At 38.4% G+C, this 70896-nt stretch overlaps 2 protein-coding genes and 1 long non-coding RNA gene across 4 annotated transcripts; 1 reads left to right on the top strand and 2 right to left on the bottom strand.

The window, feature by feature from the left end:
- Positions 1-10428: 10428 nt before the first annotated feature.
- Positions 10429-14740, bottom strand: LOC140831387 (protein PUTATIVE RECOMBINATION INITIATION DEFECT 1). Its single transcript, XM_073195139.1, has 3 exons — positions 14227-14740; positions 10738-10847; positions 10429-10654 (listed from the first exon to the last, which is right to left on the bottom strand). Exons 1-3 carry the CDS (start codon positions 14671-14673, stop codon positions 10429-10431), a joined length of 783 nt encoding a protein of 260 aa, XP_073051240.1. The 5' UTR covers positions 14674-14740.
- A 5148-nt stretch (positions 14741-19888) lies between these two features.
- LOC140831773 (uncharacterized) lies at positions 19889-21369 on the bottom strand. Of its 2 annotated transcripts, XR_012117931.1 has the most exons (4): positions 21164-21369; positions 20955-21050; positions 20792-20815; positions 19889-20634 (listed from the first exon to the last, which is right to left on the bottom strand). It is a non-coding gene; the product is annotated as an uncharacterized lncRNA (long non-coding RNA). The 2 variants fall into 2 exon arrangements; XR_012117930.1 differs by lacking the exon at positions 21164-21369 and having other exon boundaries at positions 20955-21156.
- Positions 21370-28504: 7135 nt separating this feature from the next.
- On the top strand, positions 28505-29151 carry LOC140831772 (large ribosomal subunit protein eL27x-like). Its single transcript, XM_073195520.1, has one exon. The coding sequence runs from the start codon at positions 28582-28584 to the stop codon at positions 28987-28989; it is 408 nt and encodes a 135-aa protein (XP_073051621.1). The 5' UTR covers positions 28505-28581; the 3' UTR covers positions 28990-29151.
- Positions 29152-70896: the final 41745 nt, after the last annotated feature.

Genomic DNA, 70896 nt, shown 5'->3' with positions numbered 1-70896 from the left:
CCTCATATGGGTCCTGAGCATCTTGTAGATCGTCTTGATCGGTCATCTGTGTATCGTCTTCCATTTTTTCCTTTCTTTTGAGGAGATTGATTCTTGAGTAGATAAATTTGATTTTTCACCAAAAACTTCTGTAAACATAGAAGTAATGGTATCTTTGTCCAAATGTTGAAAAAGTTCTTCTAACAATGTGGTTTGTGTTGGGGTGTCATGATTCAAATTCTTCATAGTTTCTCTGGCAACTCCCAGAGCTATTACTCCCTGTCGATCATAAACTTTGCCTTCTGCAAAGAAATCTTCTTTTCCCCAACATTTTATAAGAATTTTCCTAATTAATATAGTAGGGGCAAACTTGATTTCAAACTTTTCTTTAGTCAGGTCTTGCAGTCCATATTCCCATCGAATAATCCAGGGAACATTATAATTAATGGCAAATTGAATCATTGCGGTCATTCCGTCAAACTGTGGATTGGCTTGTTGGAACTTAGTCCATATGTTTTGAACATTTTTTGGAAGGATTGAGGGCATTACCCCCCACGAGAAGAAAAAAGTTTTGAACTATGTGGGTATGAATTGATGAATATCATCTAATTGGAATTTTATCCACCAAGAGTGTTTTCTTTGAGAATTCTCATATAATACAATGGTATCCCAAGCCATGATATAATCATGATAATTAAACATATTAGGCATTGCCTGAAAAGTGTTTAATTGTCTGGCTTGGCTAAGGGGTAAACCCCAATTAGCAGCTGAGATAATCTTTTTTATTATCATTTTAGAAAATCCATAATCGCGATTGCGATCCATGTGTTGAATTTCAACTGATCCAGTTTCTACTAAAATTGTTTCAAAATAGTCTCTGGTTTTTCTGTCCAATATGGGTTGTAAATCTTTAATTAAATAGCTTTGAGCTATATGGATAGGTGATAGACCTTTAAGGTCTTTATCAACAGGACAGCAATTAAGACATCCTGATATTAAGACTGCTTTCTGCCCAATACTTTTTAGTTGTTTTCCTAATTTTCCAATCTTTCTTTCTGATCCAAATATCATGAAAGCCCTCACATTAAATATAAAGACTGAAGGCTTCGATATGATAGATGGTACAGAAAATGTTGTTCTATTATATAGAATTTGTTATAAAGTTATGAATTCTACAATTTCTAATTTTAGAATTAATACTAATCAAATTAGTTCAAAAAGAGGTGAAACTACACTTTTTATAACTGATATTAATAAAAGTAATATTATGATTCCCAAAACAATAAATTGGAATCAAGTTACTTTACCAGAAATCTGGAAAATGAAGAATATTGCTCCTACTATTAAAGAAGAGTCTAGAAAACTAGAAAGTATAATTCAATATGTAGATGGTGATGTTGAAATTAAATTCTCATCCCAAAGACATTTAAGAATTAAACTTCCAGAAGAAAGTAGAAATTCTACTTCTTCCATATCTGATTTTGAAAAAATTAGTATATCTGATCTTCAAAAGACTAATGATAATATATCTCAACCAGAATATAAGGTTGATCTTCCTGAATCTAGTGCTTCTAGATTCCAGAGAAGTTATTCTGTTAATAATAGAAAATCTAATTCTCCTACTTTTTCTGATATGGGTTATAATGTTATGGTTATTAATAATAACAATTCTATTCAACAAAGTTTAGAAAAGATTAAAAATCTAAATAAGAAAAAATGGTTTTTAAGTTGTTTAAACTCAAAACAACAAAATCTATATTCTTCAAGATATACCGAATGGGTTGAAGAAACTAAATTAAATTTGGATTTCTTCAAATGGATGGAAAAATTATATTTTCCAGCTAGAAATAAAATATTTCCAAATTTTACCGATGAATCTTTTATAAATACACTTGAATCAACATATAAATTATATGTTCATGAAACTGGAGAAGAATCTTGATTCATCCCCCTTTTACTACTTTACAAATTAAAAAGGGTAATAAAGAAATTTATGCTACTCCCATAAAATCAGAAATAGGGCATGGTAATTTTGACCATATAATTCAACAAAATAATTTTACTAATCTCACTTTACATTCTTTAAGAAATCAAATTACTAGAATAGAAGAAATTCTTTCTAAACCAAAACAAGAAATTTCTAGAGGAGAAAGTTATAAAGCTTTAATGATAAAACCTCCCCCTAATCTTAAGCAAGAAAAATTTCTTTTAAGTTCCAAAAAAGATGAAGATTTTATGGAAGGTCTAATAGACCGATTACAAAAAATTAATATAAAAGAAAAAGGTTCTATTTCGGTAATTACCAAAGATGAACAACCTGAAAATTCTTCAAGTTCTTCTGAAGATGAAATGCAGATTAATAAAATGCATAAAGTGTCAATTGTAAAACTTTTTTATAAAAAGACAACCCCTATAGATCTTCAAATTGAAGAAAAGAAAGATTCTGTTCAGTTTAATGGTGAAGCCATTACTGAATGGAATATAGATGGGAAGTCTGAATATCAGATTAAAACTGTTATTAAACAAATGTTAATATACTCTTCTACCGCAAAGATAAAAGGTAATAATGATAGGCAAATTGCCCAAGCTATTATTACTGGTTTTACTGGCCAACTTCAAGGATGGTGGGATTTTTATCTTTCAAAAGAGGCAAAGAATAAAATTCTTAACTCTTCTATAATTGATCTAAATGGAAGAGAAGAATTTGATGCAGTTAATACACTTATTTATACTATTCTATCTAATTTTATTGGAGCTAATGAACTTCAATTAGATAGATCTCAAGAACAATTAATGAATTTAAGATGTCCAACACTATCTGAATTCAGATGGTATAAAGATGTGTTTATGACAAAAGTTTTAACCAGAAATTATTGCAATGCAAATTTTTGGAAAGAAAAATTTATTTCTGGACTTCCAGTTCTTTTTGCTGAAAGAGTGAAAAATAGATTAAAATCTAAATCTCCAACTAACTCTATAGATTGGAGTATTCTTACTTATGGAGATTTATCTGCAGAAATAACTGCAGAAGGTATAACTCTTTGTAATGACATCAAGTTAAAAAGACAACTTTTTTTTTGATAGAAAACTATTTGAATATATAGAAAATTTTAGATAAGTTACAATAAACAGACAGAGGATAAGTAATCCGCTGTGAACTCAAATCCTTCTTAACGTAGCCTACTACGTCAAGAAAATTCTAAAGACTATTGTTGATGCATTACAAACTTCAAATCTCTAAAAAGACAACTTGATATGCAAAACGAAGAAAACCGAAATATTATCGGAGACTTTTGCGAGCAAATAGGTTTTCAACCAATACAATATCCTAAAAGGGATAAAAAGAGAAAGAGATTTCCTTTTAAAAAGAAAAAACATTATCTAAAAGATAAAAAAAATCTAAAAAATATTCTAAGAAAAGATTTAAAAAACCCATAAAAAATGATTCTACTAAAGTTCCAGTATGCTGGAAATGTGGAAAGATTGGACATAAGGCTAATAAGTGTTGTGTCAAGAAAAAGATAAATAATCTCAATATAAACAATGATTTAAAAGAATCATTGATAAATATTCTTCTTAATAAAGAAGAAAGTCTAAAAGAAAAAGATTTTTATATCAATATTATTGATAATGAATTCTCTGAATATTCTAATAGTAGTTCCGAAAATGATTCTGAAATATCAGAAAATAAAATCTGTGATCCAGATTGTGATTGTGATACATGTCTCATAAATTTTATGGGATTAGAAATAAATATTATATCAAATGAAGAAACTTTCATTTTAGATCTTATAGATCAAATAAAAGACCCTATAGAAAAAAGAAAAGCTATAGAACATTATTTAAATATGGCAAATCACAAGCCTACTAAACTTGTACAAAATACTGTACAAGAACATGAATTATATTCTTATAATAAAATATTAGAAAAGGCAAAACAAAAAGAAAGAGAGCCTACTATCTCTGAATTAAAAGGAGAAATAGATCTGATAAAATCTGAGATAAAATATTTAAAAGAAAGAGTAAATACTCTTAGTATTAATAATGATCATATTTGGGAAAAATATTCTACATCTGATGAAGAAGAAGAAAATATTTTACCCAAAGATGATAATGAAATAAATCAAATGGTATGGGTTAATAAAATTGATCAAATCATTTCTCAAAAATGGTACTCAAAAGTAACATTAATTATTAATAAAAAATTTAAAATTACTATTAAAGCACTTCTGGATACAGGAGCTGATGTAAATTGCATCAGTGAAGGAATTGCTCCTTCTAAATATTATAAAAAGACTACTCAATATGTAACAGCTGCTAATAAACAACCTCTTATAGTCAATTACAAATTGTCTGATGTAGCAATATGTAATTCTGGAGTTTGTTTAAATACTACTTTTATTCTCATTAAAAATATCTCTACTCATGTGATTCTAGGAACCCCATTTTTCCAAATGTTGTTTCCTATTAATAAAATTAATGAAAAGGGTTTATATACCAATATTAAAGGAAATGATTTATTTTTCCCATTTACCACTATACCTGTTTCAAAATCTATTAATATTTTACAAAAAATAGTAAATAATAAAGAAAATTTTGTTACTTCATTAAAAGATGAAGTTCTTTTTAAAAATATTAAAAAATAAATAAATTCTGCAAAAATTCAATAAAAAATAAAAATTATTTCAGAAAATATATTTAAAGAAATTTGTGCTGATGTTCCTAATGCCTTTTGGAATAGGAAGAAACATCAAGTTAGTCTACCTTATACGGATGATTTTATTAAGGATAAAATTCCTACTAAAACTAGGCCTATAGCTATGGGACCTAGACTTTTAAATTATTGCAAAGAAGAAATTGATAGTCTTCTTAAAAAAGAATTGATAAGACTAAGTAATAGTCCTTGGAGTTGTCCAGCATTTTATGTAGAAAATGCAGCAGAAATAGAGAGAGGAGCTCCAAGACTTGTTATCAATTATAAACCGCTTAATAAAGCATCCATTACCAAATAAAAGAGATTTAGTAAATAGATTATTTAAAGGAAAAATATTCTCTTCTTTTGATTTAAAATCAGGATTCTACCAGATTCTTCTAAAAGAGGAAGATAAATATAAAACAGCTTTTACTGTACCATTTGGCCATTACGAATGAAATGTAATGCCATTTGGATTAAAAAATGCTCCAATGGAATTCCAAAATATAATGAATGAAATTTATAATTCATATATAGATTATATTATCGTCTATATAGTAATGATGTAATGCCCGAGATTTTATATCGTGTTAAATTACGATTATAGATTTTTAATCGAGACGATTATGAAGGGGCTAACCAAAACACGAAATGAGATCACGTGTGAAAATTGAAGTGCGAGGACAGTAGCATTGGCGCACATGCGCGAGTATATGCGCGCACTTGCACGAGAGGTCCAGAGGGGTTGGCGCACATGCGCGACTGAATGCGCGCACATGCGCCAAACAGGCAGAAGACCTCGCGCATATGCGCGGAAGATGTCGCGCATATGCGCGAGCCTATGCAAATGATGTCCAGAAGACATCGCGCATATGCTGCGCGAGTTGCCAAGATCGAGACCAGTAGGTCTCGCGCATATGCGCCAGAATTGTCGCGCATATGCGCGAGACATGCAGAAGGAAAAATCGACATTTGGCTTTTGCATGTACGTTGGTATATATATATATATATATATATATACATGCAAACCGTACTCAGAAGAAGGGAAATCGAAATTTAGAAGAAACTTTTGATCTTTGAATTTAGAATTCGATTTGTGAGAAATCCGTCCGTTAGATTTTAAATCCGACTTCGGTACCGTGCTCCTAGCAAAGCAGGCTACTACGGTACGTAAGTTTTATTACGTTTTGACATGTTTTGAAATTATGATGTTGCCAGAATTGAATACACGTCATATATGTTGTTCTTGACATGTTAGACAGCGTAGAATCGAAGTCAGATTAAGAAACGGACTGAATATGGAATTATTATGAATTTCAGAAGGAAATTGACTAGAATTGATATCAGATTTGTAGGGTGGTTGATTGTAAATGTTTGGAATTGATATAGACTGATACAGTATTATCAGTATCGCAAGATTGTACTGTTGTACTATCAGAATTTGATAAAACAGAGATGTTGTGATTTGATTAGAATATTGATACAGAATATTGATATTGTCATTGCCAGATTGAACACTGACAGGCTCTGAATCAAGACTTTGATTGTATCAGATCGGCAGCAAGAAAGGTATAAATAAATGTTGATTCGGGATTGCACAACTCGAGTTAGGTTTGACTTGAGTTTCCCTAAATCACATACTTTATTTTATTGCATTGATATTTGCAAATTATCAGATTGATATGTTAATGTATTGACTTAGAACAGAGTCAGAGTCCGAGTCTAGGGCAGACAGCCTAGCTAGGGCAGAACCGCCGAGTCTTTCTCAGAACCGATAAGACTCTAGACTTACGGTGTATCGAAGAGCCTTAGATGTAGATCGACGTCTATCTCAGACACTCGATACAGAATACCAAAGTCTAAATTAGATTGGGATCCCTAGATTTGAGATAAGATAAGATTAGATCACGAGTCATTGATTCATGTAGTCAGATTAGATACATGTTTTGATGTTTGTTTATGATTTTATATATGATTTATATGATTGCATTTAATACATTGTTTATACTGGGATATTTATATCTCACCGGAGTTATCCGGCTGTTGTCTTGTTTGTATGTGTGCATGACAACAGGTGGGACAGGTACAGGGTCACAAAGATGAAGACAGACTGAGATTAGAGTGGTGATATCGGACTTGGACTAGAGCTAGGGTTTGAACACTTGATAGTAATTGTTGAACCTGAGTTTGTATGATTGTATATTTTATCAGATTTATACTTTTATACTGATATGTATAGGAGTTTGATTCCATTACCTTCCGCATTTTAAAAAAAAAAATTTAGACCATGTTTATTACAATTGATTAATTAGTCCCAATCACGATTAAGAACATGATTAGCGTCCGGGTCCCCACAAATGATGTCCTTATATATTCTGATAATATTGATCAGCATTTTAAACATCTGAATATATTTATTCAAGTTACTAAAAAAGCTGGATTGGCAGTAAATCAGAAAAAAGTAAAACTTTTTCAAACTAAGATCAAGGTTGTAAATGGCGGGAGGCGGTGGCGGGGCGGTCGGTGACCGCCTACCGCCTTGGCCGCCTAAGCGGTGCCCAGGCGGTGCTTAGGCGGTTGAATTTTTTTAAATAATTTTTTATCGATAATCATATATAATCATTCAATATAATCACAAATAGTCATCATTTTTTATGTAAGATGTAGAATTAAATAATTTTTAAGCACAAAGAAGTTTCATACAATATAATATCATCTACATAATGTGCAAATAAATATATACATGCAAATCCATCATTAGAACATGTACTAGAATAAACATAAATAATCTTCCAAATCATCTACATATGCACCATCTACTACATCTACATATGCAGGTGGCGGGTGACAGACAGTGTGTGGTGGGCTTAGTGGTTGAGACATGAGAATGAAAACCAAAAGTAAAAAAAAAAAGTTGGGTGTGCTAGGGTTTTAAAATTTAAAATTCGTTGGCTTTGACTAGGTTTTTGAAATTGTTGACTACAACTTAAAAATCTTGACCGCCTGTCTTGGCCGACTCGCCCGCCTGCTCACCGCTTCGACCCGCCTCCCCAACGCCATATAGCTTTGGCCGCCTAAAACACCCGCCTCAAGCGTAGGCGGTGCGGTCGAAGGCCGCCTACCGCCTAGGCGGTGCCTAGGCGGCCGCCTCAACCGCCATTTAGAACACTGACTAAGATAAAATTCTTAGGACATTATATTGAAAATGGAATAATAATTCCTATTGAAAGAGCAATGGTTTTTGCTGATAAATTTCCTGATAAAATCACTGATATAAATCAATTACAAAGATTTCTTGGAAGTCTTAATTATATAGGAGATTTTTATAAAGATCTCGCTCAAGATTGTAAACTATTATTTCAAAGGTTGAAAAAAATCCTCAACCATGGACCGATAGTCATACTTTAGCTATACAGAAAATAAAAGAAAGAGTTAAAGAACTCCCTTGTTTATCTATTGCTAATCCTGAAGCATTCAAAATAGTTGAAACAGACGCCTCTGATATTGGATATGGAGGAATACTAAACAAAAATTAGATAATACATCTAAAGAAATTCTTGTGAGATATAATTCTGGAACTTGGAATAATACTCAAAAGAATTATTCTACAATAAAGAAAGAAATTCTTTCAATTGTTAAATGTATTACAAAATTTGAAAGTGATCTTTTAAATAAGAAATTTTTATTAAGGGTTGATTGCAAATCTGCTACTAAAGAGACCAGCAACCGGAAAAAATCCGATGAATAAACCACCCTTTAAAAGAGGGGCCACTGTTCCTCAGCCTAATATGGCTTCTACAGAAGAAGAAAAATTCGATCCAATTAAAGAATTTGCAGATGATGATACTGCTTATGAAATTCATTACTATCATAATGCAATATTTGCATTAAAGGGTTCAAAAGAAGATTTAAAATATCTCTATTTAATATCAGGATGTTTTAATTGATGTCCTGTTGATAAAGACCTTAAAGGTCTATCACCTATCCATATAGCTCAAAGCTATTTAATTAAAGATTTACAACCCATATTGGACAGAAAAACCAGAGACTATTTTGAAACAATTTTAGTAGAAACTGGATCAGTTGAAATTCAACACATGGATCGCAATCGCGATTATGGATTTTCTAAAATGATAATAAAAAAGATTATCTCAGCTGCTAATTGGGGTTTACCCCTTAGCCAAGCCAGACAATTAAACACTTTTCAGGCAATGCCTAATATGTTTAATTATCATGATTATATCATGGCTTGGGATACCATTGTATTATATGAGAATTCTCAAAGAAAACATTCTTGGTGGATAAAATTCCAATTAGATGATATTCATCAATTCATACCCACATAGTTCAAAACTTTTTTCTTCTCGCGGGGGGTAATGCCCTCAATCCTTCCAAAAAATGTCCAAAACATATGGACTAAGTTCCAACAAGCCAATCCACAGTTTGACGGAATGACCGCAATGATTCAATTTGCCATTAATTATAAGGTTCCCTGGATTATTCGATGGGAATATGGACTGCAAGACCTGACTAAAGAAAAATTTGAAATCAAGTTTGCCCCTACTATATTAATTAGGAAAATTCTTATAAAATGGTGGGGAAAAGAAGATTTCTTTGCAGAAGGCAAAGTTTATGATCGACAGAGAGTAATAGCTCTGGGAGTTGCCAGAGAAACTATGAAGAATTTGAATCATGACACCCCAACACAAACCACATTGTTAGAAGAACTTTTTCAACATTTGGACAAAGATACCATTACTTCTATGTTTACAGAAGTTTTTGGTGAAAAATCAAATTTATCTACTCAAGAATCAACCTCTTCAAAAGGAAAGGAAAAAATGGAAGACGATACACAGATGACCGATCAAGACGATCTACAAGATGCTCAGGACCCATATAAGGGTGATGACATATTTGCATTATTGAATGCATGAGACAGTGGATGTGTGAGCTGGAAGTCACGAGCTTTGTGAACTGTGTCTCGACTAAAAGTCATGCATTATTGTTGAAAATTATTAAAGTCTGTAATCTTATCTTTTATTGTGTACGTGTCCTTATTGTATTGGTTTAAGTAATATAGATAGTCGAAGTACTGTTTTCTTTTTGAATCTATAAGAGGAGTGGTTACCCTCTGTGAACCACACACCAAAAAATTATCTACTACTTTCTCTCTGATAATAAGAGTTCCGAAGTTTTCTCCAGTTCTTCAGTTTCGAGTTTCATCATTTCATCAAGATTTATGTAAGTTTATGTCATACGATTATATTTATGATCTTCCATTTGATTATATCATGCCGTCTGCAAATTATTTGAAAATCTTAAAAAAGAAAATTAAATTAATCAAAAATCAAATTGAAGATCTTGAAAATCGATTAAAAGATCCAGAGATAAATCCTGTTTATAAACAGTGGTTTGTTTATCCACATTTGGAGAGATCCAAGATTACCTTAAAGGCATTCGAGAAGCAGAGCTCACAGCTTGCTGCTTAAAGCTGAAGATTTGAAGATTAAAGATTAAATCTTTACTTGTTGATTAAATCTTTACTCAATAGTTTCAACTATTGGTGATCATCAACAATTAATATGTCCAGTTATTAAGAATTTTGGCCAGGGCACCCTCACTAAAATATTCTGTGATATGAAAGGGACAACGGTCTGGACTTATGTATATTTAACTATTGGCAGTCCAAAACAAGTTAAGTAATCTGCAACTATTTGTTCATTGGAAATGTGTAGAGAAGAAAATAAAAGAACCTTCTAAAATGCAAAGATAAATTGGAAAAAAAATTCAATACATGGAAGCACACCTACACAGTTTAACCAAACATCTTCACTTTCACTTTTCATGAGGACTTCCAGTGGTAAGCGCACAAGCTTGGGGCAGCAGGCAGCAAATACATCAGTACAGTTATCATCCATATCTATGAAATGGAGGAGGAATAAGCGATACAGAACAAACATGATCTCCCCTTGGATCACTTCACTGTATTCAAAAGGGAAGAAATGCATTTGAGAAAGAAATGGTAAGTGACAGGATACAGTCTACCAGTGCATTACTTAACCCACCTTGACAACTGAAGACCTGTGATTAGGTTGCAAATGAGGGAATCCTTATCCTTAATGCTGGCGTACAGTTTACTTTCCTGACTATCTAAGAGAACACCAAAGCAGTGCAGCTGCATTGCAAATAGATGAAGGTTGTGAAGGGAGACTTTATCAAGACTTAGGTCAACTATACAGAATCACATAAACAGAAATCATTCTTTTAACAGTACATTGAAGGAACCTGATCCTTGACTCGTGCAAATAATCTACAAATGATTCACATCCTTGAAGCATATGTTGAGAACGGACAGGAACTTAGAAGCTTCTCACTTTAAAAGTGTAAACAAGCTTTAGCATCATCTAAGCCAGAAGTCAGGGGGAAAAAAGCAGCTAGGCCAAATAATATAGTATTTTCAAATATTACACAATCTGTAATACCTTGTCCTACATTGAAATGTTGGTGCAGTGTGAGTGGTTTATAAGGGTTTATGTAAGAAGTCCTGCCAATTTGGGTTATCATTTTCGTAGAGCAAGTGCAAACAAAGTGAAGATCAGGTGAAAAAAACAATTCTTTTATTTATTGTTCAGTTATAACGGCAAAGAATACGCACAGAAAAGAGAGCAAGATGGACAAATAAAAGACAAATAAACGTAATGGATTTACGTTGCTTTATTTTAAGATTGGAAATTGAACCTAACTCAACTCAAAAAACTATCTCAAGAGAGGAAGATTGTTGAAGTCCATATATACAACTTCCAACGAATTAATCCAGCCGATGTGAGATATCTATCACATGCATATATATGTCATTTTTTTTAAACCAAGAATGCAATACATCTTTTAACATTAAGGTTTCACCATAAAATTTCATAAACATTTAAAATAGATATTTTAACATTCACTACAGCATTCAGGGCACTGTCAGGACGTCTAATATTTTTCAGGTGTAAAATGATTGTTTTGCCTCTGAAATCCTAATTTTCCCAATTTATCTTTAAACCTTAAAACGACGACCCAAATCCATCCAAACTTAACATAACACCTTAAAATACACCCATAAATATTTCTTAGGCTTAAACTTAAGCTCCTCAGCTAATTTCCCAACTCGTTTTAAAACTTAAACTTATGTCTTGGTTTTAACCCGAATCGACTCGAAACTTGACCAAACTTGACCCATAGCTTATTAACACCTAATCATACCCTACACAACCCAAATCAAGCCAATTATAACCCTTGCACAAGCCTAGAACCTTACTGGATTTTTAGCACCTTTTATCTCGAAACCATAGCTTAACTTTCCATGCACCCCTTCCGCCCTAGCACTCAACCAACAAGACCAGCCCCGGCCCTATGAACCCTTTCTAGGACCATGACTGAACCCTAGAGACCCTGATGGACCGGGATTAAATGACCTAGAACCCACAGCCTCCAAACCCGATCCACATGGCATGCGCGACCCCAGCCTTCACGCCTACAGCCCTTCTCCTTGCACCAGCACCCCTTTAACCCATCTAGGACCATCGTACGACCCTCTTGAGACCCCTGGACGTGACTCATATGCAGCACACAGCCTTGCCCTTCTAGAACCCAAAATTCGAAAACCCTAGTTTATCAAAGTATTTGTTACGATCCAATCATGAATATTTCAGTTCTTATCATATGGAATTTAATCATAAATATTGGTGTGAAATTAGCTTATTCCCCCACTAATATTTCAAAATAAGAAAAATAGAAAGAGAAAATGGGGAGATTAAACTTAATAAACCACAGCCAAGATGTTATTAATGTCCAAAAGTTAATACACCCTTACTAAAGCTATTATATGCCAAAGTTAACATCCAAATATAATGATGTTACTATTTGTATCTTACTGATAATACAATCATGCTCGATTACATATAAAATGTAAAATTTTCAAATGTCAAAAAAGTGTAATTCACAGAGTTGGAAACTTAATTTCGGAAGTTTGACAAACTGAGCATTTAATAGATTGAACTAACTGATCAAGAAGACTGACAGTAACTTATCTAATATACGCAAACTATCGGTTGCCTACAACTGAAGATTAATGCGAAGACAATCGGAGGCAACTAAACCAGCTGACTGAACTACGCAGACAACTGATTGATCAGTTGCTACAAACAGTTGTGAGCATATCAGCTGATCTTTTCTGCTGTACACGTCGTCAGTGAAAAGGACGTAACTCAACCACCGACAGATTGTACAAAGAACAACAGGAATGCTGCATTTCAGGAATGCTGCAGTGTACGACTGTCAGATGAACGGTGACGTGGCAAACAACGGATAGAAAGATTCAAATCACATTCCTTGTTACCGTTGGAAGCGAAGCCAATAAAAAGAAGAGAAGAGCAGATGAGAACAGACCGAATATTATTCTATTAAGTGATTTGTTACTCTGCTAAATCTTTGAAAGTTTTCTATTCATATTCTAAGGATTTCATAGCCCACGCGCATTGTTACATTCATATTTCATAGCTTTCAAGCACAAACTGTAGTATTTGATCTTGAAGAGATCAGTTATGCTAAATTATTTCAGTTCTATTGAGTATTGTAAACAAGTTTGTAACTAAGAGTTTCAGTTTTGCATTGTCAAGTCCAAGAATGAAGTGGGTCTATACAGCTGATTGTATTGATCAAAGTCTTTTAGTGAATATCCTATCTTCAAGATAGAAGGGGTGACGTAGGAGTAATTGAAATCTCCGAACATCCGTAAATTCTTGTGCATTCTTATTTCAGTTTTTATTATATCTATCAGTCGGTTTATTTCCGCACATTCTTTGTTAACTGATTGATATTGATTTAAAAGATTCTCGAGTATCAGTTTATCACTAAACTGACTCATCAGTCGAAAAGGTTGTGAAAATTGTAAGTGTTTATTCAACCCTCTTCTAAACACTCTTTCATCTCCTAACCGATCTTATCACACAGTAACATAAATTATGCATCAGCATAGTTTCAAGCAATCAATACACCAAATACTTTCATAAATCATCAATTTAAAAAACTGAACATAAAATATGCATAAGCATAGTATCAAGCAGTTAATATACCAGATACTTCCCATAAATAATCAATTGAAAAAACTGCACCTCTAGTATTGCAATGAACAGAAGCTCTGTGATATAGTTGTGAAAATAGCTTCTGGAGTTGTACCCTTACAAAAAATTCAAATAATTCTTGAATAACAACAATATCAACATCGCCAACCTCTGTGTGATATCATTTATTTAATAGTCTGAAGCCAATAATGTAACTGAAAAGGACTCACAGATACAGGTACCATTCCTAAACAGTTTGATGAACAAAATGAAAAAGTTTCCGGTGATCGATGTTTTCAACACGCCAAAGCAAGTTTACAACGCAAGGATAATGCAGAATTATAATTTCCACAGTTTCAGTTTTACGACAAAGCAAAAGTATCCAGCCGCCGAAAATCCATAATCATAACCCACAAACTAATGAAAAACAGCATTTGATTGGATTATTACCATGTACAACTGGCGGCGGCTCCAAGCCAAGGATCCACTCGAAAGCCAATTGGAAACCCTAGCAGCAAACTCCATCTGCACATCCTCATTGGAATTACTTTTGGCAGCATCACAAATTCTCAGGATCAAATCGATGGTTTGATTTGCAATTGGCTCGTCATCAAAGTTTGACAAGACGAAAACAAGAGGAGAAATGAGGAAGTGCGAGTGGAAGGTGAGAAGAGAATGGATGAATTGAGACTGAGATATGGCTTGAGAGAGCTGGGAGAGGGCGTAGGATACGTGAACGGTCGGAGATTTAGGGTTGGCAAGAAGGACCGAGAGGCAGAGCAGGCAGATGGAGCCCCCCTCAGCCGTGGTAAGGATGAGGTTTGAGCTGTGGCCCTGGGAGCAGGTTACCGGCGGCTTCAGCGGCGGTTGCAGTGATAGGGCGGCGGTGGAGTGCATTCTTTTTCCGGAAGAGGGTGGATTTGATTTGAAATGAGGCGGGAGAGAGCAATCTAAACTACTTCACATTGTAATGTGCAAGTATTTATCATAAATTAAATTTTCATATTATTGACAGTTATTATTTTATAAAACTACACATTTTATATTAAATTACACATTTTATAAAATTTTGTCTATTCAATTGTGCGTTTTCTTCACAAATTGATATATTTGTTAATAGAATCTCTTTGAAAATAATCCAAAAATAAATACATCATCACACACTAATTTTCAATATTTGCTAATCTTATTTTCAACTTTCAAAAATTTCAACTCTTATTTTCAACACTCCCCCTTGTGATGATGATCAAAAATTTCAACTCTTATATTCACCTTTTTTATAAACTATATTAAAATCAAAATGGGGCTAAATCAGCCCGCCAATGAGTAAACATTTGTTAAGAAACATCATATTTAAAATCTTTTTGGAAGATAAACTTTGCAGATTTGCAAACAGTTTTTATAAAAAATAATTCTGATTATCATCTTGAAATTTTAATATACATTTAACAATAACAAGAATTTCTTTATTACAGTTGAATAATTTTTCTGGGCATTATTTCATTTTCCAGAATATAATCTTCATAGATACTTTTGTTTTATTAAAGGATCAATTTGTTTTAAAATTCCATTGGGAATTTACTAAAATAAAACACAGAAGATTTTTAATATTTTCCTTAATTTTTTAAACAGCATCGTATGCTTATTTGTCCAAAGCAAATGATTTTTCTTAAGTCTATCATATAAGATGACAAAATCTTAAATTCTATTTTTTACATAAGGAGATATATAGTTTAAACTACCTAAAAATTTCTGTAATTGAGTTTTATCAATTATAATATCAGAAAATTTAGAATCAAATTTAATACTTCTTTAAATAGGAACAATTTCTCTCATAATAAAATTAGCTTTCACTTCCCCTAAACGTTTTGGGACGAGCTGAGAAAATGACCTCTTGAACAAGATGTCCTCAATCATTACAAATTTGAGAGTCCTTCTTTTGATTTCTCATGCTTTCTCTACTATTCCGACAACATTATTTTCTTCATATATTGATGAATATCGTATCTCCAGCCTTCTTCCCCCACCTCGGCTATTACATTATCTAACTACTCGAGCTGGGAGACAAGTTCCCAGCCCGTTGGGTTGGGGGGTTCGACCAACCAATCAAGGAAGCCGACCAATTTGGTCAGCCGATCTGCTTTTTCATTGTCTATATGGGGGATCAACTCCAGGATAAGTTCGGAGAATCCCACTTTGGCTTTCTCAAGTGCTTGAACGTACCTGACCATTTTGTCATTCTTCACATCAAACTTTCTATTATTTTGTTGGATGGACAATTGGGAGTATAGGTATAGGATGGCTCAGGAAATTCCCAGATTGTGGGAAACTTTGAGCTCTAGCAAAAGTTCTTCATATTCAACTTCGTTATTTAATGCTCTAAAATCCAACCTGACCGAGATTTCGGTCTTTTCTCCCCATGGGGATATAATCATGATACCAACCTCACTTCTTGTCCGACAAGAAGATCCATTTACGAAAATCTTCAATTGCTCTTATAATTCTACCTTTATCGTGGGCTACTCTTTGATCCCCTCTCACTTCTCCGATTTCATCTCCCACGTGGAACTTGATTTCTAATTTAAGACTGAAGCCGCTGTCGTAACAGTGGTCATGGATGGTCGACTCAGGATGACATTATACGCGAACAGGGTGTCAACAATTACAAAACTGATAATATCGGTATTCATTGTGTGGGCTTCCCCAAGTGTGAGTGGCAGGTTTATCATGCCTAAAGGTTGAATGGCATGTCGGTAAATCTAAACAACGAAGTGAACACTAGTTCCACTTTGTATTCTCCCAAATCCATTTTATCTATTGTTCCTTGGAAGAGCACGTTTACCAAACTCCCTAAATCAACAAATATCCTGGCCAATTCATAATTGTCTATAATGGTTTGGATGACCAGAGCATCGTTGTGTGGATCGGATAATCCTAACAACTCCTCGAGTCCAAATGATATAAAAGGCCATGTTCAGTCTCTTCAGGCAATGATTTCCATATTTGTTAGATTTTTGCTGCTTGTCTTTCTTGCTTGGTTGGAGTCCCCTTTAGTAGGTCCTCCTGATATCATGTTTATGACTCTCCAGGGGAGGACACTGTCTCTGGTTATGTCATGAATGATTTTGCTCTAGAGTTCAGTGTTGTTCTCATTGAGACCCGATTTTTCTTCTTCTGTCCTTGAGTTTTGGTGCTCAACTAGCCCTTTTAGGGGGTCGGTAGTCTGGCCCTCGTTGTATCAGGATGTCTTTCATTTCTGCATCTTGTTGGACTTTACGTTCTATCTCATGACCTAGATGTCTAAATTCATCAGTTTTATGGCAGTAATCCTTGTGAAAGTTGCAATATCTGCCGGACCTAGGTTCTCCGAGGCCCCTGATCACTTCCCCAGGACCTGTGTATAAGGTTCTTCTTCTAGTATATTTGGAGGGCTCTGAGCTTACTAACCTTAAGCGGGGGGTGTATGCGGAAAATTGGCTCAAGGGATCCGGACGAGCGGATTGGTCCGTACGAGGAGCCGAACTAATAGACTTGGATTTTCTGGGGCTGCTGGTTGGATCCTTTTGCTTATGAGCTCGGACGAGCTGAACTTCTTCAAGATTAACGTACTTGTCTGCCCGGGCTAATAATTCATCATAAGAATTTGCCGAACTTTTTATCAATGTTTTCATGAAAACCTCCATAGTGAGCCCTTGAATGGATACACTTATCAATAATTTGGATGTGGCGGAGGGCACTTAAATGACCACAACGCTGATGTAACGTCCCGAAAATTTGAAGGTCTACGTGAACCACATGCATGAAAGTTATCAAATTTTTTTTATGTATTTTAATTAAATTGTTTAATTGCATGAATTGATTATGGTAGGAGTTTTTACATGTTTAAAATGTATTTTTATTTTAGAATGTATAAAACCGTGTTTTAAAAAGTTATTCGAGACGCAATCGAGGAACGGAGACCGGGGACCATATAAGGGAAAATATTTTTATTAAATAATTATTTAATTGTTTAATGTGTGGTGTATTTTAAATGAAATTTTTGAAAATGAGGCGTTTCTATACGTTGAGTCATATTTTTAAACGGTATTCGATTTTTTACGACAATATGAACTTTTCGAGAACTCGACTAATAATTTCACAAACTTTCCTAAACAAAATATTTTAAATAATAACTAATGGGCTTAATGAGCCTATTATACTTGGCTAATGGGCTTAAGCTTGCACCATGAGTTTTAATTAAAATAAAAACCAAAACCCTCCCCAAAACCCCACACAACTCACGCCCCTTCACCTAAAATAATACTAGGCATCTTCTTCTCCATTAGCAACACACGCCACACGAATTGGAAGGAAATTTATGCAAGGTTTGAAGAAAAATTCAGCAAGCTTATTCCCCGTCTCTCCGCCAACATCCTCACATCGCCAAGCCGTTTTTCGTACGTAATAAATGCAAAGGCATGCCTTAGTTTCCTTTTTCTCATCCATCACACCATATTACATGAATAAAGTATGTTTTCATGGAAAAATATGTTAGTCTTGTATTTATATTTGTTTTTATGCTATAACATGTCAATAACTCGAGTTTTTGTGATCCAAAACTTATATCATTGCACAAAGGGGATTCCATGGTAGGGGCTTCATAAGGTATGTTTTCCATTGGTTTTGGAGTCCTTAAGAGCGTGATCAGAGGCTGGACACAACCTAGTAACATGAGGAACGAAAATAAGAGTCCTAGTGGGTTGGGACTCTTTGGCTAGGGCTTTACTTGAAAGCCACGGCTGTAGATGCTCTTAGGGCATGATTAGGAGTCCTACGAGGGCTGGATGATGGTCCAAGGGTGGCTGCACAAGGGGTGGTTCGAAGTGCTTGATGATCGTGTGGAGTAGGGAGAGCCGCACGCATGCATGTGATGGAGTTTGAGGACTGGGGCTTCTAGATCCTTTAGGCTCGGTCCAGTAGGGTCCAGCAGGGTTCTAGGGTGGTCAACAAGGGGCTGGTCGAGTTTCTTGAGGGCTATGGTTGAAGTTTGCATCGCAATACAACCTAGGGTTTTCGAAAATAGGGCTGGAGTTCAGTAGGAGTTCTAGGCTGGTTCATGGGTCTTGATTGGATTGGATTGTTTGAGTTGAATATGGCTTATTTAGGTGTTATTAATCTTTGATACAAGTTTGGTTAAGTTTCGAGTCAATACGAGTCAAAACTAAGATGTACGTCTAAGTTTAAAAACGAATCGAAGAAATTATTGAAAATCCAAATTTTAAGCCTAAGGAATAGTTAAGGGAGTGTTTTAAGGTAATAGGTTAAGTTTGGAATGATTTGGGACGTCGTTTCGAGGTCTAGGGATAAATATGGAAAGTTATGCTCCTAGGGGTAAAACGTTCATTTTACATATAAAATTGTTAGACGTCCTGACAGTGTCCTGAATGCTGGAAATAATGTTAATATGTTTATGTTAAATTTTTATGAAATTATATGATGAAACGTTGATGCTAAAAGATATGTTGCATGTTTGGTTTAAAAGAAAAATGATTTATATATGTATGAATTTTTATAAGTGATGAAAATATGAATAGTTGAAGGAGGTGAGATGTGAGGCTCATTTACTCTAATGACAATTAATGATCAAACAATAATGATTTGACTTAAAGCTGCAGCGGAAAAATGTTTAAAATACTTTAAAACGGGCCTCAGGGTCTAGAAAAATTTCGGCATAACCTTTCCGTATGTAGGACATCCCGAAAACTCAAACAACAGTTTATATCAAAATATACTCCAACTAGAGTCATTAAATCAAAAACCGAAGTTAAACAACCTATAGCTGCACTGGCCAGGTCTAAGCAGAAATTAAAAGTTACCAATTACTCACCAGATCAAAAGAACTCAGAGTCGACTCAAAACGTCACAAAAACAACCCAATACCACTACAGATACACGGGCATCTCCCTGGCAAAATAACTACAATACAAGACCGAACAAACTCAAGACATACATATAGACTAAATGGAAGACTTCACTGAACAGAACCAAGCAATCCAACCTCAATCCCGAGCTCCACTGGCGGAACCTCGGCCTGATGCTCCAAAACGACTCGGGAGATCTACCATGGTGTCCAATAGCAACCACAGCAGCCTCCTAGTAAACAACTGAGGTTAGGATTCTTGTATGAAGCAGTCCAACAATAACAATAATAACATAAATCATGCATAATCATATAATGAAATGTAATATGCAATGCATGAAAGGCTCAACGAATAATCGGGATAACAAGAGCCAACAAACGGTACGATAACAGCTGGAATAATGCTCGAGCAACAACACAGGGGAGCTACATCGTCATGCAGCTAAACCGCCATGCCAAGTATGCGAGGTATGCCAAGCTGTGCTGAATAACACCCCTGACTCGGCCTCCATACAGCTGATACGTTATAATAGGATGGCACGACAGAACGAACTAGATGACACAATCCCAGCGCTCACCTAAAAAGCTGGACTGACCACGTGATTGTTCAATCACATCTACGTTCTCATGTGTATAGGCCTATCAGCCACACAATGATCCAGAGATAAACAACAGTGCCAGATAACAATGGATATCAACAATGGGCTAACAAGAACGATATGACTCAACATGAATGTCATAACTGTATGCCAATGCCAATAATATGTCATAATAAAAAACTTAGATCACAACGAAGGCATTTAACAATTTACAACAATCAACAAGTCATAAACACGATCCATGTAACACAGAATGACAATTAAACATAATTTATGTTTTTACCGTCGTATGTTATCGAGCTGTAACATATCTATACCACGAAAATGATCTTCAAGAATGATCAACTGAACTCTCTCAGCCTAAAATAATAAAATAAGCCGAATAATTCCACAACTCGTCGTTATTTACATTCCAACCATTATCAACTCGATAATCCTTAGATTAATTCCAATGATAACAACAATACTATAATATCTTTCAATATAACACAAAACGATTCGACATAACGAATTATACCTCGAAGATTTCCAATGACTGAACCTACAACAATTATCCGATAAATACATCAATATAACGCTATTCGAACGACAAAAACAATTTAAAATGAAACGGTTAAAAATCAAAATTTTGGCAGTCTACTATCATGCTTAGAAGCTGAAATTTCGGACTAGGAACTCACAAGGTCAATGTTTACTCTAGTCGCTAGCGGTCTCGAGGCGATAACCCACCGGAAACTCGTCGAGGTTACTGTTCACGAGCTGAAAAATTCAGAAAACTAGCTGGAAAAATTCAGAAAATGAGCTGGAGTTACAGGGAAATCACAAGGCTTAAAACCCACTCCAACATACAACAAAACTCCAAGGAACTAAACTTAAATCTCACCTAAACCGAGCAAACAGCAGCAAACAGCAGCAGCCACAAATATGGTTCGATTGGGGCTGAAACTGGCATCAAAAGTAGCGATTCATGGTTCAAAATGAAGCTATTGATGTAAGGAAGAAAACCCCTCAAACCATTCGAGATTTCGACGCCGGACGGTAAAGTTATGGCCTCTCGAATTTGAAGGTGTTGAAAGTGACGGGAAATGGGTTTCTTCTTTCTTTCCTTCTCTTGATTCCTCTTTTCCTTCTATTATAAAGTTGTGTGTATGTATATATATATATACACATGTATATTTAGTTACTAAAAAAATAGTAACACATGTCTAATAAAATCCCGGTTTTGCATTTATTTGCTCTTGTGTGCTATTTCAACTCTATATGTATTTTTATATCGTTTTAACTCCGATATTCTAAAATATATATTTTTAACACACTTCTTGAATTTATTTAGCATAAATAATTTTTTCAATTTACAACTCAACAATTATTCTAATTATGCCAAAATTACCGGATAATTAATTTCAAGACTTTACAGGTGAAGTGATTGTGACTAATACGATGATTATGATAATATGATGATATGTAAGGCCAATGCTCAGTTGACGGATGAAAGTATCGCTGATGTCCACGCCGCTCAGTACTATGTTACATGTAGATGGATCCATCGACCTTTAGTTGATACGAAAGTCGCAATTAATGATCCAAATTCAATAAAAGAAAAACGTATATGTATATGATGAAAAGGGAAATATATATGATGGAAGGAAAATTTTTTAAGCTATGCATGTTCATGAAAAGCTATTTTAAGTAGAAATAATTTCACTATTGCATATGGATGTATATGTATTACTTGTTATCATGGTTAAGGTTTGCTGAGTCAATAGATTCACTAGGTATGATCGATACAGACGAGCATGATGTTGATGGAGGGCTTGATGGTTGAACTAGCTGGACTGAAGGTGCACATGACCCGAGGACCGTCGCTAGTTTTTCGCACTTATGTTTATGACTTACGATAATGATTTAAGTTACTTTTAAGATTTTATTACTTACGATGCTTTTGAGGGGTTTTTTGGAGGAGGTTAAAGTTAAGTTTATTTTTGAAAAATGTTAAATTTAGGTTTGGTTGACGATTTACAATTTTATGTTTAAAATGCATTCTTTTGGATTTTCAAATAATAGTTGATTGGTTTATTTTTAAATGATAGAACAGTATTTTAAAATATATTTATATATGTGTGTGGATGGGTTCGGCCAAATAGATGGATAAGAAAAAAGAAAAAAAAACAATTTTTTTCCTAGTATATTTTAAAGAAAAACGAGTAGTGGACGTTTCAGCTGAACTTTGGTATATAAGATCGTAGGTTATCGTGTTCTTGTGTCTCATGGAAAAGAGAATGGAAGGAGTGATATGATGCTTTTTATTGCTGGTGAACTGATGGAGGAAGGCTCGACTAAAATCTTGGAAAGTTTTGATATCCATGGGCCGGAGCAAATTGAACCACTTCTGGCCTAGGGTCCGAGTATTGGTGCAGGAGTGCAGCATTTTCAAAACGTAATAGATAGTCATCGTTGTCTCACTTCCCATCGTACTCTGTGATATTCGGGAATTTGAAGATTTTTTTGGAGATTTTCGGCTAGTATCTCAACAGAAAATGGTATGGTATGGGTTGTTGGAGGAAGACTCCCATTCCGCCTGTTCTTCAACTATTCGATCTCATCTTTCATCATCTTCATCTCGGTCAGTTGTACCTCCTGGTCAGGGGGTGGATTCCATTCCTTCCCGCCTGACCAAAACTTGCTCCATTAAGGCAGTAATCGATTGTATATGCTCGGGCACAGTGAGGCTCTAGTTGACATTATTGATTCGATTTTCTTCCATACCATTGGCAATATCTTTAGTATTCACTATCTTATCTCTTTTACTTCAATTTCTCACAGACGGTGTCAATTGATGGTGCCAAAATTTTGCCTCGGGTTCGACCAGAAGAGCAGATCTTCAAATCTTCATAGCTAAGCGGGTCGGGGCTCTGAGCTTTGCACAGGCAGAAATAGGGTTAGGGGGCGTCAGAGTGTTTTCCTGCATGATCTTTATGATGCTTAATTCAGTCTATAGTGCAAACTTAAGAAAGACATATAGTAATGCTAAGTAAGCGAGATAATGTGAGTATGTTAAAATCGTGACAAATACATAATATTTATAGAAGTAGGATATGCTAATTATCTTGTTAGAGTAGAATTCTTGGTGAAGTAGAATCTTACATGATATAGAAAACATAAGACATTAGGACTCTTTAACCATGGTGACTAGGACTCTTGCATTATCTCGAGACCTCTTACTTATTAACGAGAATGTCTTCACATTCCTTAACTGCATCAGGGCTCGGATTTCCCGGCCCTCTTTGTGAGCTCGGACTTCTAGTAAACGTGGATGATACCCCTGTAAGAGCCGGGTCATGGATGACCCGAAATATCAAATGGATTCCCAAATCCGAGTGAGTCTGGAGACGAATTCTTCTGGAGCCGGGCAGGTGAAGGCCCATGCTCTACTCTCCGGGCAGTCATAGGCCCGGGCTCTTGTAATCTCCCGTGAAATTTTTCCCCGGGCCACCTCGATATGAGCACCGCACTCGAGTATACTAGCAGAATAAGGTGTGGGTGACTGCCCTATCTCTGACACCAGGCCGATGGGTTGACAAAATCAGATAGACGGGATGTGACTAGTATATGAATTGACTTATCAGGATATAGGGTACAGTCAGCCGCCCTACTATAATTAGTAGGTAGCACGGAGAACGAGGTCATCATTACTTCTCCTATTATAAATATCAGGTTCTCTCTTTACATTTACATGGATTCACACCAATATCACAGCCATCACTTGGCTACATCGGTTTTATTGCTTGAGTACCTTGCTGACTTAAGCATCGGAGTGGCCACGTCGGACACCCCTCCGGCGCCCATTCACGAGTTCATCTCCTTGTCTGCAGGTCACAGTGGAAGCTATAGCTCACAGATCCATCTACTGTGCTCAAATTCCGAAACATTATAAATTGTTGATCCGATCCGTTGGAGCTCCTTACCCGGCTCAGCTATTTCAACGAGATCGCATAATTGACGTCGTCTGTGGGAACTTGAGCTCAAGACGTAGATATGATTTCCATTCAAAAGTAAGTCCGAACTTGCTCGGCATCTCAGTAAGCCCAACTCTGCTTGGCAAACATACAAGTCCGACCAGCTCGACACTCAAATCTTATATTTGGATTTTATATGGGCTCGAAGCTCAGCAGCTATCCCAGATTGGCTTGGAAGAGCATTTGCTATGTACTCACTAGTATACATCTATATTAGTCACCTAATTTAGCTCAACCAGAGAAGTTTCACTCTAACGAAAATGAATTCGGATTCAATATTTCCAGGTTAGTGATTTGGTTTTTAATAAAACAAATATAGCAAGAGAAGAAAAATTATCTAAAATCCGGAAGATACGAGGCCTCGGCACTTCTTCTAAGTCCGAGAGATATGAGGCCTCGGCACATTATCTTAAGTCTGGGAGATACGAGGCCCCGGTACATTACGAGGCCCCAGCACATTATCCCAAGACCCAAGGCTCCGTACCTTGGTTGCTCATTAAGTCTAGGGCTCCGTACCCTGGCCCGGGGACCCATACCTCGGCCATCTGTTAAGTCTAGGGCTCCGTACCCTGGCCCGGGGACCCGTACCTCGGTCATTTGCTAATTCCAGGGCTCCGTATCCTGGCTCGGGGCTCCGTACCTCGACCATTCATGAAGGCCGAGGCTCCACACCTTGGTTATTTATAAGCTCAGGGTTCTCAAACCTGACTCGGGGCTCCGCACCTCGACCATTCCCAAGTCCCGGGACATGCTCCCCTGCCCAAGGCTCCGTACCTTGGTTATTTATAAGCCCAGGGATCTCAAACCTGGCTCGAGGCTCCGCACCTCGACCATTCCCAAGTCCCGGGACATGCTCACCGGCCCAAGGCTCCGGACCTTGGTTATTTATAAGCCCAGGGTTCTCAAACCTGGCTCGGGGCTCCGCACCTCGACCATTCCCAAGTCCCGGGACATGCTCCCCGGCCCAAGGCTCCGCACCTTCGTTATTTATAAGCCCAGGGATCTCAAACCTGGCTCGGGGCTCCGCACCTCGACCATTCCCAAGTCCCGAAACATGCTCCCCAGCCCAAGGCTCCGCACCTTGGTTATTTATAAGCCCAGGGATCTCAAACCTGGCTCGGGGCTCCGCACCTCGACCATTCCCAAGTCCCGGGACATGCTCCCCGGCCCAAGGCTCCGTACCTTGGTTATTTATAAGTCCAGGGATCTCAAACCCGGCTCGGGGCTCCGCACCTCGACCACTCCCAAGTCCCGGGACATGCTCCCCGACCAAATACTCCGCACCTTGGTTATTTATAAGCCCAAGGATCTCAAACCTGGCTCGGGGCTCCGCACCTCGACCATTCCCAAGTCTCGGGACATGCTCCCCGGCCCAAGGCTCCGTACCTTGGTTATTTATAAGTCCAGGGATCTCAAACCTGGCTCGGGCTCCGCACCTCGGCCATTCCCGAGTCCCGGGACATGCTCCCCGACCCAAGGCTCCGGACCTTGGTTATTTATAAGCCCAGGGATCTCAAACCTGACTCGGGGCTCCGCACCTCGACCATTCCCAAGTCCCGAGACATGCTCCCCGGCCCAAGGCTCCGCACCTTGGTTATTTATAAGCCCAGGGATCTCAAACCTGGCTCGGGGCTCCGCACCTCGACCATTCCCAAGTCTCGGGACATGCTCCCTGACCCAAGGCTCCGCACCTTGGTTATTTATAAGCCCAGGGATCTCAAACCTGGCTCGGGGCTCCGCACCTCGACCACTCCCAAGTCCCGGGACATGCTCCCCGACCCAAGGCTCCGGACCTTGGTTATTTATAAGCCCAGGGATCTCAAACCTGGCTCGGGGCTCCGCACCTCGACCATTCCCAAGTCCCGAAACATGCTCCCCGGCCCAAGGCTCCGCACCTTGGTTATTTATAAGCCCAGGGATCTCAAACCTGGCTCGGGGCTCCGCACCTCGACCATTCCCAAGTCCCGGGACATGCTCCCCGGCCCAAGGCTCCGTACCTTGGTTATTTATAAGTCCAGGGATCTCAAACCTGGCTCGGGGCTCCGCACCTCGACCATTCCTAAGTCCCGAAACATGCTCCCCGGCCCAAGGCTCCGCACCTTGGTTATTTATAAGCCCAGGGATCTCAAACCTGGCTCAGGGCTCCGCACCTCGACCATTCCCAAGTCCCGGGACATGCTCCCCGGCCCAAGGCTCCGTACCTTGGTTATTTATAAGTCCAGGGATCTCAAACCTGGCTCGGGGCTCCGCACCTCGACCACTCCCAAGTCTCGGGACATGCTCCCCGGCCCAATGCTCCGCATCTTGGTTATTTATAAGCCCATGGTTCTCAAACTTGTCTCGGGGCTCCGCACCTCGACCATTCCTAAGTCCGGGAGATATGAGGCCCCGACAATCTATTTTAAAGTCCATAAGACACGAGACTCGGGCATCTTATCTCCAGTCCATGAGACACTAGACTCCGGCATTTCATCTCATTTCTAGGAGACATGAAGCCCCAGATGCTTTTATAGAACAAGATTGATTATCTCTTTGGGAATCCAAGCATGACTGATCGGGACATCGAGTATGACTCTAGCCCGACTATTTAAGGGATGTGTGATGATACCCCTGTAAGAATCCGGGTCATGGATGACCCGGAATATCAAATGGATTCTCAAATCCGAGTGAGTCTGCAGACGGATTCTTCTGGAACCGGGCAGGTGAAGGCCCATGCTCTACTCTCCGGGCAGTCATAGGCCCGGGCTCTTGTAATCTCCGGGAACTTTTTACCCGGGCCACATCGATATGAGCACCGCACTCGAGTATACTAGCAGAATAAGGTGTGGGTGACTGTACTATCTCTGACACCAGGCCGATGGGTTGACAAAATCAGATAGACGGGATGTGACTAGTATATGAATTGACGTATCAGGATATAGGGTACAGTCAGCCTCCCTACTATAATTAGTAGGTAGCACGGAGAACGAGGTCATCATTACTTCTCCTACTATAAATATCAGGTTCTCTCTTTACATTTACATGGATTCACACCAATATCACAGCCATCACTTGGCTACATTGGTTTTATTGCTTGAGTACCTTGCTGACTTAAGCATCGGAGTGGCCACACCGGACACCCCTCCGGCGCCCATTCACGAGTTCATCTCCTTGTCTGCAGGTCACAGTGGAAGCTATAGCTCACAGATCCATCTACTGTGCTCAAATTCTCAAACATTATAAATTGTTGATCCGATCCGTTGGAGCTCCTTACCCGACTCAGCTATTTCAACGAGATCGCATCAGTGGTTGAGGAGATCGGCCATATTGGAGATTAATGAGCTTAGACATATGGGTTCGGACTTCTAACTGTATGGTTGGGCTGAGTATCCAGGCCCTTGATCAACAATGAGGTCTGAGCCTTAAAGGACTATGACTAATTTGAAATGATCTTGGATCCACACAGATGTATCAATTTTAGGAGCATCAATTTCTATAGCCTTTTCCTTATTTGTTAAATTCAATGAAAGAATTTGAGTATCTCCGATTCTCCATTCCTGATGATGTGTTACATGGGATTGAGGTCTCTTCGACAAGGTATTTAGAGTCTCCCCTGTATTGTGAAAAATAATTCTTGAATATTTTATTCAAATTTGATGATGCTATATTTCCACAATATGTAATATGTTTTGTCACCATATTCGACTGTACTGTGCACATGACTTAAAATATTTATAAGCATTAGAATATTTACAAAAAATAATTAATGATTTTGTATGGACTTTACAAACATTAATGACTCAAAATAATAATTGTGAATTCTTTTCTAGAGACTCACGTGAGGAAGGAACTCATCCATTTCAATTATTTTTTGTTAGTTGTTCAAATTGCGGTTACTTATATATCATGTTCACATATTAATTTCATCTTAACTTATCAATAATAAAATTTTGACTATTAAATATTGCATTGTTTCATAATTATAAAAACCATACTGTTAAATCTTATAAAATAGCATAATTAAATCAATTATTTCAAAAATAAAGAATGCTACAACATCAAATTTTGATATTATGAAATGATATATACAAGAAAAAAATAATACTAATAAATAATAATAAATTAGTAAAAGAAGGAAATATTAAATTACTAACGAAACCCAATATTATGAAGCCCATTGTTTCCTATTTATTAACCAAGTCCAAGCCCAATTATGTGTGTAGAGACATTAACTTGGTATAAACGTCAGCTAGGGTTTCAAGTTTGCGTTCAACCCATTCATCTAGAACGAGCGTGAGAGGGAGCGGCGGAAATGGTGAAATTTCTGAAGCCAAACAAGGCCGTAATCGTATTACAGGGCCGATACGCCGGTCGTAAGGCCGTGATTATTCGCGCCTTCGACGATGGAACGCGCGACCGTCCTTACGGGCATTGCTTAGTCGCCGGAATCTCCAAATACCCTCGGAAAGTCATCCGTAAGGACTCGGCGAAGAAGCAAGCGAAGAAATCGAGGGTGAAATGCTTCGTTAAGCTCGTGAATTACAATCACATCATGCCCACTCGCTACACGCTCGACGTGGATCTGAAGGATGTGGTTACGCTGGATTCCCTGCAGTCGAGGGACAAGAAGGTGACGGCAGCTAAGGAGACCAAGGCGAGGTTCGAGGAGCGGTTCAAGACTGGGAAAAACCGCTGGTTCTTCACGAAACTCCGGTTCTGAGGTTGTGTTCGGTAATGTTATTGGGATCTTCTAGTATCTTATCGTTGTTACTTTGTTGGTTAATTAAAGATCGAGGGTTTTGTTTTGTATGAGACTATGCGGCTCTATATTCTGCATTTGGACAAATATTCACTCCCCTTTTATTAGAACTGTTGATGCCAAGATTGTTTTGTGTGTCAATAATTTTATATTTAACCCGTCCCACATTTCTGAGTCGAGATTGAATGCATTTCAGTTTCTGACTGGGGATTATACGCCTGGAATTCCTATCCAGGCTATATGTATACAACTTGGTTGGATCATAATTATTAGAATTCTGGAATCTGTGGTCTAGGCTTGAGACTTGTCCAGGCACTGCATAAAAGGCAATATATTAAGAGTCCCTTTAACATAGAAATAGAAAATTCTTGATGAAATGGAGGATACAATTTAAATATTGTGAAAGTATATACTGCATTGTGTCTGGTGAAAATTTCCTCAAATGTTTAGTTTTAGATTCTAATATATTGTTATGGTGACTCACTGCTATAAAGCTCCTCGCCCTGGACCTAGCTCTATTATATATGTAAATCTTAGTATACCTTGCACCTCTAATAACTGTGGGTTACATATTATATATTGAGGTTGTGTTTGGATATGCGGAGAGGTTTGACTGGTGGATTTGAAACAACACCTTTCTTTAATGTACCTCAAATCCGTCATAATTTTCCCTGCATTCGTATAAGTTGAAGAAGGGATGGATTTTTTGAAATCGATCAAACAAGAATTTGTCAAAACAATCAAATAGATATGAGATACAATGCTTCAAATTCGTCCATCAAGCCACCTAAAGGGTGAGTGCATTGGCTAAACACAGTCAATAATCTTGTATGACGATTCTGAATATTGTGGTTGATATGGAAATGATGTCTTGTTTTTGCTGTGAGAGAACAATTACGGGATGTGTTTTCAATTACATGATGCAGCTTTTATCATTGTTGTCTAATATTAGCTGTTACGTCGATACATTATTAATGCGCTTATTCCTTTTGCTAATAAAAAGTGTGCTATTTTCTTGATATAATTTGACTCAGCTTCCTGAGATTAATTTATCAATTGATCTCACTGGGCTGCATCTTTTTAGCAAAGAAGATTGAATATCTATCAAATTTGTCACCATATTGGATTAATAGTCGTTTCTTGGGGGTCAGTTTTTCTTGTGATATTTATAGTTGTTGGATAAAACAGCTATTATACTAGAAAATGAACCTAAACTATTCACTGCACCTCTGGGAGATACGAGTTTGGATGCCCATACAGGAATTAGACAGAAATCGTTTAAGAGTCCTAACAACCATGCCATTTCATCAATGAAACACAAGTGTCGTATTTTGTTCAACTAGTCTAATAAGTACGAGCACACATATCTAGGGATGTCAACTTTCCCCACGGGTTTGGGGCCCCACTGGGAAAACACGAAACGGGGATGGGGATCCCAGATTTTTTCGGGTTCGGGGATTTTTTTAAATCCTCGATGTAATTCGGAACGTGTATGAGATTACTATCCTCATTCTCGAAATCTCGAACCCGTCTAGAAAATAATATCAATAATAAAAAATAGTATGATTAATATTAATAATATAATGATAATATTATTTTTTAAAATATTAATAATCTTATTAGTATTAATATTGATATTGATATTAATATTATCTCTAATAATAGATAATAATAACTTTTTATTTTGAGAAAATCTCTGAATTCTTCATCGTCTTGTCATATTAATATTTTTGAAACGGGGATGGGGACGGGAATGGGAAGTCGATCCCAGAAGTTTCGGGTTTGGGGTTTCTCCGAACCCGAAAAAGCGGGTATCGGGGTGGGGATGGGCCCCGGCCCCGGCCCCGGCCCATTGCCATCCCTACACATATCTCGATGAAACATCAGCTGCGAAAACCGTCCGTTGCATAAGACTGAGAACACAAGCTCAATATGACCTCAATGTCATGCAAATATGTACAGTGCCAACATAAACTCGGACTTATATCTCGATTAAACAAGCGATTTGGGCATTTTTTTCGATTCAACTCGTAACCGCACAAGTAAGCAAAACAGCGTCTTTAATCTACTGGGGTTAGAATTCACCATTTCGTTTCATGATATGTGATACTCATGAGAAATTTAGGGTCCGCTTCCAGTAAGTGTCACTAGTCTAGACGCAGGTTTCAAAATTATCCTGAGCCTGAAATCACGAATAAGACCGTTAGAAGGGGGCTAGGAGGGTGTCTTGGCGTGGCCCCTCCGACGCTCAAGTCAGAGACTGAGGATATATGAGGGGAGCAGTTAAGGGTGCCGCTGAAAACAATATAGTGAATGAATTAACTGAACACTCAAACCTTGTATTTATTTATAGGAGAATACCTGGGCCCTTGATGAGCTTGTCTTCCATTCGGGCTAATTATGGGCCAGGGGTAGTGAGACCATCCATGGGATATCACCAGTCTCCCCCTCTCGAGTCGAACTGAATCGCATGTTCAAAGTTCGATTAGTTGCGCTGTCCTTGGGTTACTGGGTGCGAGTTGTGCATTTTCTTCCAGCCGTTAGTCAATCTCCAAAAAGTTGGAAATAAATCAAATCGCAATCCTGCTCTGAAAGGAAAGATTTGGTCAGACTTCCCCTATAAATAGAGGTCCTCTCCTCACTACAATTTCACTTCTCCCCAACAGAATTTTCTCTTCAATTTCTTCACCAGCTCTCACCATCTACGTCTCACCCGTACGTTAACCCTATCGTTGCTTCACCACCACTCCATCCTCACCACCGCGGCACCTCTTTATCCACGCCTACACCCCATGCCCGAACATCTCTTGATTCACGCCTTCACCCCACGTCCGAACAGCGCCGCCCCTACCTTCAAATCGCGCGCTAGCCCTCGCCCACGCTCGAACAACGCCGCCCCTGCCTTCGCCTTGCCTCGCCGTACGCTCGCCCGACGCGCCCTCGCCCCGCATGAGCGCTCGCCCAAGCGCGCCTAACCCCTGCCGCACGCTCGCTGAGCGCGCCACGCCCTCGCCGAGCGCGCCACACCCTGCCTGCACACCTGTTCGCCCAAGTGCGCCTCGCCGCAGCGCGCGCTCGCCGCATGCTCACCCCGCACGAGCGCTCGCCCAGCGCGCCATGCCCTCGTCAAGCGCCCCGCACACCTGCTCGCCCTAGCGCGCCTCGTCGAGCGCGCCATGCCCTCGTCAAGCGCGCCATGCCCTGCTTTCACACCTGCTCGCCCAAGCGCGCGCTCGCCCAGCTGCACGAGCTCTCTTCCAAGCACGCAGCTCGTCCCTCGTCCCGCCTCATGCTCGCCTGGCGCGCCCTCGCCCCAGCGCGCAGCTCGCCCCTACCCCACGCTCGCCCGAGCGCCAGCTCGACCACGCCAGCGCGCACGCCCGCATGCTAGCCCGTCCTCGAGCCCTCGACAGGCACGCCTCGTGCACATCACCTGCTCGCTTTCACGATCCTATCCCTTGAGTATTTTTTCACGTCTCATCAGGGTCAGTTCTCTCCTTTTCCTGTTTGATTATCCTTAATAGTTATCTCTTCTTCTGATTCCGAGTCTAGTTCCTCGAGTGGTTCCGAGAGGTTTAGCTGGTCTAGCGAGTCTAGCCAGAGTAGGACTTCCCTAGCTGATCCTGAATTTACCCTTGATTCTCATGAGGAGGAAGTCACCACTCATAGCCGTCCTGGTAAGGAAGTTCGCCATGTGACCCAACAGATGAACATATCTGACGCAGATAACTTATGGTGCGGTCATTTGTCATCCCACATCCTTCCTTGTAGCGAGTCAAAATTTAGGACTTTTAGACACATTCCTCCCTCCCATCAGATCATCATTCCTACCTCTAAGGACCGACCTTATCTAGCTCCCAAGGGCTGCTACACCTTCTTTCAGCACCACCTTGATGCTGGTCTTCGTTTTTTTTGTGCGATTTCTTCCAAGAATTTAGCAAGTACTATCAGGTGTATCTAGGTCTGCTCACTCTCAATGCTCTCCGCTTGATAAGCTGTTTCGCTGTGTTATTCCGGGCCCTAGACCTCCCTTTGAAGTGCACTACTTTCTCCTACTGCTTAGTTCTGTCCAGATCAAAAGAAAGACCATTTTATGTGACTTCTCGATCTAGCCATAAGCTTTTCGAGGGAGCTCCTAGTCATGTTAAGGACTGGAAAAATACTTCTTCTATATCCAGCCACCCAAAGAAATGACTTCTTATACCGATTGGTACCCTACTTTCACCAAGCCTGAACTTTCCAAAGGTTACAAGAAGGATAAGGAGTAACTGGAGATAATGAGTGTATTAGGAGAACGATGTTTTAGCATTCCCCAACTTCTATCTGAATATCTCCTGTGCTATGTCGGGTTAAGTCTCGCGAAAATTAAGCTGAACGAGGATGACGGTAGATATTCTCATCTCTTCACCCTTTCTGTCTCTCTCTTGCTTATTGTGTTCTTTGATAATATTTTTATTTGGTTCACTATTTTAATTTGGGACGGAGGAGGATGAGCCTGCCTTGTTCTTCATAGCAGTAGGGGAGCTAGCGGGTCTCTTCGCAGTAGTAGAGCAAGAACCTATTTTCTTCTTCTCAGCAACATAACAGTCTCCCTTTGTGCCCATCGTGACTGCTGGAACGATCGACTTCTAGGGGGCGGATGATGAACTCCCAGCGAGAACCTATTTCTTCTTTTTCGCAGCCTCACGAGCAATGTGGCATTCATGATTCTAACACCTTCAAATAAAAACAGTGAACCGAATGAGAATATTATCAAAGAACACAATAAGCAAGAGAGAGACAGAAAGGGTGAAGAGATGGGAATATCTACCGACGTCCTCCTTCAGCTTAATTTTCGCGGGACTTAACCCGGCATGGCACATGAGATCTTCAGATAGAAGTTGGGCAATGCTAAAGCATCGGTCTACTAATACACTCATTATCTCCAGATACTCCTTATCCTTCTTGTAACCCTTGGAAAGTTCAGGCTTTGTTCAACTAGGGTACCAATCGGTATAACAAGTCATTTTGGGTGGCTGGATAGAAGTATTTTTTCCAGTCCTTAATGTGACTAGGAGCCCCCTCGAAAAGCTTATGGCTAGACCGAGAAGTCACATAAAATGGTCATTCTTTTGATCTGGACAGAACTAAGAAGTAGGAGAAAGTGATGCAATTCAAAGGGAGGTCTAGGGCTCGAAATAACATAGCGAAACAGCTTATCAAGCGGAGAGCATTGGGAGTGAGCAAACCTTGATGTACCTGATAGTACTTGTTCAATTCTTGGAAGAAATCGCACAAAGGGAAAACGAAGACCGACATCAAGGTGGTGCTGAAAGAAGGTGTAGCAGCCTTCGGAGCTAGATTAGGTCGGTCCTTAGAGGTAGGAATGATGATCTGATGGAAGGGAGGAATGTGCCAAAAAGTCCTAAGTTTTGACTCGCTTACCAGGAGGGATGTGGGATGACAAATGACCGTACCATAAGTTATCTGCGTCAGATATGTTTATCTGTTGGGTCACATGGCGAACTTCCTTACCAGGACGGCTATGAGTGGTGACTTCCTCCTCATGAGAATCAAGGGTAAATTCAGGATCAGCTAGGGAAGTCCTACTCTAGCTAGAACCGCTAAACCTCTCGGAACCACTCGAGGAACTAGACTCGGAATCAGAAGAAGACATAACTATTAAGGATAATCAAATTGGAAAAAGAGAGAACTGACCCTGATGAGACGTGAAAGAATACTCAAGGAATATGATCGCAAGAGCGAGCAGGTGATGAGCACGAGGTCGTGCCTGCCGAGGGCTCGAGCACGGGCTAGCGTGCGGGCATGCGCGCTGACGTGGGTGAGCTGGCGCTCGGGCGAGTTTGGGGCAGGGGCGAGCGTAAGGCGGGACGAGGGACGTGCTGCTCGAGGAGGCAAGCTGCGTGCTTGGGCGAGTGCTCGTGCGGCTGGGCGAGTGCGCGCTTGGGCGAGCATGTGTGCAGGCAGGGCGTGGCGCGCTGTGCGAGTGCTCATGTGGGGCGAGCGTGCGACTGGGCGAGCGCGTGCTGCGACGAGGCGCGCTTGGGCGAGCAGGTGTGCAGGCAGGGCGTCGTGGCGCGCTGGGCGAGCGTGCGGCGGGGGTGAGGCGCGATTGGGCGAGCGTTCATGCAGGGCAAGGGCGCGTCGGGCGAGCGTGCGGTGACGCAAGGCTAAGGCAGGGGCGGCGCTGTTCAGGCGTGGGCGAGGGCTGGCGCGTGTTTTGAAGGCAGGGCGGCGCTGTTCGGGCGTGGGGTGTAGGCGTGAATCAAGAGGTGTTTGGGCGTGGGGTGTAGGCGTGGATGAAGAGGTGTTTGGGCGTGGGGTGTAGGCGTGGATGAAGAGGTGCCGCGGTTGTGAGGATGGAGCGATGGTGAAGCAACACTAGGGTTAACGCACGGGTGAGACATAGACGGGGGAGCTGGTGAAGAAATTGAAGAGAAAATTCTGTTGGGGAGAAGTGAAATTGAAGTGAGGAGGGGACCTCTATTTATAGGGGAAGTCTGACCAAATCTTTCTTTTCAGAGAAGGATTGCAATTTGATTTGTTTCCAACTTTTTGGAGATTGACGAACGGCTGGAAGAAAATGCACAACTCGCACCCGGTAACCCGAGGACAGCGCAACTATTCGAACTTTGAACCTGCGATTCATCTCGACTCAGGAGGAGGAGATTGGTCAGGTAATCTTCTATAAATACAAGGTTTGAGTGTTCAGTTAATTCATTCATTATATTGTTTTCAGCAACACCCTTAGCTGCTCACCCATATATCCTCATTTTCTGATTTGAGCGTCGGAGTGGCCACGCTAGGACACCCTCTTTGCCCTCTTCTAACGATATTATTCGGGATTTCAGGATCAGGATAATTTTAAAACCTGCGTCTGGACTAGTGACACTTACTGAAAGCGGACCCTAAATTTCTATTGAGTATCAATATGGCATACTAAACTCCGGTAGACCTAAGTAAATAAAGTTTCACGTTTGTGTTCCCAGTTCTGATTCACATGGATTATGTAACAGTGGCCGAGAAGCACCTGTGCAATATATTAATATAAATATATAATATAGATTATTGTGGTGCATGTATGATATAATTTTATTTTCCAAATACTTGGTTTAGTTTTATGATTTTATGTTTATAATTATCGATCAATAGACTAAAAATTATCTATAGTAGTATATAGATGCTTTAACGTTTGGAACATGCTCGCTAAAAGCCATGCCATTAGTTTCATTACATAAACAAACATGTCGATATTTTACCCTTCATTTGACATCGATGTCTTTAATTCGGGAAGAGATCTAGGTTTCAAAACTCAATTCCAGATCCCACACCATTGCCACGTTAATATGCTTGATAATATGCCTATTTTTAGATTTTATTATTCCACATCAGTCACCAAACGTAAATGAACATGCCATTAAACTAAGGAAATCTCCCATTTTACGTCAAAATGGCGTTTTTATTTTTTTATTTATTATAAATATATATTAAAGATTAATAATTAGATATATTTAAATAATAGTATAATATTTATTATATTATTTTAATAATTAGATATTTAAACATAAAAATTAAAATAAATCAAATAGATGGGTTGTAAAATGTCCACATTTGGCTCAAAAAATAAAATAAATTTAATAAATAAGATAAAAAAGATGTGATGTATATTTGAGTAATAAGGATTCGATAAGGATTGAATCTGCAACCATAATGGGCTTAATGAGTTGCAACAATTGGTATATCGAGAGTTGCATAAGGATTTGATCACGATGTGGTGTATCTTTGAGTAATAATAGTAGCACTGAAACGTCTGTCTTTTTTATTGCTTTAAAAGTATTAGAATTTTTTTTTCTAACTTTAATATTTCGGCCATCTCAATTAACGCATGAAAATATTTTGCCATTTGAATTAAAACATCAACCACTGACATTTGAAAATTCAAGTGAATTAGTCGCAAAATATAAACGTCTACTGTTTGACCAAACCTAAAAAGCAATAATTTGAAAAGTAAAGTCCATACTAAACTTCTCAAAAATCTCTCAAAAGCATAAATAAATAATCCTAAAAATCTTTAACTTAAATCATAAAGCATAATGCGGAAAATGTAGCGTTGGTCTTTGGGTTGTGTGCGCCTTCAATTCAGTCAAATCACTCATCAAGTCATCCCTCAATACCACCTGCATCCATCACACCTAGTGAGTCTAAAGACTCAACACACCATAATCTTTATAACAAATAATACGTATAAAATCGAATGCAACAGTGAAAAATACTTTTAAGTAAAAATAACATTTCATGATATACATAAATAAATCCTTAAATTTTTCTTCAACATGACATGAACATTTAACATGATCATAAATATTTTTCTTCATCTTTAGTTGAATTCAGATCGTTAATTGTGACTTTCCTGACATGACATGACGATGGATCCATCTACATAAAACCACAGTACTGGGCGGCGGGGACATCAGCGACACTCTCACCGGTCAACTGAGCCTTGGTCTAACATGATGGAATAGAAATACGATCGTCGGGGCTCCCTCTGGGGCCTTTATCCATAAATGGGCTTTCTCTGGGGCCTTCTCCCCTCACGACATTCCCATTCATACCTCAAACCTCATAACCTCATATTCGCAATAATGGAAACACGATCGTCGGGCTCCCACTGGGACCATCACCCTCACGACGTCGCTATCATTAACAAATTAGTCACAATCACATCACTCCCTTCAACGTTTTTCATTCACATCACTTTATAAAAATCGTGAATAATATTTACATTTTTCATTTCAAAACCAAGCATACAACATGTATTTTAAATGTCTTCTTAAAATCGTAAAAATCCCTTAGACATATAGAAATCATAAATAAATCATGAAAAATTCATAAACATTTAAAAATAATCATATTTCCATAAAAACAACATTTCGGGTACTGCCATGACCTTTACTAATTTCCCGGTGTAAAAAGATCGTTTTACCCCTGGACTCGACATTTTACGTTTTCGACCTTTTCTTGATTTCATGACTCTAACATGTCCCAAATAATTATTTAAGCTTACGTGAATTTTTTCATAATCTTATTTGGCTTAAATGTTAGACTTTTTCAATTATCTTTTCTTAATTGTTTTAACGGTGTTTTAATCCCGAAAAATACCAAACTTTAATATAAAATTCCTAAATTCTAAATTTAGTCTTTTTATATTATTTTAGCCCTTATGGATCACGACTCGACCCCCGTGAGCCGTCTTCCAATTTTTTCTTCTTTTTAAAACCATAATTGACACCTAAACTTAGACCCCGAGCCATCTCTTAATTTTCACGAGTTACTCCCGAGCCATGTCGAACCAAAACTTGCCCAACATGCCAAAGTACCCTACTGGACTCTAAGTTTACCAAGGCTTCACCCCAAAACCCGAAAACGTGAACCCTTCCCTCAACCAAGTGCTGGCCGAGAGATTGAACTTGCTAGGACTCTACGATTTGGTGCATGTGGCTCTAGCCAACGCCCCGACCCTTGAACCACACCCATGTACACTTGATTAGGACCCTAGGGATTCCTTCTAACCCAGCCCGTGACCCCGAACCAAGTCCCTCAACTCTTGAACACTAGCGTGAACTCTGCACCAAACTGTGCAGTTCTCGGGTAGAGTCCTAGCATGGCTAGGACTCTACCCCCAGCCCCTAACTCGAGTCCTAGCATGGCTAGGACTCTCCCCTAGACCCCAACACGACCCTGGCTAGCCTCCAGACCGAAGCCAACCCTCGCCCAACCGTGGGGTATCGAACCCGCCGCCCATAATTCCCATGACAGCAACTCTCGGTTGTAACTTACGTTGCTTGCCTCCTCTAGTTTTGTGGTGTTTAGGGCGTGCGTGGGTGATTCTAAACCATGTGCACAACATACCTGATCGTGGCCTACATCATGACAGTCCCTTATTCATGCATATAACAATTTTCATGCAACAAAACTCATAAAACCGAAGTCTATACATGCTGTAAATCGAATTTCTGGAAAAAAGTTAAGTGCTTCATGCATCTAGCAATTTAAATAAATAATATGACATCATGGATGAGAAAAGGGAGATTAAGGTATGCCTTTGCGTGTAATACGCTCGAAAATTCGTTGACGACGAAGAACGGGACGCGACGAAAGCTTCTACCTTGCCTGGTTGCCTTCGAAATTCCTTTGTAACCCTACTGAATTTGTGTGTGCTGTGCCGTGAAGTGTAGGGTTGGGGAGAGTGTTTTTCAGAATTAAAAACTTGGTGGCCGTGACTTGATATCCAAGGTAGGTTAGGGTTTGATTTAATTAACACATTAAATATTAATCTAATCACTAGGTAGAACCCGTAAATCAGTCTACGTATAAGTCATGCATAATTCTAGTATTTTAAATTAAAATGATTTTATTGCATGAGTATTTAAATTTAATTATTTTATGCAGTGGTTTAATTTTTATCATTTCAGTTATTTCAGTGAGGCCAGACGTGAGTTGGAGTTTTGAGATAGAATTTAAGATTCAGAAAACATTTCCAGGATTTATTTTTAGCTAGCAAGTAAGTTGATTTAAGTTAAAAAGGAGGTTTGAGGATTTATTTTAATTACTTGAGGTGAGTAGGAAATAAGTCCATATAAGTTCCTTTAATTAAGAGATTAATTCACTAAATTATTTAAGGGATTAGTCAGGCTTTTAAGGGTTATAAATTTACTAGCTAGAAAACATTTCCCCTCCATTTATTAGTGAGATTTTCGGCCACCCTTATGTCTAGACAACTTCTTTGCCAACTCATCATCTTTGATCTATTCTTTGTTTAGTTAGCATGCAAACCTTTTTAATTAGTGATCAACCTTAATTAATTAATTAATAAGCCATATCCTAACCTATTCCTTGCCTTGAATAATCGGCCACCTCACCCCCTTCAAGCACCAACAAATTAATTGATAGCAACAAAAAATTCAAATTTCAAAAGGTGGAGACTTGGTCTTGATTTATTCCCTATATCTTGCACCTACTTCCCTCACTCTCCTAACCATCTTTCCCCTTCTCCCTTGCTCAAAATCTGAGAGAATTTCAAAGCTAAAAACCGTGGGAATTCAGTAGGAAACAAGAGAGAATAATCGAGTGAAGAACAAGCTAGCAAGAGCACTCCACTCCTCCGCGCCGCGTCGTCGTCGTTTCGTTCGTTTTCTTTCAAAAAGAAACCAGGCATGCATATGTTCTTCCTTGAATCTTCAATCAAGTCCTATTATCAATTATTTTCATTGCATGATCATGATTTCTATGGCCATAAACCGAAATCCATCAAGAATTTTCAGAAAAATAAAAGTGCAGAATTTCGGTTTTCATTTCAAGCTTCACGATTTCTTTTGTGTTGATGGTTACAAGTATTGGTTCGACTCAAGGCTCCCAATGATGCATCTAGACATGTACTAGGACATGTTAGGATCATAATGGTCCATTCATTCAAGCCCCTCACCCGCTGGAAACGAAAATTGACAGCAACTCCCCAAGCACAGCTCATGTGCACTCGATTTCTTGTGTCTTGCTGTCAAAAAGGGAAGCTTCTGATCTTGGCTGCCCTAGGGGCCTATAGCCTTGGTTAGATCACTTTCCTAGCATGTTTAAGACGTGACTAAGTCGCAATTTTGGTGGCTTGGTCCATGGTTAATCGGTTTTTAAATAAAACTTCAAGAACAGCCCTGCACCCTTTCGCCCCTCTTCATTTCACAGCATGTATGGTTCGAATTCTTGTGGATGGTGTGGATCTTGGTTGGCCTATGGCCCTTAGCCACGGTTCATACCATGCCCCTAGATGTCTAGATTGTGCCATGGTCAATCAAATGGCCACTGGAACGACACGAGACAACAATCGAAGCAAGACACAGCACACGCATGTATGAGTGTTCTCGGTTGAACGTTTCTGATGTTGTTGGAATATTTTGAATGGTGGCTGGCCTAGGGCCCTTAGCCATGATTCAAATCATTCCTTGGGATGTTGGTAAGAGGTTTTGGTCTGTGGTTCAAGCCCCAATGACCATTAGCCTTGCAAACGACACAAGAAACCCAAGCGCAGCTGCTGGAATTTCTGGACAGCAGCTTGCTGCGTCGGTTCGGTGGCTCGTTCGAGTTCTCGGTTGGCTTTTAGCATATGGCCTTGGACTGGACAGTGCCTCATTGAGTTGGGAAGGTCTTGTTTTTGACTGTTCGTCATTCGGATCATTTTTGAGGTCGTACGAGAATTTACGATGCGATGTGCCAAATTGACTCTCGAAAGAGCGTTCATGTTTTGGCCTCCATTCACCTAGATTTCGGCCCTCACCATTTTAGGAGCACTATTTTATCATTTTAGGCATATTTTAATCATGACTACATGATGGTTCAGTGTTTGTTCGGGTTGGTTCGGAGTCATGATTAAATACGAAGTCGGTAGGCGTAACTATCGCATTTTTGAAGGTTATTGCATAGTTTGGTCCCATAAATCTATTGCATATTTTTCATGGCACATTTAGGTTGCAGCGAGCCTGGGAGTGATCCAATCCATTCAGTAAAATGATTACAGGATATTATTTCAGTTATTTAATTATATTACGTGCAAAAATACAAATTTTGAGATTATGCGATATGGCTTGTGGTCACTTTACTATCATGATTAAATCCGGTCGCCAGTTATCGGTCCGGTCGTCAGTTACCGGTTATGAGAGCACTAATAAGTCCTGTCGCCAGTTACAGGCCCGGTCGCCAGTTACTGGTCAGTTCAGTTGTTTCACCCAGTACTGTGGCAGTGGTCTGATCAGACGTACATTACTAAGTCCTGTCGCCAGTTACAGGCCCGGTCGTCAGTTACCGGTCAGTTCAGTTCAGGGACCACATGCGTAGACCATAATCTCACCAGAAAATTATTACAGGCTATTTCAGTACAGAGCTCCAAGGAGCAACCATTTTCACTATGATTTTCAGTTCAGTTATGCACGTATTATAATTAGTCATGACACGACATTTTTACGATATGCCTCATGTCATGATATTTTCACTTGCATGCAAGCTTATTATTTATTTATTTACTTGCTATTTACGATATATGCATGTTGAGTATTTAGACTCACTAGACTTGATTGTTATAGGTGATAATGATGTCGGGATCGAGGGCGGGGACCAGTGAGCTAGCTTGGGTCGGCAGTAGTGGCACCCGAGGACCTCAGTTCAGCATTTATTATTTGTTTGCTCAAACATTTTAATTATCGTTGGATAAACTTTTACTATTATTTCGAAAATGTTAATTTCTTCCGCTGCCATTTTGAACATCAAACTCTATTTATCAGTTCATTTATGAATGAGGCAATTTTAATTATTTTAAAGAGAAAATTTTTAAATTTTCCGCAAATTTTCAAACACGAATTTTCGGGCCGTTATACACTAAGTAGGGTTTAGGCCTATTAAGCCATAAAATTAAGCCCATTAGTTAAATTAGGATTTAAACAAAATAATAACAAAGTTTTCTTTAATTAAAAATGTGAATTTATTAGCCGGGTTGTCAAAACACTCGTATTTTAGTTGAAAAACAACCCCGATAAAATTTACGTCCCGGTGTATAAAATCACCTCAAAACCCTTTATTTTCAAAAATACTTAAAACATCGACCATATTTTAAATAAAAAAAATCATTTAATAAAAAATCATTTTACATTTTTTTAGCCTTCGGTCCCCGTTCCTCGATCGTCACTTGAATATTCATAAAAATACAATTTTATGCATGATGACAATAAAAATCTAATTTAGCATAGAAACAAGTATGTCACATAATTAATTAGCAACTAAAATCGATTAATTACTCAGTTTTCATAAATTCCTTGATTCTCATGCAGTTGGATTATGTCGTCTTAATTTTGGACCTTACAATTCCTCCCCCCCTTAAATAAAATTTCGTCCTCGAAATTAGAACTTACCGAATAGATCAGGATAGCGACTCTTCAAGTCCCTCTCGGCTTCCCAAGTAGCTTCCTCTTCCGAGTGATTCAGCCACTTGACCTTGACCATTGGAATGACTTTGTTACGCAATCTTCTTTCTTGGCTTGCTAATATTTGGACTGGTCTTTCTTCGTATGTCATATTTGGAGTTAAATGAAGAAGCTCATAATTAAGCACATGTGACGGATTCGACATGTACTTCCGCAGAATTGAAATGTGGAACACATTGTGGACCCCTGAAAGCGCTGGTGGCAAAGCCACTTTATAAGCTAGTGTCCCAATCCTCTCCAAAATCTCGAACGGGCCAATAAATCTAGGGCTAAGCTTGCCCTTCTTGCCAAAGCGCATAACACCCTTCATGGGTGCTATCTTTACAAACACATGATCGCCAACTGCAAACTCTAAGTCCCTTCGCCTCTTGTCTGCATAACTCTTCTGTCGGCTTTGTGCAGTCTTAATTCTGTCCCGAATTTTGACGACAAGCTCCGCTATCTCTTCAATCACGTCTGGACCAATATCCATTCTTTCCCCAACCTCGTCCTAATGAATAGGAGATCTACACTTCCTTCTATAGAGTGCCTCAAAAGGAGCCATCCCGATTGATGATTGGAAACTATTATTGTAGGTGAACTCCACTAAAGGTAATTTCGGTTCCCAACTGCCTTGGAAATCGATAACACATGCTCGCCGTAGATCCTCCAAAATCTGAATAACTCCTTCTGATTGACCATCGGTTTGAGGGTGGAATGCTGTACTGAACAATAACTTGGTCCCCATCGCTGCATGCAGACTTTTCCAAAAAGATGACGTGAATCTCGGATCCCTGTCAGAAACAATAGAAACTGGAATCCCATGCAGACGAACTATCTCCCGAATATACAACTCTGCATACTGAACCATGGTGAATGTCGTCTTAATAGGTAGAAAATGCGCTGATTTCGTAAGACGATCAACTATCACCCAAATGGCATTTGATCCTTTGGCAGTCTTAGGCAATCCCACCACAAAGTCCATAGTGATATTCTCCCATTTCTACTCGGGGATAGGGAGTGGCTTCAATTTTCATGCTGGCCTTTGATGCTCTGCTTTGACTTGCTGACAAGTCAAACACTCGGATACGTATCTCAGAATGTCTCTCTTCATGCCTGGCCACCAATATAGCAACTGCAAATCTCTATACATCTTGGTACTGCCCGAATGAATGGAATATGGCGTGTCATGAGCTTTCTTCATAATAAGATCTCTCAAAGAATCGTCACTAGGAACCCATAGACGGTCTCGGTAACGGACTAAACCATCCACCACTGAATATAAATTCCGGAATTTGGCTTCATCTCTAGCTCTCCACTTTTGCAACTGCTCATCAGTGGACTGTCAATCACGGATTTTATCTCTCAATGTCGACTGGACTGATAATGTGGCAAGATTAGGGGCCTCGCCCCTGGCATAGACTGTAAGCTCAAACCGCTGTATCTCGGACTGCAACGGTCTTTGGAGCGATAACTGAGTGATCAAGCTTTTATGATCAGTGAATATTTTGCACTTCTCCCCATAAAGATAGTGTCTCCAAATTTTTAGCGCAAAGACCACTGCTGCAAGCTCAAGATCGTGGGTAGGGTAGTTCTTTTCATGAATTTTCAACTGTCTTGACGCATAGGCGATAACTCGGTCATTTTGCATCAGAACTGCGCCCAAAACAAGTTTAGAAACGTCGGTATAAAGAACATAATCCCCTTGCCCCGATGGCATAGATAGCACAGGTGCTGATATCAAGGATTGCTTCAACTTGTCAAAACTGTCTTACACTCGGACCCCCAAATAAACTTCGCATTCTTCTTAGTCAAAGATGTCAAAGGCACTGCTATAGAGGAGAATCCCTTGATGAATTTGCGATAATAGCCAGCTAGTCCCAAGAAACTGCGAATCTCGGTAACACTCTTCGGTACTGGCCACTCTTTCACTGCCTCAACTTTACTTGGATCGACCTCCACTCCCCTACTAGAAATAATGTGGCCTAAGAATGCCACTCTATCAAGCCAAAACTCGCACTTGCTGAATTTTGCATAAAGCTTTCTGTCTTGTAGAACTTGCAGTGCTGTCCTCAAATGGCGACTATGCTCCTCTCTACTCTTGGAATAAATCAATATGTCATCAATGAAGACAATAATAAACTGATCCAGATACGGCTGAAATACGTGATTCATGAGATCCATGAAGATCGCTGGCGCATTGGTCAACCCGAATGGCATGACCATAAACTCATAGTGCCCATATCTCGTGCGAAATGCTGTCTTGTGCACGTCAGACTCCTTGACTTTCAACTGATGGTATCCAGATCGCAGATCAATTTTAGAAAATATCGAAGCTCCTTGCAACTGGTCAAATAAATCCTCAATTCTTGGCAGTGGATACTTATTTTTATAGTAACCCGATTAAGCTCACGATAATCGATGAAAAGACGCATACTACCATCTTTATTTTTCACAAATAATACCGGAGCGCCCCATGGAGAGTAACTAGGGCGAATGAAAGCCTTGTCTAGCAATTCTTGGATTTGATCTTTCAATTCTTTCATTTCTGCAGGTGCTAGACGATATGGTACTTTTGATATAGGAACAGTGCCCGACATAAGATCAATAGAGAACTGCACTTCACGATCGGGTGGAATGCCAGAAACGTCTTCGGGAAAGACGCTAGGAAAGTCTCTCACAATATCAACATCTTCTAACTTCTGGCTGATGGATTCATGTGTAGTAGTGACACAGGCTAGATATGCTTGGCACCCATGCTTAATAAGCTTCCTCGCACATAGACAAGAGATAATGTGCGGCATTTGCTTGTTTCTTGCCGCCTCAAAGACAAAAGATTTACCACCAGGTGGTTTAATAGACACTGATCGCTGTCGAAAATCAATCGATGCTCCATTTGCTGATAACTAGTCCATACCAAGTATAATATCAAATTCGGGCATAGGAAGTACAATAAGATCTGCCCGAACTACATCTCTGAATAAACGAAGCTCCAGATTCTTTACAATCTTAGACGTGAGCATTTGATCACCGGAAGGAATAGTAACTTTGAAACCCAAACCCATATATTGAGGAGTAATATTCAGTCTTTTGATGAATATTTCTGATATGAAAGAATGTGTAGCTCCTGAATCTAGCAAAGCATAGGTAGCTACACCTAGAATGATGATCCTCCCTGCGGTGAAAAATGCCTTTAAATCTTTTCGTGTTTAATCTTAAGGATTTACTATCATTAATTCCCAAAATTATATGAAGGTTTCGTGTTGAACCTAAGCGTTTCTAGGAAAAATTTCACTTTAATCCCTCAACTTTTGAAATTTGCAAAATTGACCCCAAGATTTTCGAATTATTGCAATTATGTCCTTATATTATTCAAATTCCGATTTAGCCCTTCATGTTTCGAAAATTACATTTAGATCCTTGAGATTTCAGAAATTGCACTTAGGTCCCTTATTTTCGAATTATTGGACCTTAGACCTCAAAGTTTCGAAAATTGCACATTAACCCCCAAAAATTCGAAATCCCCCCTTAATTATGATTTTTCTTTAATTTTGGCCCTAATACTTTTTATTTGGGATCATTTCATCCTTCACAACACAATAAGGCACAAAAATTCAAATCATTCTCTATAGTTTCTAAAATCATCACTTAAGCCCAACTAAGTAGAACATGCAACCTAATTTATTCTAGGTTGAATCTTGATCCCAAATCTATACTAATAACCAATTTAACATTTTATGCAATAGTAAGCAATATAAAAATGTTAAATGACTAGGTTACCTGTGATGAGTGTAGTGTCTGCCTCTTCCTCGGCTTCCTCGGCATACATAACATAAGCTCGGGCCGTAGTAGCTGCTTTCCTCTTTGGGCAGTCATTGGCTATGTGTCCCTCCTCCTTGCAGTAGAAACATTTATAAGATCCCCATTCGCATTTGCCAAGATGAGTACGGTTGCACTGTTTGCAAGTTTGCCTCTGTGGCTTTGGTGGCACTGGCTTCTTGCCTTGACCTTGGGGCTTTTGAGGCCCTTGAGGTCTAGGAGGTCCCGTATATGACTTCTTTTTAGGCTGATTATTATTCTGATGCTGTTGCCTCTTACGCTGTAACTCAAAGTCAATGTCCCTCAAGGATTGCTCAGCCTGATAAGCATAGGTAACTGCTGCAGCATAATCTCCAGGACGCATCATCATAACTTTATCCCGAATGGTAGGTCGTAGGCCATCCATGAAATGTCTAAGCTTTTCTTCTGCATCCCTGGCAATAAGGGGCACAAAATGGCAACCCATATCAAACTTTTTCTCAAATTCAGCAACAGTGACATCTCCCTGGCGGAGAGCCATAAATTCCCTCTTTATTCGGCTCCTAGCATCCAGAGTGAAATATTTCTCATAAAACTTCGTCTTGAACTGTGCCCAAGTGAGTGTGGTAAGGTCAACACCATGCTCGGCTCCTTCCCACCGTAAAGAAGCGTCATCTCTAAACAGATAGGAGGTACATCTCACTCGGTCCGCATCTCCCATATCAAGATAGAGAAAATGTACCTCAAGTGAACGAATCCAACTCTCTGCAGCAAAAGGAACGGTAGTGCCAGAAATTCCTTCGGCCCTAGCCTCCGGAATTGATAAAAAATGTCATGCTGTGGCCTAGTCGTCTGCTGGTGCTGCATCTGCTGTAACTGTTGTTGTTGCAACTCCTGCTGCTGTAACTGTTGCTCGAAAAGACGAGCCATGCCCTCTAACGCACGAGTAGCAGAATCCCCAGGTGGGGGTGGTGGTGGTGGTGCATTTCCTTGACTTTTCCCTCGACGATTAACACTATTCTCGGCTTGATTCTCATGAACGGGTGCACGTCTAGGAGGCATTATATCTGAATGTTTTCCAAATTCTAACGTAACCAACATGCATTTAAATCTAAGTTCTCTAATCATGTGACAAATCCTAACTCAATTAGCAATTTAAGCATGCATAGCAAAAATACTCAAAAGTTAATAAACATGTAGCATAATCATGATATCCATAACGTCATGCAGGTAATAACACACCGAATCACATAAAGCTTGAAAAACTTACAATGGAGGCTTGACGACTAAGCTTCCCGGCGCTGATGGTGGCACAACCCTTTACAGGACCTTTGCTCTGGCCAACTGAAACGTCTGCCCTTTTCATTGCTTTAAAAGTACTAGAATTTTTTTTCTAACTTTAATATTTCGGCCATCTCAATTAACGCATGAAAATATTTTTATAAAATATTTTGCCATTTGAAATAAAACATCAACCACTAGCATTTGAAAATTCAAGTGAAATAGTCACAAAACATAAACGTCTACTGTTTGACCAAACCTAAAAAGCAATAATTTGAAAAGTAAAGCCCATACTAAACTTCTCAAAAATCTCTCAAAAGCATAAATAAATAATCTTAAAAATCTTTAACTTAAATCATAAAGTATAATGCGTAAAATGTAGCGCTAGTCCTCGGGTTGTGTGCGCCTTCAGTACAGTCAAATCACTCATCAAGTCCTCCCTCAATACCACCTGCATCCATCACACCTAGTGAGTCTAAAGACTCAACACACCATAATCTTTATAACAAATAATACGTATAAAATCGAATGCAACAGTGAAAAATACTTTTAAGTAAAAATAACATTTCATGATATGCATAAATAAATCCTTAAATTTTTCCTCAACATGACATGAACATTTAACATGATCATAAACATTTTTCTTTATCTTTAGTTGAATTCAGATCGTTAATTGTGACTTTCCTGACATGACATGACGATGGATTCATCTACATAAAACCACAGTACTGGGCGGCGGGGACATCAGCGATACTCTCACCGGTCAACTGAGCCTTGATCTAACATGATCGAATAGAAATACGATCGTCGGGGCTCCTTCTGGGGCCTTTATCCATAAATGGGCTCCCTCTGGGGCCTTTTCCTCTACGAAATTCCCATTCTTACCTCAAGCCTCATAACCTCATATTCGCAATAATGGAAACACGATCGTCGGGCTCCCACTGTGACCATCACCCTCACGACGTCGCCATCATTAACGAATTAGTCACAATCACTTCACTTCCTTCAACGTTTTTCATTCACATCACTTTATAAAAATCGTGAATAATATTTACATTTTTCATTTCGAATCCAAGCATACAACATGTATTTTAAATATCTTCTTAAAATCGTAAAAATCCATTAGACATTTAGAAATCATAATTAAATCATGAGAAATTCATAAACATTTAAAAATAATCATATTTCCATAAAAACAGCATTTCGGGCACCGCCATGACCTTTACTAATTTCCCGGTGTAAAAAGATCGTTTTACCCCTGGACTCGACATTTTACATTTTCGACTTTTTTCTTGATTTCATGACTCTAACATGTCACAAATAATTATTTAAGCTTACGTGAATTTTTTCATAATCTTATTTGGCTTAAATGTTAGACTTTTTCAATTATTTTTTCTTAATTGTTTTAACGGTGTTTTAATCCCGAAAAATACTAAACTTTAATATAAAATTCTTAAATTCTAAATTTGTCTTTTTATATTATTTTAGACCTTATGGATCACGACTCGAACCCCGTGAGCCGTTTTCCAAATTTTTCTTCTTTTTAAAACCCTAATTGACACCTAAACTTCGACCCCGAGCCATCTCTTAATTTTCACGAGTTACTCCCAAGCCACGTCAAACCAAAACTTGCCCAACATGCCAAAGTACCCTACTTGACTCTAAGTTTACCAAGGCTTCACTCCAAAACCCGAAAACGTGAACCCTTCCCTCAACCAAGTGCTGGCCGAGAGATTGAACTTGCTAGGACTCTACGATTTGGTGCATGTGGCTCTAGCCAACGCCCCGACCCTTGAACCACACCCATGTACACTTGATTAGGACCCTAGGGATTCCTTCTAACCCAGCCCGTGACCCCGAACCAAGTCCCTCAACCCTTGAACACTAGCGTGAACTCTGCACCAAACTGTGCAGTTCTCGGGTAGAGTCCTAGCATGGCTAGGACTTCCCCCAGCCCCTAACTCGAGTCCTAGCATGGCTAGGACTCTTCCCTAGACCCCACCACGACTCTGGCTAGCCTCCAGACCAAAGCCAACCCTCGCCCAACCGTGGGGTACCGAACCCGCCGCCCATAATTCCCATGACAGCAACTCTCGATTGTAACTTACGTTGCTTGCCTCCTCTGGTTTTGTGGTGTTTAGGGCGTGCGTGGGTGATTCTAAACCATGTGCACAACATACCTGATCGTGGCCTACATCATGGAAGTCCTTTATTCATGCATATAACAATTTTCATGCAACAAAACTCATAAAACCGAAGGCTATACATGCTGTAAATCGAATTTCTGGAAAAAAGTTAAGTGCTTCATGCATCCAACAATTTAAATAAATAATATGACATGATGGATGAGAAAAGGGAGATTAAGGTGTGCCTTTGCGTGTAATACGCTCGAAAATCCGTTGACGAAGAACGAGACGCGACAAAAGCTTCTACCTTGCTTGGTTGCCTTCGAAATTCCTTTGAAACCCTACTGAATTTGTGTGTGCTGTGCCGTGAAGTGTAGGGTTGGGGAGAGTGTTTTTCAGAATTAAAAACTTGGTGGCCGTGACTTGATATCCAAGGTAGGTTAGGGTTTGATTTAATTAACACATTAAATATTAATCTAATCACTAAGTAGGCTTTAGGCCTATTAAGCCATAAAATTAAGCCCATTAGTTAAATTAGGATTTAAATAAAATAATAACAAAGTTTTCTTTAATTAAAAATGTGAATTTATTAGTCGGGTTGCCAAAACGCTCGTATTTTAGTTGAAAACCAACACCGATAAAATTTACGTCACGACGTATAAAATCACCTCAAAACCCTTTATTTTCAAAAATACTTAAAACATCGACCATATTTTAAATGAAAAAATCATTTAATAAAAAACCATTTTACATTTTTCAGCCCTCACTCCCCGTTCCTCGATCGTCACTTGAATATTCCTAAAAATACAATTTTATGCATGATGACAATAAAAATCTAATTTAGCATAGAAACAAGTATGTCACATAATTAATTAGCAACTAAAATCGATTAATTACTCAATTTTCATAATTTTCTGGATTCGCATGCAATTGGGTTACGTCATCTTAATTTTGGACCTTACAAGCATGATATGTGCAACTAGGAATACACCTTTCCCTAACGCATATTTTGTGCTCTTGTCAGAGACAGCTTGCATTATTAACTCATGAAATCACATAGGATATCTTCACCGATAGGCCAACGGTGAATCCTCGACCACAATGCATTTACTCCTATATATTTCGAAACTATACCCAACCTTGCCCCTTGATGACCCCCAATGGAATCAGTAAATGAATCTGAAAGTTTATTCTCTTTGATTTGCTCATTGCCTTCGCAAAGCTGAGTCAACTTCTCCCAGATTTCTTTTGCCGTCTTGCACATATTTATTTTTCTAAAAGTGATTTAATCCAGTATTTTTGTAACGTCTACTCGTTTTAAAATGCGGAAATATATATATATATATATATGTATATATATATATATATATATATATATATATATATATAATTAAAAAGGTCGCCATTACATAAAAACATTTAAAATAATCGTATTTATTTGGCAATAAAAATATCACGGTTTAAAGTAACCAACATCAAACGTAAAATTAAATGAGTAAAAATCATAATATTCTCCACGTATATAAAATGTTTAACTCCTCTCAAATCTCATAAATAAATAAGCGGAAAATCGTACGTTCCAGGGGTCGTGTCACTGCACCAGTGCTGCATGCTCAGAGTCCAGCACCTCCAGTCTCCTTAGTGTCTAGCTCACCTACATCACACACACCTAGTGAGTCTAAAGACTCAACACACCTGTACCAGAAATAACAAGTATATATACAGACACATATCAGTGAAAAATATCATACTCAACATAACTATCATGAATTTAAAACATGAACATAAACGTCTCGTGTAATATCGTGTCGTCTCAAAGAATGTCATCTCATATCATCATATACATAAACGTTTTCTTTTAATTGAATTCAATTCATTAGTTATGACTTTCGTATCAGCTCTATCGATGGATCCATCTACGTATAACCACAGTACCGCGCGGGGACATCATCGACAGCATCACCCGTCCACTGAGCCTTGTTCTCAGCTCATCATATTTCATGTCATAGTATACATATATATCGTCAGTCACAACCGAATCTCATCCTTCAAAAATAACATCATATTCACCTCTTAATAAAAACATACATATGCGTAACTTTTTACTTAAAACCAAGCATGCGACATATTTATCATAATTGCGTAAAAATCGTAAACATGATGCATAAACATTTAAAATATCATAAATTTGTGCTCATGGCCCTGCCAAGAAGAAAATCTCACCCCGGGTGCAAAATGACCATTTTGCCCCTAGAAACCCGAAAATTATTGTTTCACCTCTGGACCTTTAAAATTGATCCGAAGCTTACCAAACTCCTGAAAATATCCCAAAACATATTTGAAAGCATTCCTAGACGTAAAATCAAGCTCATTTCAGAACTTAACCATTCTTTTTAAAACTCATATAACTCGAATCGACTCGAAACTTAACCGAATTCTTCCCAACTTTTTATCATATCTTAAAAACACTATAAAGATCCTAATACTATAATATCAGACCCAACAACTCTCGGATACTATTCCAGAAAAAGAGCCAAATTCTCGGCCCTTCCTATTATGCAACTTCGTGCACTCCCTTTCCCAAAAACTCACGCCACTATCCTAACCCCGACGTACCAGCCATGAACCAACCCACCTTAGACTACCCTAGGACCCCTCTGGACTCACAGAACCCACGGCCCTAGCCCCATGCAGCCCACACTACCAGCCCGATTGCTAGAGACCCAAAAGCGCCTCAGCCGCACTCCCTTGCACTCGGTTCATTTATGCTGCTCAAGGGTTCAGTCCAGCAGTGCTAGGGCCCTCCCAGGACATGGTTTGGACTCATCACAAGTAGATCCACCGCCTGGACTCACCCTGGCACCAACAGCTTCCCCTTACCCTCGATCTAACCAAAAGCCGAGCCACCCCATGGAATGTTTCTCACGATCTTAACACTCCCAGCAACCCTGATCGGTATGGCTCCCACAAACACAATGTGACACCAATATTAGACTCTTAGAAACCCATCACAGCAGCCCCTTGCATAGATTATCAAAGCCGTGAGCCACAACAAAAACAAATGAATGAACACAACAAAAATCGAGAGCTTTTCCCTCCTCATGTCTAGATCGAAAAATATCATGCATAAACACATTAATCAGTATATAAAACATGTATGATGTGAAAAGAAATGATACAAAGCATGCCTGATGATGTTTCACGCAAGGGTAACGAAGATAGAACGCGCCAGGGAATTATTTGATGCAAGAACAGGTGACAGCCGAGCCTATCAGCTGTTGCTTGTGTGAACACGAGAGGAAAAGGTTCTGAAAATGGGGGTGTCGGCTGATAAAAAATATTAGGTGTAGGTTGAGATGTGTTTAGGTGTTAATTATATAATAAACTAATAGATAATGAGCCCTAATTTGAAAATTAAAAGTTTAAAAAGATAATTAAGCCCAATAAACTTAAAAATAGGTCCATTAAATCCAAACACACTCCCAAAAATATTTCTTGTTGGAAAGCCTTTGAAAATATTAGACGAACGCTTAAAAAGTCCCCCGATTCGATAAAATTTGCATACCACCGTTAAAAATAAAATCCCGCGGGTAAAAATACCCAATAAAATCCTATTTTTGAAAAATACACTTAAAAACACCTTTTGTAATTAATAAAAATAAATCATATAATTAAAATAATTTTCCAGAAAATTCTCCAGTCTTCGTTTTTCGATCGAACGTGAAATTCATCTAGAAACCCTAATACATGAACTATTAGAATTTCATGAATTAAATCCTATCATCCATGAATTATTCATAAAATACATAAAAATAATTAAAAACATAATTTAAAATAAAATCCTAGATTGCATGCTTTCAGGTTACGTGAACTAAATTCCTAGACCTTACAACTCTCTCCCTAATTAAAATTCCGTCCTCAAAATTAGAACGTACCGAATAACTCCGGGTAGCGACTCTTAATCTCGGTCTCTGTGGAAGACGTGGCCTCCTCCTCGGAATGATTCAGCCACTTGACTTTGACCATCTGGAACACTTTATTCCGGAGTCTCTTCTCCTGCCTGTCCAAAATCTAAGTGGGTCTCTCTTCGAATGACAAGTGCGGTGTCTGCTGAAGTGGCTCATAGTTAAGCATATGCAAAGATTCGACATGTACTTACGCAACATAGAGACGTGGAAAACATTATGAACTCCCGCCAGATTCGGCGGTAAAGCGACTACGTATGCGAGTGTCCCAACTCTCTCTAGGATCTCAAATGGTCCGATGAATCTAGGGCTGAGCTTGCCTTTCTTCCAGAATCTCATCACACCATTCATAGGTGCGACCTTCACAAAAACATGATCCCCTACTGCGAACTCAAGATCTCGCCGTCTCTGATCAGCATAACTCTTTTGACGGCTCTGTGCAGTCTTCATCATGTCTCTAATCCTGACCACTAGATCTGCTGTTTGTCTGACAATATCCGGACCCAACTCTGCTCGGTCACCTAACTCATCCCAGTAAACTGGAGACCTACACTTCCTCCCATACAGTGCCTCGTATGGAGCTATACCTATCGATGCATGATAACTGTTGTTGTATGCAAACTCCACAAGAGCAAACTTCGGCTCCCAGCTACCCTGGAATTCGATCATGCACGATCGTAGTAAGTCCTCTGACCGATCGTCTGTCTGATGATGGAATGCGGTGCTGAACAGTAACTTCGTACACAGCGCCTGGTGAAGACTTTTCCAGAATGCAAATGTGAACCTCAGATCCTTGTCTGACACGATGGACACTGGAATCCTATGAAGTCTGACAATATCTCTGATGTACAGCTCTGCAGTGAGTCATGGTGAATGTCTTCTTGATCGGTAAGAAAGGAGTTGATTTAGTGAGCTGATCAACAATCACCCAGATGGCGTTAATTCCTCCAGTAGTCCTCAGAAGCCCTGTCATAAAATCCATAGTAATATTCTCTCATTTCCACTCGGGAATAGGGAGCGGTCTCAGTTTCCCTGCAGGTCTCTGATGATCTTCCTTAACCTGCTGACAAGTCAAACACTCGGAGACGAATCGCAGAATATCCCGCTTTATGTCTGGCCTCCAATACAGAGTCTGAAGATCTTTATACATATTTTACTCCCTGGATGGATGGAGTACGGGATGCTGTGGGCCTCACTCAGGATATCTACTAGAAGGGAATCACTGTCAGGAACCCATAGGAGGTCCCTATATCTCATATGCCATCCACAACCGTATACAGTCTCTGGCCTTTAACCTCGTCCCTCTGTCTCCACTTCTATAACTGCACATCAGAAGTCTGCCCTGCTCGAATTCTGTATCTCAGAGTCGGCTGCACTGTCAGAGTAGCAAGATTCGGGGCCTCGCCCCTGGCATAAAATTCAAGCTCAAATCTCTGAAACTCAGCCTGTAGCGGTCTCTGCACTGACAGATGGGCAATCACTGCGTGCTTTCTGCTCAGAGCGTCTGCAACTACATTAGTATTACACGAATGGAAGCTAATGTCGCAATCATAATCCTTAACCAGCTCAAGCCACCTCCTCTATCGCATATTCAGTTCCTTCTGAGTGAAAAATAATTCAGGCTCTTATGATATGTGAAAATCCTGCACTTCTCTCCATACAGATAGTGTCTCTAGATCTTCAGGTCAAATACCACTGCTGCTAGCTCGAGGTCATGAGTCAGATAATTCTTTTCATGAACCTTCAGCTGTCTGGATGCATAGGCTATCACTCTGTCTTGCTGCATTAGAACTGCGCCCAACCCAAGCTTTGATGCATCTGTATATACCACAAACTCTCCTTGCTCTGATGGCATAGCTAGCACCAGCGCTGTGGTCAAGGCCTGTTTCAGTCTATCGAAACTCTCCTAACACTCACATCCCCAGATAAACTTGGCGTTCTTCTTCGTCAGGACGGTCAAAGGCACCGCAATAGAAGAGAAACCCTGGATAAACTTCCTGTAATAACCTACCAATCCTAAGAAACTGTGGATCTCTGTCACGCTCTTCGGAGCTGGCTAATCTCTGACTGCCTCTACTTTACTGGGGTCGACTTCTATGCCATCCCGAGATACAATGTGGCCCAAGAATGCCACCATGTCGAGCCAAAACTCACACTTGCTGAACTTGGCATACAGTCGCCTATCCTGTAGAGTCTCTAACACTGTCCTTAGATGCTGACTGTACTATTCCATGCTCTACGAATAGATCGGAATATCGTCAATGAAGATTATGACGAACTGATCTAAATATGGCTGAAACATGCGATTCATGAGATCCATGAAGAATAGCTGGTGCGTTCGTCAAACCGAAGGGTATCACCAAGAACTCAAAGTGCGCGTATCGCGTCTGGAAGGCTGTCTTATGTACAATTGACTCTCTCACCTTCAGCTGATGGTATCCGGATTGAAGGTCTATCCTGGAGAACACCGAGTCTCCCTGAGCTGATCAAATAAGTCCTCGATCCTAGGCAACATATACTTATTCTTAACTGTGACTCTGTTCAGCTCTAATAGTCGATGCACAATCGCATGCTGCCATTCTTCTTCTTAACAAACAGCACTGGAGCGCCCCAAGGAGGAAAACTAGGGCGAATGAAACCCTTATCCAGTAGATCCTGAATATGATTCTTGAGCTCCTTTATCTCTGCAGGCGCTAATCGGTAAGGTGGCTTAGATATCGGCACTGTCCCGGGAATGAGCTCAATAGAGAAGTCCACCTCTCTGTCTGGTGGAATGCCAGAAACATCGTCAGGGAACACGTTGGTGCATGATCGGTTCATTCATGTTCCTTCCGCATAGAAGCCTGCTAGGAGCGGCTCATTGTCCGTGCAACCTCATGGCACCGGCGATCACCTCCCGCCCTCATCGGCCTCGGGCCTTATATACCCACCAGCTTCCACTTGGTTCGTCCCCGAACCACACCGTACTAGGAGAGGTCGGATCTGATACCAACTAACATGTAACACCCTTCTTTTATACTTGACAAGATTAATGATACTTATACTCATAATCAAAATAGTGTTTGAATTGCTTCATAATATAGGTATATCATTCAAACCCTATTTTGATTATGAGTATAAGTATCATTAATCTTGTCAAGTATAAAAGAAGGGTGATACAATTTCCCACATGCTGCTCTAGTAAACGAGCCATACCGGCTAGTACACGGGCACTAGAATCCTGATTAGGTGGGGGCTATAGAATCTCTTCCTCATGTCTATCCTCATTATCCCTACGAAGAACTCGTCTAGGAGACATCTCTGTACAAATCGTCCATACCACGTAACCAACTTCCATTTAACATTTTAATCAAAACATGCATCTTAACTCTATATCATGTACCATAAAAGAACTTAAAGTTCAACATACAAAATCTAAAGCAATAAAAACTCACATAGTTGAGGCGTCACTTCTTGTGCTTATCGGAGTGGCAGCAACACAATCCTTTGGGGAACCTGGCTCTGATTTCAACTGAAACGTCCACTATTTTTTAACTTTAAAATCATACTAATTTTTTTTCCACATTATAATATTCAAAACTCATCATTTAAAATACTCAACATTTCCATAAATCAAAATAATTTTTTCATTTAAAATCTCAAGTGCATAAAAATATATATCTAAATCATCAATTAACAAATAATATATATACAAGTCCATGAATTAAAATCATATTTTTATTTAAAATAAACTTGCATAATTTGTAAGCACAATTTAATCATAAATCTTCAAATCGTAAAGTTTTCAATTATTTATCATTTTGGGTAAAGTTTGATATTTGAAAGTGACTAGCATTTATCCTCTTGTTTACTGATCAATATTAGCTAAACATTGCGCACGAGGATGGAAACTAGGCACCGATGTAAAATGGAAATACGATCATTGGGCTCCCTCTGGACATTCTCCTGTAAACAGGCTCCCTCTGGGACCTTCTCCCTCTGGGACCTTCTCCCTCACGATATTCTCAAAAATCATATATCATATCCTTTCTGTCACAGTCAATTCACATCCTTCAAAATTTTTTTTTTAATCGTAAAATATCGTGTTCTTTCCACATACGAAAAAGAGCATTTTTAACGGTGAAAATTCCACAGCTTTACCTTAACTCACAATATCTCATATTTTCATCATAAACATTCAAAAATATCATTTAACATGCGTTATGATGCCTCGGGACACTGCCAACCCTTTTTGTACTACGCAGGTGTAAAATGTCCGTTTTGCCCTTGCACCCTAAAATTCTCGATTTTGACTTTTTCTCACTTTTATTGACTCGAGACTATCCCAAATAATTATTTAAGCTTCAATTTAATTTTTAATATTTTATTTGACGTAAACTCGGGCTTTTTGATTTAATTCCTTAATTAATCATTTGTAAAGCGTTTTAATTACCTAATTAATTCAACTTAAATATTTTCTATCCAAACTTTAAACATAAACTTTTTATTCCTAAAATACCCTCGTGAACCATGAACCATCCCCCGTAGACCATGATTCGAACCCTTTATTTTCCTAACCCAAAAACCATACCCTAGCTAACCCCCAGTGAGCCACGGTCCAATTTTTTCGAACCATGGCCGAGCCACTTTGGCCCAGACCAGGCCCTGAACTTACTGGACCCTCACTGAACACCCTGGACTCGCCTTGACCCACGCACCTATCCCCTTAATCAAGGAACCAACAACGCGAGTTCCCTCTTAGTTTCCTTGCTTCACTAGGACTCTAATCGAACTAGGACTCTTGCGCTTACTTAACTGCCGACTCCACCGAGCCCTAGCCAACCCTGGACCACCCTCTAGACCCTGCTGGACCATCCCAGCCAGCCCCAACAGAGCCACACCCCTTTTCCGAAGACACACCAGCTGCGCGCATGCATGGGAGAGTCCTTGTGCATGTGGAATCTTCTCCCTTGCTGCTACCACATCCAGCCCCTCACGAACTCTTCCTAGCCTCTCTACCAAGCCATACACAGGCCCTGAACAAAGCCCCAATCTGTTCCCTTTATCTGAGACCTAGGATCCATGGGAAGTACTCGAACCCTAGGATCATCTAGCTAACCACGCGGAGTGCCCATGCTAACTGTCTGGCCCTCATTTCCACCTTAAACCGCCCTTATTCCATCCCTTAAACTTCCTATGTTGGTAGCGTACTCATTGAAAATCATAACACGTTCATATACACGTAAAAATCTTCAAAACTTTAAAAATAATCGTTAAAACGATAAGCAATCTGAACTCCACTATTTTTCACGCAAAAATAAACAAAATATGCATAATATGGATTGAATGATGCATAAAAGGAATTTAGAAACATGCCTTTCTGTTTTAAAACGCTCGAATATACAATCGTCGGCGTGTGATGCGAAGAAGGACGAACGGGTGACGTAGACTCCTTGTTTTCTCCCCTAGGAATTTTCGAAATTTGGTGTGTGTTGTGTGTGAGGGATTTCGGCTGATTAGGGGGTACAAAAGACCTAGGAATTCTTTTTATAGATTTTAATTTATATGTTGATGGGCTTAGGTTTTGAGCCTTTGCGTTTAGGAGCAATTGGGTCTATAAATCCTAGATAAATTAGGTCAAATAACACCTATTTAATTAAAAAATAAAAGTTTATAAAAATTAGTTTACTTTATGCAATTTTATATTTATACAGTAATATTTTTAATCATAGATACCATATATAAAATATCGATTAATTAAATATTTTATAGTAGGAACTATATTATATCATGTATGTGTTTAAATATTTAATTTTCTTTTTCTTGGAACAATTATTTATGGTGGTTTCCTTCGTTTTACTTTTAATTAAACAATACTACAGTAAACAAAGAATAAATCCTTAAGTCTTGACAAAATCAATAATTTGTAAACTTCATTCTTGCATTTGGTAATTTATAAATTAATAAATTTAAACTTAAAATAACCTCTCTGTGGATCGGTCTCTAACTTACTAAATATATTACTTGCAGACAACCTACACTTGGGTGAATTATAATTTAAGTAGTGCAAGTTTTTGGTGCCGTTGCCGAGAGGTACATAATTAAGTTTATATTTGTTATTTATGTTTTATTTATAACTGTGTTTTACTTATATGAGTATGGAGTCATAAAAAAATGGTAAACTTATTCGAGTATCTGAAAATAATTTAAACATGGGTAATAATTCAAATAATCAAGATGATGATGATGATGATGATGATCACAACAACAACAATAATAATAATAATAATAATACAATAATAATAATAATAATAATAATCAAGAATATGATCAATTAAGAACACTTAGGCACCATATGAATCCTATTAGAACTAGTGCCCCGTCTTGTTTAGTTTTTCCTCCCGATGCATATAATTTCAACTTTAAACCTCAAATTATTCAAGTTTTACCGAATTTTCATAGCTTAGATTCAGAAAATCCATATTTACATATAAGAGAATTTGAGGAAGTTTGTAACACTTATAATGATCAAAATTTTAACATGAATATAGTTCGATTAAAGTTTTTCTCTTTTTCTTTACAAGATAAAGCTAAAACATGGCTACAAAATTCGAGATCGAGTTCAATAAGGTCATGAAAGAAATGCAACAACAATTTCTGAAAAGGTTTTTCCCTTCCCATAGAACAAACTCTTTAAAAGACAAATTATAACTTCTTCTCAAAAACAAGGAAAAACATTTTAGCAATGTTGAGATAGATATAAAGAATAACTTAATACATGCCCACATCATGGTTTTGAAACATGAAGAATAGTTTCTCACTTTTATGAAGATCTAATACCTAAAGATAGACAAATGATAGAATTCATGTGTAATGGAACTTTTGAAAATAAAAAAACCCAAATGAAGCTATGAAGTATTTGGATTCATTAGCAGAAAATACTCAAAATTGAGATCATATAGGTACAATAGAACCACCAACAACTAAAATCAATAATTCAACAAATGGGGATGGTATATATAATCTTAAAGATGATATAGATTTTCAAGCTAAACTTGCATCTTTAGCAAGAAAAATTGAGTAATTAGAAATGAAAAAGAGTGGTCAATTAAAAAGTATTCAAGAAATTGTTTGTCATATATGTGATACACATGACCATTCTACAAAAGATTGTCCAACATTACATTCATTTAAAGAATGTCTCCATGAACAAGCAAATTATGTTAAAAATTATAAAAACCAATATTAGATCCTTTTTCACAATCATATAATCCTGGATGAAAAAATCATCTTAATTTTAGTTGGAAGAATGATAATGATGCACAAACTTCACAACAATAGTTTCAAAATAACCAAAATCATCAAGTTATATTCCCTATGTTAAACCTCCAAGAAAAAACTTTGAAAATGTAATTCATGAATTTATCCAAAATCAAGAGTCTATCTAAAACGTCTGCTATTTGTTTTCTTAAAAAGTACTAGATTTTTTTAAAAACCCTTACTAGCATCGGCCGAACACTTGCATAAAATAATTAATTATTTTTGACGCCATTTTAAAATAACCCAACCAACTGACATTTAAAAATCCAAAAGAAATAGCTTAAAGTATAAAATCATTAAAAGTTTTACCAACCTAAAAACATTATTTGAAAAGTATAGCCCACACTATAATATCTCAAAACCACTCATAAACATAAATAAAAGTCATAAAATCACTTTAACATACTTAAAATCATAAATCATAAACTAGTGCGGAAACTAGCGTCGGTCCTCGGGTTATGTGCACCTTCAGTCCATTCAGATCAACTATCAAGAACTCCATTAATATTATTATCATAATCACCTGCATCAATCACACCTAGAGATTCTAAAGACTCAACACACCATAATCTTGATAACAAATACTACATATACAAATCACAAGCATCGTAAAAATACTTGTACTTAAAATATCATTTTCATGAAGATGCATAAACTTTAAACAATAACATTTTCGTAAACATTTTCTTGACGCACGATCTTTAAATAAAAACATTGTCATAATGATGCATCATCTTTAAACATGAACATTTTCATAAACTCTTCATAAACATTTTCGTAAACTTGTGCATAAACATTTTTATATCATCATAAACATATTCATATTCATATCCATATTCGTATCAACATATTCATATTCCTTTCGTTGAATTAAGATCGATAATTGTGACTTGTATTCGTATTGGGCGATGAATCCATCTATAAATCCGTAGTACTAGGTGGCGGGGGACACCAGCAACACTCTCATCGGTCAACTGGGCCTTAGCCAACGTATTAACATATTAACGTGTTCGTATTCCTATCAATGGAAATACGATCGTTAGACTCATACTGGGACCTTCACCCTCACGATATCTCCAACATATTTAGTCACAATTACTTCACTTCCTTCAACGTTTCGTATTTTCATCACTTAATAAAAATTAAACATGCATATAACGTTTTTCTTTTAAACCAAGCATGCAACATATCTTTTAAATGTTAATATTAAATCATAAAAATCCGTAAACATTTAATATAAACTTTTTAACATATAAAAATCATAAAAAGCCATAAACATTTTAAAATAAACATTTTAACATCATAAACAATTAAAATAAACCTTTTAAGATATTAAATCATAACATATAAAATAACATTTTGACATATTAAATTATAAACATTCAAAATATATATTTTAACATATAAAAATTCATAAACATTTAAAATAATCATATTAGCATATAAAACAGCATTCAGGACACTTTCACGAAAGTTATTAATTTTGGGTGTAAAATTACCGTTTTACCCTTAGATGTAAAATTTCACGTTTTTGACATTTTCTTAATTCCTCCGACTCTAGACTATCCCACATAATTATTTAAGCTTACATGAATTTTCTCGTATTTTTATTTAGCCTAAATCGAGGACTTTTAAATTAATCTTTAAATATAACATATTAATAATTTTTAATCCTGAATTAAACTAAACTTTAATATAAAATTCTCATATTTAAAAATTAGTCTTTTAATAATTATTTGAGCTTAAATATAATTTTCCATAATTTAATTAAGCCTAAATCTCGGCGATTCAATTATTCCTTTAATTAACGTTTCGTATGACGATTAAATCCCGGATAAATCCAAAACTCATTATTTTGATATCAAATTTTAAACATAGCATTTTATTATTTATTCTACCCTTCCAAATCATGAGCCACACCCATGGACCCATGGTTTCAATTGTAGTTCTTTAATTTTTTTTTGGACACATATTCAAACGCACAGAGCCATATCTCAATTTACTCAAGCCACGCCCGAGCCACCTCGAGCCAAACCCAAACCAAACCATCTAGGAACCCTATTGGACCATTATAACCCATTGGAATTGAACCTAAGCTCCAAAACCGAAGCTACACATAAGCTGCAGAAAACAGCCCAATAACCCACCTAGACTACCCTTGAGCCATTTTCGTTTTTCCTCGAGCCAGGCTTGAACCAACATGAGCCAACCTCAAGCCGTACCCCCTATGGACCCTACAGGACCCTTAGAACCCCTAGGAGCAGACCACAAGCTCGAATCAAAGCCACACCAGCAGATGCAAGCCATGGCCGAGACTCCTACTTGGATAGGACTCCACGTTTTTACTGCTAGGTCCCCAACCACCGAGCCACCCCTTGAAACAGCCCCTCAACCACCCTCCTAGGACCATAAAGAGTCGACCTAGCCCAGCCCAGATCCCCCAGGCCGAGCCCCTTCTTCTATGCACCAGCTGCACACCTACGTATGCTACATGCCTTGTCTCGGGTGGGAGTCCTAGCCCTTCCCCAGCCCATGACTCGAGCCCTAGCATGGCTAGGACTCTTTCCCTGACCCATAACTTGTCCCAGCCAAACCCAAGCCAAGCCCTTAACTCCCAAAACTGAGCCCTCAAGCCACACATGACACCTGCTGGTTCCAGCTTCTGTTATGTTCATGATGTACAACGTTTTAGTTGTGTTATTTGGACCGTAACTCGTGTAAAAACATGCTTAATCCTTACCCTAACAATGGCAGCCCTTTGAACAACATAAAACATGATTTTTGGATGAAAACACAAGCATTTAAAATCACCTAACATGCAAATATGAAAATATAACATGATGCATGTAATACCCGAGAATTTAATCCTGGTAATTTGTAATTATTGATTTATAATTGATATGATTATGAAAAGATTAATCGGGACACGAAATAAGATTATATATGAAGTGTGCAAATTTTTGGACAGAACTAGTGGCGCCCGAGCGGTAAGAAATGACCGCCCGAGCGCCAAAGTTCAATAGAAACACGTCTTGGACAGAAGATGTGGCGCCCGGGCGGTAGTCTTTGACCGCCCGAGCGCCAAGGATGAAGGGTGAGGACAGAACCTCCCACGCTCGGGCGGTAAGTTTCAACCGCCCGAGCGCCGAGCAAGCGCCCGAGCGGTAAATTACCATCGCCCGAGCGCGACCGAAATTCATGAAAAAGTGACGCGTATCATTAACCGAGCAACTTAGGATATATATACGTATATCCTTCATTTTTGAAGATTCAGAAGGAAGAAAACCGAGAAAAGGGTCAGGGGAAAGTTGTTGAAAATCCTTACGCCTTTTATGTGAAATCCGTCCGTCCGAATTGTAATCTGACTTCAGTACTACAATCCTATCGACGTAGGCTACAACTTGACGTAAGTTTTGCTACGTTTTGACATACTTTGAAATTATGCTATTGTCAGAATTGAATATGATTCACATATGATGTTCTTGACATGTTAGACATCATAGAATCGAAGTCAGATTGAAAAACGGACTGATTAGGGAATTGTTATGAATTTTTAGGGTATATTGAGTTATACCGGATAGATTTGAATTGTGACTGGATTATAGATCATATTGGATATGGGTTATGGATTGTAACTGTTATCTGGCGATGTTGTGTTGACAGGGATATTGAAATTGTACCGTTATACCATTGATTTGAATTAAATCTAAATTGATCAGAATATTATTGATTCGAACGGTATATTGACATGAGATTATTGACATTGTCATTGCCAGACAGACTGTGAACTCAGGACTTCGACTGAACCAGGAACCGACGGACGAAAGGTATAAGTCAATGTGGTATTGGGAGATCGACTTAAGTCGATTGAGACTTGAGTTTCCCTAAATCACATACTTTACTTTATTGTATTGATATTTGCATTGATTTGACTGATGTACTTGTTCTCTTGAATTATAGATAGCAGGTATTAAACGAGTAATCTTGTGACTGAAGTGCCTGATAGTGGTGGGATAGCCACGGGCACATTGCACTATGTCACATGATAGTGTAGAAATCTTGTAGACGGAAGTGCCTAATAGTAGCGGGATCGCCACGGGCACATTGCACGATGTCTCAAGATAGGATATTAGCGATAGAGCTACAGTCCATGACGGTTAGGTCATGACACCGGATGTTTGGTTATATCGAGTAAATAGGATTGGAATTCTTCTATTACGGAATTCAATATAGGAACACCATATTTGGTTATATCGAGTAATGGAGTTACTGTTCCTTCTATTACGGAATTCGATATAGGAACACCACATCTGGAAACCGGGATCCCTAGACTAGGATTGAGTCTAGTCTGAATGATAGAGTCATGAGCATTGTCGACAGCCTATGATTGTTTATGTTTCAGATTTTGATACATATATCTGTTACTTGATTACATGCTTTATATTTGTTGATATGATTGCATGTTTCGTTGATTTATACTGGGATTTATTCTCACCGGAGTTATCCGGCTGTTGTCTTGTCTGTATGTGTACATGACAACAGGTGGGACAGGATCAGGGTCCAGGAGATGAGGAAAGATCGTGATTAGAGTGGAGGCTCCGGACTTGGATTAGAGATAGGGTTGGACACTTGACATTAGCTGTTTAAACCTTAGTTGAATAAATGTATGTGGTACAGGATTTGTACTTTTATATACTGAGAAGTATATATGTATGTTTTATGTCACTACGTTCCGCATTTAAAAGAAAAAATTTAGACCCTATTTTATAATTGATTAATTAGTCCCAATGATGATTAAGAACTTGATTAGCGTCCGGGTCCCCACAATGCAACTTGTTTTTCATGCAAAACACAATTAAATAAATACTATGGTGTGATAGATGTTTGAAAGAAAGAATATGGCGTGCCTTTGCGTATTAAACATATGATTTTACGTTGGCGAATCGAAGAACGACGACACGAAGACGATGCTTTTTCCTTCAATAATTTGAGGAAGTTTGATGCTTTTTCCTTGAAACTTTGAATAAGTTTGAGGAAGTTTGATGCTTTTTCCCTTGAAACTTTGAAGAAGTTTGATGCTTTTTACTTCAATAATTGGTGTGTGCCGTGTCTTGTGTTTGAGGGAGAGAGTTTGCAACTTGATGGGGCGTGGGGCGTGGATGGTATGGTAGCGTATGAGATGAAATTTGTATTTTAAGTAGTTAATTAAGATAATAACCAAGCTTAGGCTCATTAGTGGATTTAATTAGGCCCAAAAAGTCCATTAGTGCTTAATTAAAATATTAAAATTATTTGGTTTAATAAAGTTTGTGAATTTATGCAGTGGGTTGCCAAAACGTTAATATTTTTGTTAAAAAACCAACACCGATAAAATTTACGTCCCGACGTATAAAATCACCTCAAAAACCCCCTATTTTCCAAAAATAAGAAAACGAATCACCCTTAATTTTAATAATTAAAAATAATTAACCAATAAAAACATTTTTTGTTTTTCAGCCCTCGGTCTCTGTTCCTCGATCGCAACTCGTATATAATTTAAAAATACATTTTAATGCAACCATGTAGAAAAATATATTTTAAACATGTCAATATGCACCACATAATTAATCCATGCAATTAAAACATTTAATTAAAATACATAAGAATTTAATAACTTGCGTGCATGTGGTTCGTGTGGATCTTTAAATTTTCGAGGGGTTACAATCTCCCCCCCTTAAATTGAATTTCGTCTTCGAAATTCGCTTATCCTTGGTAACCCAAAGTTTAGATTCGGTTCTAGTATCCAAAAATCCACGCTTACGCTGCGCTACTCTGATAAAACTTAAATTCTAGAAAGTCTTTATGTCTCATTTATTTCAATTAAAATTACCTTCTAAATCTTCGTTCGCAAATTGCAACTTAAAAAGACCCATAATGACTTAGTGATGTTACTATAATAACCTCGAATTTCAATTTTTCTTACAATTCTCAATATTCAAGGATGGATGACTATACTTATTGTTGGAAACTTAATTTCGTTTGTTTGACAAACTAATTGTTTAATTTATTAGACTAACTGATCAATTAGCTTGAAGTAACTGAACTACAAAAATAAACTGATAGTTGCCTAACTGAAGATTAATGTGCAGTTTATCGAAGGCAACTGAAACCAGCTGAACTGAACTTACGAAGACAACTGACTGATCAGTTGATATATTCAATTGTGAGTTTACCAGCGATTGCTTATCACCTGATCATTCAGTTGTACACGTCATCAGTTGTCGAAAAGGACATTCAACCGACAACAGTACAAAGCAGACTGTAACTCACAGTGGAACGCCATATTTCAGAGCTTATAGTGTACGAATGTTAGAGTAATATTGACGTGGCAATCAACGGGTATAAAAATTAAAATTATATATAATGTTACCGTTGAAGAGAAGCCTATAAATAGATGAGAAGAGCAGTTGAGGAAACAATCAATCAGTCTATTCTCTTAAGCTTGATGTTACCCTGCTGAAATTATCGCTCTTACTCAAGAATCAAAAAGTTCACACTTATCAGATATATTTGTAGCATTTGAGGCTACTTTTCGAGCTCCGAACATTCATAAATCTTTGTGTGTTCTTACTTCAGTTACTTATTCTATTTTTTAATCAGTTTATTTATGAAACTGTTATCAGTTAAACTGATTGTTATTGACTGGCAAGATTTCTAGTTTCGGTTTGTCACAAAACTGACACTTCATTCGAAAATATTCTAAAATCGTGAATGTTTATTCAACCCCCATCTTCTAAACATATCTCAACCAATCAACTGATCCTAACAAATGGTATCAGAGCAGTTAATCTTGTCTCAAAATACTTTTATTCACAAAACTGATTAACAGCTCTCCATTCAATAAAATACCGATGTTTTCCAGAGAAGATTTTGAGGACTGGAAAATCAGAATGCAGGCTAACTTAGTTGCAAAAGATGACGACATGTGGTATGTCATTACTGAAGGTCCCATGAAGATCCTAAAAGCAAATACAGCAGTTTCCATTACTGATGGGGCACTTCATCGCATAGAAAAGCAAACAGAGGAACGGAAAACTGAGGATAAGAGGAAAGCCAACCTAGATAATGTGGCTAAGGATATCTTATATAAAATGCTGGATAAAGTCACTTTCAACAAAATAGAGAGGTGCAAAACTGGCAAAGAGATATGGGAGATCCTGATCCAGCTGTGTGAAGGAAATGAGAAAACAAAAGAGAACAAGCTATTAGTTGATGTTCAGAAATTTGACAACATCAAGATGAAGGCTGGAGAATCCATGCACGAATATGATGAGAGGATAAGTGGTATTATCAATGAGCTGAATGGACTTGGAAAAGTGTATTCAAACAAAGAAGTGGTACTGAAGGTGGTCAGTGGTCTTCCAAAAGAATGGGATATCAAAACCATGGAAATGAGAGAGTTAAAGGATCTTAATAAGGTCGAACTTCATGACTTGTTTGGTGATCTAAAGGCTTATGAGTTTGAACTACAAACCAAAGAAGGAGAACCTTCTACACCAGCTGCCACAACTGCTTTAACTGCTGTTAGACTGGAACCAACTGATTCAGTTGACAAATCTGCTGATCAATTGAGCAATGGTGCTATGTCATTGTTTGTCAAGAAATTTGGAAGGTTTATGACGAGGAATCAAGGAATCTTCCAGAAGTAATATCAAAAAAATCAGTCCAAAGAAGAATCCTATACTTGCTACGACTGTGGCAAATCTGGTCATTTCATAGCATACTGTCCTAAGCCAAAGAAGGACAGTCGAGGATCAACTGAAAAGGGAAAGAAGTCCTATGAACATAGAAGAAGAACCAAGGATGACAAGAAATCATCCAAAAAGAAACATGAAGTGCTTTCGGCTTAAGAGAGCAAATCTAAGTGGGAAGAAACTGACAGTGACAAGTCAGAACCAGAAAGCCCAATCAGTTCAAGTGAAGTTGAAGAGGAAGTCAAGTGCTTAATGGCAGATGATGCTGAACTTGAGTCAGCAAGTGAACATGTATTTGAATTCAGTTCTACTGATTTCACTCGTAAGGAACTCATTATCACATTGCATGACACGATAAATGAGTATCACAAACTTGCTCGATCATTTGATAAGGTTAGAACTTAGCAAACTGATCTCAATGACAATAAAACAGAAACTGATGAGTCAGTTGAACTGTTGAGTTTAAAAAGGTAGATTGCACAGCAAAAGCTGAAATGATTGAAAATCAAGCTTTGATATGTCAGTTAAAAACAGAAATTTCAAAACATACTGAACTGATTCAAGCTTGGAACAAGTCTTCAGTTGCATTGACTGAAAAGCAGAATTCACAAAAATTAGTTGCTGATAAACCTTGTTTAGGCTTTAACAGTCATGATGAAAATTCTGCAAGTGATACACAATCAAGGTTGAATGGAAAAAAAGGAACATTACCTTTGTAAAATCAACTATGGCAAATGAATTCTCAGAACTAAGTAAACCAGCTGTTCAATTGACTGAAAGTAAGAACAAAGGCAAACGGTATGGAATCGGATATAGCTCTGAGAGTTCAACTGATTCACGAAACTGATCACCTAAACGATTCAATTACAAAAATCAGTACTCAAGGAATGACTATTACAATTACTACGACTGTAAGTCAGTTCAGAAACAATATCAAAAGAACAATCAGTTTAAAAATGATACAAATCATACTTTTTCATCCTCAGATCACACACATATTGCCAAGAATTCAAGAAAAACCATTTGGAACACAACAACTGGGAAGTCAGTTAGACTGGTCTAAGTCTGGGTTCCTAAAAGACTAATCAATTTAGGACCCAAATGATTATGGCTACCAAAATTATATACTGTGTGTGATTGCACGTAACAAGAACAAACAAAGAATCAACTTGGTATCTAGACAGTGGCTGTTCGCGGCATGTGACAGGAGATGCAAATTTGCTATCTCAACTGATCAAATATACTGGACCAAACATCAGTTTGGAGACAACTCCAAAATTAAAACTGTGGGTAAGAGTAAGCTTATCCATGGTAACTTTACAATTAAAGATGTTTTGTTATTGGGAATTTTAAGTATAACTTGATAAGCATCAGTCAGTTATGTGACATATAATTTCGCAGTTCAGTTTGATAAACACACTTGTTCAGTTAGAGACTCAACTGATGTGGTCGTCCTAACTGGAAATCGTTGTGGAAACACTTACTGTTGGAAACATAATTTCGGCTGTTTGACAAACTATATATTTATCGGACTAACTAATAAAGAAATCGAACTACACAATTCAACTGACAGTTTGCCTAACTGAAGAGTAGCGCAGATTATTAAAGGCAACTGATACCAGCTGAACTGAATCTACGACTGACTGATCAGTTGGAAACTGATCAG

This window comes from Primulina eburnea, chromosome 5, assembly GCF_022965805.1.
Source record: "Primulina eburnea isolate SZY01 chromosome 5, ASM2296580v1, whole genome shotgun sequence".
Taxonomy (NCBI): Eukaryota; Viridiplantae; Streptophyta; class Magnoliopsida; order Lamiales; family Gesneriaceae; genus Primulina; species Primulina eburnea.
The sequence above is the reverse complement of the archived record's forward strand: the minus strand, read 5'-3'. Positions and strand labels throughout refer to the sequence as shown.

Bases quoted from the DNA above. Each gene is read 5' to 3' on its own strand.
- LOC140831387 (XM_073195139.1), bottom strand. From the start codon at position 14,673: ATGCACTCCACCGCCGCCCTATCACTGCAACCGCCGCTGAAGCCGCCG. The intron at 10,848-14,226 runs GTAATAATCCAA...TTTGCAATGCAG, and splicing joins GCCGCCGCCAGTTGTACATG to CTGCACTGCTTTGGTGTTCT. The intron at 10,655-10,737 runs GTGGGTTAAGTA...TTTTGAATACAG, and splicing joins ACAGGTCTTCAGTTGTCAAG to TGAAGTGATCCAAGGGGAGA.
- LOC140831772 (XM_073195520.1), top strand. From the start codon at position 28,582: ATGGTGAAATTTCTGAAGCCAAACAAGGCCGTAATCGTATTACAGGGC.